The 72,089-nt window shown below is 32.3% G+C and overlaps 1 long non-coding RNA gene across 1 annotated transcript; it reads right to left on the bottom strand.

Annotated features, from left to right (window-relative positions):
• Nucleotides 1–34,419: 34,419 nt before the first annotated feature.
• Nucleotides 34,420–34,695, bottom strand: LOC120144850. The gene is made up of 3 exons (XR_005518074.1): nt 34,668–34,695; nt 34,507–34,591; nt 34,420–34,439 (listed from the first exon to the last, which is right to left on the bottom strand). It is a non-coding gene; the product is annotated as an uncharacterized LOC120144850 (long non-coding RNA).
• Between the last annotated feature and the right edge of the window lie 37,394 nt (nt 34,696–72,089).

The following is a 72,089-nucleotide window of genomic DNA, read 5'->3' as shown; positions in this document are numbered from 1 at the left end:
ACGGGTGTATGGAGACTCAGCCTTAGTAATCTATCAGCTCCGAGGAGAGTGGGAAACTAAGGATATAAAGCTGTTAGAGTATCGAAAACTAGTGTTGGATCTACTCGAAGAGTTCGACGAAGTCACCTTCCACTACGTGCCTAGAGAAGAAAATCAGATGGCTGACGCTTTAGCTACATTGGCAGCCGCATTCAGGGTTGGTGGGGAGTCTGAAATGATGCCAATCAACATGCAATCGTATGAGTACCCAGCTCATTGTTACCAAATTGAAGAAGTGAAAGATACTAAGCCTTGGTACTTCGACATTCTGCAGTATATCAAGCATCGGAGTTATCCAGAGAAAGCCACCGAAACCGATAAGAGAACCCTTAGAAGGTTGGCAGCTGGATACGTCCTTGACGGATAGGTTTTATACAAGAAAAGCCATAACCAAGTTCTATTAAGATGCGTCGATGCTGAAGAGGAAAAAATGATAGTGGAAGAAGTACATGATGGGGTTTGTGGAGCATATGCAAATGGGCATATGATGTCAAGACAAATAATGAGATGCGGATATTTTTGGTCCACACTGGAAAGTGATTGCATCAACTATGCTAGGAGATGTCATAAATGTCAGATTTATGGAGACAAGATAAATGTTCCACCCCATCCACTTCATGTAATGACGTCACCATGGCCTTTTTCTGTGTGGGGCATGGATGTTATCGGGCAAATCCATCCGAAGGCTTCGAATGGTCACCGTTTCATTCTCGTAGCAATTGATTATTTCACGAAATGGGTAGAGGCTGCGTCATACGCCAGTGTCACTCAATCCACTATTTGCAAGTTTATGAAGAAAGAAATTATATGTCGGTATGGTCTACCTGAAAGGATTATCACCGATAACGCAACAAACTTGAACAACAAGATGATGAGTGCTGCTTGTGAACAGTTCAACATAAAACATCACAATTCCACTGCTTACAGACCAAAGATGAACGGAGCACTAGAAGCAGCAAACAAAAATATTAAGAAGATAGTGGAGAAAACAACTGAAACCTACAAAGACTGGCATGAGAAGTTGCCTTTTGCTTTGTTCGCTTATCGAACCTCGGTACGTACATCGACTGGGGAAACTCCATTTTCACTAGCCTATGGAATGGAAGCAGTGCTACCCATTGAAGTCGAGATTCCGTCTCTCAGGGTCTTGTCAGAAGTCAAACTAGATGATGCAGAGTGGGCACAATCCAGATATGATCAGCTTAATCTGATAGATGAAAAAAGACTGAAAGCCATTCATCATGGTCAAATCTATCAGAAACGAATGATCCGAGCACACGACAAAAAGGTGCGCCCAAGAATATTCCGTGAAGGGGATCTAGTGCTAAAAAGAATTTGGCCAGTCCAGAAAGATTTCCGAGGAAAGTGGACGCCAAATTGGGAAGGACCTTATGTCGTGAAGAAGGCTTTCTCCGGAGGAGCCCTTATCCTGGCTGAAATGGACGGACCTGAGCTGCCATATCCCATTAACTCGGACGCAGTCAAGAAATACTTCACTTAGGATGAAAACCCGAGAGGGCGTCCTAAGTTGGAAAAAAAAAAAAAACGTTTAGGGTGAAAACCCGAAAGGGCACCCTAAATTGAAAAAAGAAAAAGAGGAAAAAAGAAGAGGAAATAAGGTGGGTTCAAGATGAAAACCCGCAAAAGGGCGTCTTGCAACTAAGGATGGGTCCAAGTTGAAAACCCGGAAAGGGCGATTTGGATATCAACGGTGGAAACATCCCGACACATGAATCTTCTACGAACTCAACAAATCGGAGAAATGTTGCACCCTCCCAAACGTTGTCGCATTTTCAAAGATCTTTTGGCAAAGGTTGCATTCAAAGTCACCAAACGGCTTTTCAACTCAGAAGTGCCCACGTTATCGAGATCTAAGACATTCATTTACACATCATTGTGTATTCATTTTCTAGAATGTTTGCCATGTATTATTTTTTCTTCTCCTCCCTTATGAATAAAGACCATCTTTCCTCCAATTCCTTTTGAGCATCTTGAATTAGATTTAAACCTAATGGTTTATTTACTTTTTATAAAAGATAATCGCATATTACTGTACAAAGATTCATTGAAAAGTACAGGTACCCAGAAGCCGATCAAGGCTCATGCACATGCTTGAGATGGTTGAGGAGCATCTCTAAAAATAAAAAAATAAAAAAGAAAAAAAAACCAGAGTATGCACATCAGATTCAGACATTTGAAGAAGTCAAGATCAGAGATCGAAACTTCAAGCTTTCAAAGTCAAGAGTCAACAACGACAGGCCACCGGAAATCAAGATTTCTCTCCAGAGCCCGTAATAACATATGTTGCCCATACATTTTAGGCATACCTAAGAGCATGACATCCATACCATCGCATATATGCAGGTTTTACCCAGAGCCAATTTCAACTTCACAACGAAGGATATTGGACTCCAGACAATGCAAGTTCAACTTCACGACGAAGGGACCGCTGGTTGTCAACAAACATTTCTCAAATTCAGAGCCAATTTCAACTTCACAACGAAGGATATTGGACTCCAGACAACGCAAGTTCAACTTCACGACGAAGGGACCGCTGGTTCAACAAACATTTCTCAAATTCAGAGCCAATTTCAACTTCACAACGAAGGATATTGGACTCCAGACAACGCAAGTTCAACTTCACGACGAAGGGACCACTGGTTGTCAACAAACATTTCTCAGATTCAGAGCCAATTTCAACTTCACAACGAAGGATATTGGACTCCAGACAACGCAAGTTCAACTTCACGACGAAGGGACCGCTGGTTGTCAACAAACATTTCTCAAATTCAGAGCCAATTTCAACTTCACAACGAAGGATATTGGACTCCAGACAACGCAAGTTCAACTTCACGACGAAGGGACCGCTGGTTGTCAACAAACATTTCTCAAATTCAGAGCCAATTTCAACTTCACAACGAAGGATATTGGACTCCAGACAACGCAAGTTCAACTTCACGACGAAGGGACCGCTGGTTTTCAACAAACATTTCTCAGATTCAGAGCCAATTTCAACTTCACAACGAAGGATATTGGACTCCAGACAACGCAAGTTCAACTTCACGACGAAGGGACCGCTGGTTGTCTACAAGCATTTCTCAAATCCAGAGCCAATTTCAACTTCACAACGAAGGATATTGTACTCCAGACAACGCAAGTTCAGCTTCACGATGAAGGGACCGCTGGTTGTCAACAAACATTTCTCAGATTCAGAGTCAATTTCAACTTCACAACGAAGAATATTGGACTCCAGACAACGCAAGTTCAACTTCATGACGAAGGGACCGCTGGTTGTCAATAAACAATTTCCCAATTTCAGCTTCACAACGAAGTATCTTTGGTTAGAAGACGATCCATGAGCTACCTCCAGAACTCTGAGTTCGATTTCAACTTCATGAGTTCGATTTCAATTTCACGACGAAGTGTCAACAAACATTTCTCAGATTCAGAGTCAATTTCAATTCACAACGAAGAATATTGGACTCCAGACACGCAAGTTCAACTTCATGACGAAGGGACCGCTGGTTGTCATAAACAATTTCCCAATTTCAGCTTCACAACGAAGTATCTGGTTAGAAGACGATCCATGAGCTACCTCCAGAACTCTGAGTTCGATTTCAACTTCATGAGTTCGATTTCAATTTCACGACGAAGGATTTCGTACTCAGAATTTTCCTAGTTTGAACTCGACCTGACGACGATAAAGTCATTTTGTGATTGACAAACCAGTCTCGACATCGGATTTCAACTCTATGACAGAGGATATTCGATAAAGACGGAATTCGTGTCTTTTAATCTTGCTCTATTTTCGTTACACGATAATGAGCAAAGAGGGGCAACTGAAGACACTCAATTTGACTTTTGTATTAATATTATTATATTATACAATTATATATATATAATTACTAATTTTATTATTTAAATGATACAGGCCCGGTATTACAAGTCCAACAATAGCCCAAGTCAGCCCCAGGCTCAAACCCACGTGCAGATTAGCTCCCTAGGGTTTCCAGGAACCCTAGCGCCGCATGCTCATCCCTCGTGTCAGCGCCGTTTCCAGAACCGAGCCATTAATCCCACACCTCACGAGTCTTGACCATCACGCCTCTCTCCGTGCTTCTCGGCAATACACCACAACGTGCACATTTGGAATCAAACTCGTTGTGGGGGGGATCTTACACTGGATTCACACATGAGATCACAGTGTAACAACTACTCACACACAATAGCCAAGAAGGTTCAAGCACTTGTCAATATTTTCGAAAAAGATAATAAAAAGGTATCGTTTTTTTACCTTGGTTTGTGTTTCATCGTTGCATGTTGATTGTTGCTGGGGTTTTCGCTCGGAAACGACCAAAAGACGAACGGCCGAGGACCATATGGGTTTTTTTTTCGAGACTTGTTTTCAAGATCTACACCCCGGTAGGCCTATTTTAAAAAAAAAATCTTTCGGGTTTTGAAGAGGGAATTCGAAAAGCTTTTGAAAAAAAGTAAAATTTTTTGGGTTTTGCCGCCGATGACTAGCAGCCGGCGCCGATCAGAGGCGGTCGGTGAGGCGGTGCCATCGTATTTCTGGGTTTGGGGGCGACTGTGTTCTTTATGAGAACACAGATGAAAACCAGAGAAAGAGGGAAGTTCGGCGAGAAGAAGGAAAAATGAAACTAAAAAACATTTGATCCATGTTATATCAAATTCGTGTGTTTGCCTTAAATTAGGGTAAACCCGCTTTTAGTCCCTCCTATTTTAAAAGTCTGTTATTTTGATCCCCAAATCCGGTTCTCAAACTCCAATGTTATTCTAATTCGACACTCAATTCGTTTTACTTTCAATTTGGTCCCTGATAAATTCAATTCGTATTTCTTTAAATTTTTTTTTATATTACATTTATTATATATAGATTATTATTGTTATTATTATTATACGTATATAATGTATATTTTATTCTTTTTATACATTTTTACCATTTTATTTTTATTATTATATTCTTTATATCCTTATTATTTCTATTATTACTATTTTTTATTTATTCATGTAATATATATATATACGTATTTTCTATATTTCATCTATACTTAGTGTTAATACATATATATTTTTAATCAACTTTTTGGTCATTTCTTTATCTAGCTACTACATCTTATAATTTTATACGTTATATGTGTATTTTTTTATTTATTATTTACCAACCTTACTCATTTTATCTTATAATTATATTCTATTAACATTTTTTTTGTATTTATGTATATACATATATATATATATATATTCATTTTACCATTATTGATATTTTTCCTTTTTAATACTTTAATATATATATATTCTCGTTTCATTCATTATTATTTATTCCACTTTTATTTTATTTATTTCTCCTTTTACTTTTTACTATTATTATTTATTATTTATGCTATTATATTTATTTATTATTATATACGTATGTATTACTTTTCTTTTTACCTTTTATTTTATATATCTTTCATGTATTTTTCATATTTTACATATATAGTATATATTTATTATTATTTCATCATTATTATTTCATTACTATTTTTACTATTAACTGTTTTTATTTATATACGCATATTTTTCTTTTTTCATTTCTTGTTTTGTTTTATTTTACTCTGTGTAATTTTTTATCCATTTATGTTTTATTATATTTCTTCTTTTTCTTTATTTGTATTTTCGTTTGTTTTCTCTTCTGCATATCTTATTTTGTATTTAGTCATATTTCATTCTTCCTTTTGTATACATTGTTTTTTATATTATTTCGTTTGTTCGCCTTATTTTTCTATTTTATACTTTCATTACCTAACCCTTTCCTTGGCTTTGAGAGAACTTCAAACATCAGTGGTAAGCAATTTGGATCAATATTTTACCTTTTAATTTAACTTTCAATTTTCTTAATTAAAGACAACTGGAAATTACACAGTACCGAAAGGGCAGTTCAAGGGTGCTAGCCCTTCCTTGACTGTAACCGACTCCCGAATCCGACACATCTCTGGTAAGACGCAGATCAGGTAAGAAATAGGGTATCCGATCAACCCATTTATTTTTAAATAAATGATCGGTGGCGACTCCAATCCACATTTTCCTAAGTCGAAGCCCAATTCCCGGGCCCAACGGCAAGAAGGTTGCGACAAAGGTAGTAGAGTATTACCTCAGGTTTCGTGCCATATCGATCAACCATTTAAACTCCATTCGATCACCCTCACACTTGAATCCATCATCCATTAATTCTTCAGATACATAGCAAACAAATTTACGTCAGAAACTGAAATTAATTGAGAAACCATATTGAATCCGAAGGTCAATCACTGAAAAACGGCTTACCGATTGTGAATTTGGCTAAACAAACTTTTGATTCGGACTCAAGACATCGAAAAACATAAAATATGGCTTTTCAATTTTTAATAGATTGACTCGGTTAAAGTCAACGAGTTGACTCATCTGAGTTGACTTAGTGACTGGATTGTACCAGGCGGGTTTGGTTGGGTCGAATCAGGTGGGGTGGGCAAACCTAATTCTGGAAAACTCCTTGAACCAAAACAAGCCCCACGAGCGGATGGCGGTGTATGAAAATGCGTACGACAGCAACAGAGATCGGGGTGATCGGTTGATTTCTCCAGATGCTTCCAAACACCAATTACAACTAACAGTAAGCTAAATAATCAACCAAAATCACATTAAATCAATCGAAACTCATTCGAGACTTACCCTCAACGACGGACAGTGAAAACGATGGCGGTGAGGTGAGACGGTCGCCTAATCGGTCGGGTTTTGTAATTAAACGAGGTGATTGGATGAGGTTCTCGATGATATTTCAAGCATCTATTCTCGTCGAATCACGCTTTGGTGATGTCTGGGCCCTAGTCGCTGGTCGATGGTGAGACAGTCGGAGGTGACAACGCACTCTAATGATTGATGGACGACGTTGAGTCAGCGGGGACTGCAACGGGTATGGTAAATAATTTGGGGAAAATTTTAGGGATTTTAATTTTTGATAATTTGGGGAAAATTTTGGGGTTAACAGATTGGGGATTTATTTTTCTTGGGTATAAAAATGGTAAAATTTGAGTTAAAGACCCTAAACTCTCTATAGGTTTAAAAAATAAGCCACAACTTGTAGAAATTTACAATTTAATCCCCAACCTTTCCCTTGTAAGTAATTTAATTTAATACTTTAAAATTTATACATTTTCACCCCTAAATTAGGGTGTGAGAGTTATGGATATAACATCGTTATCCTTGTTAAATTTTTTAAGAATCTTTTGCACATAGTATCACTAAGTCAATATGAGACCTTTTAATTTGGATACCCAGAACCGTATAAGCTATTCTCCTTTCTTTTATGCCAAATATTGAATTTAACATATATGTGGCATATTTTATCATTTCATTGTTGCTTACAACAATGAATATGTCATTGACATACAAAAATAGAATTATATATCCAATTTTAGTAGTTTTGACAAATACACACTTGTCACAATCATTTAACTTAAAGTTAGTTGTCATCGTGATACTATCAAATTTTTCATGTCACTATTTTGGTGATTGGCTAAGTTCATACAAAGACTTCACCAGTATATAAACTTTCTATTCTTGACTTAAAACTACCGATCCTTAAGTTGCTTCATGTATATTTCTTTGTCAAAATCTTCATTTAGGAAGGTTGTTTTAAAATCCATTTTATGTACTTCTCAAAGCTCTATTTTGACATACTTCAAGTATCATCCTCATGGAGGTTATTTTTGATACAAGCAAGTATGTATCAAAGTAATCAAGGTAGTCAAGGCATTACTTTTTTCAATAACCTTTTATGACTAATTTTTTCTTGTGCTTGTTCATTGTTTCGTATACTTTCATTTTTCACATATGATTTTGTAGTATAAATTTAATTTCATTTTTTATAACATATTTCTAGAAGGTGTTTTGATATGAACATGTATCATCCTTATACGTTTGAGTTTCAACTTATTTTTGGCTCAATTTTAACTTCTTGTTGATTGTTTAGGCTATCTTCATAGTCAATCTCTAAAGTTCATTTTATTGAACATGAATCATTTTCCCAAGTTTACAAGGGAATATATCTTTAAATAATATGGCATTCTTTAATTACAATATCATGTTCTTGTGAATCTCAAGGTTTTTTTTTATAAGAAACATATATGCGTTGTTATGTTTCTAATAGAAAAAGAAAATACAATCCATCATTTATGACCTATTTTCATTTTATTTGATAATGAGGTCATTACCTTCTCAAGATACCCTTATATTTTCAAGTGTTTGTGGGAAGGTTTTTAACATTTTCATAACTAATATGATATGATGTCTTTTGTTTTCTTTCGAGAATCCTTTTTTAGAAGGTAATTAGTTGACAAAACAAATTTTCCTCCTTTCACATGTTAATGACAGCTTAGAACTTCCTAGTATTGCATCCATTATTTCTTTCAGACAACGATTTTTCTGTTTGACTACATCATTTGATTGAGGAGAATATGGTGGTGTTACATTTTGAATAATATCATGTTGTAGAAAATATTCACCAAATGGTTCAACGTATTCCCTATCACGATCACTTATCACCATCTTAATCCTTTTATTAAGTTGGTTTTCTACTTCATATTTATAGAGAATAAGTTTATCTATAATTTAAATTTTTCTATTTAGCAAATATATATAGAAATATTTTTCTATCATCGACGAAGGTAATAAAAATATTCATTCACTCTCATTTGTGCTACCATTATGAATTTTAAGAACTTTGTCTCTGAAATTTCCTTACTACAAATTTCTTTCATTTTGTATTTATGATCCAATGTCGTTAAATTTTTTTATTCATCTTATAGTTACTATATACAGTGCATCTGATAATCCATTCAATATGTAGTTTCAGTATAGGAAGTTAGAATGTTAGAATGCTCTCATGCTTTAAAATAACGAATGTGGTAACATGTTTACCTCATCCTCTATGATAATATGAGAATTCTTTGATATTTGGCCAAATTTGGCAAGATCAAATAGAACAACGTTTTATGTTATCATATCTTGAAATTATAACCACAAAATTTCACAACATCTCATTGTGGCGCATGGCCATTGACACCGTTGAATTTTAATTCAAAGCATTAGTAAAACCAATATTCAAAATTGCAAGTTTGGTGAATCAATTGGATTACCCATTATTTTGTTTAATACACAAAATTAGAATTAGTAATAATTCCAATAGTAAACCGAAAATAAGTTATAGTTTATTCTATCATATGATTTTGTTAAAAGAAAAAAATTAGGAACTACAATTTTGAAACAAATTAGTAACAAAGTTGTTACTCTAAAACTATATTATAAATAGTAATCGACTAAATTCTATTAGACGATAGAATTAAAATCTTGATTGATCTTAAAAAAACTAAAATTAGAAATAATTCCAGTAAACATAAAATTAATTCTCATTTATTTTCAATTTTGTTGCTGAACAAAATCAAAATTCTGAATCAAAATCAATAATCGATGTTACTTTTAATGAAAAATTTTATCAATCAAATTTCACCACTTTGAGATTAAGAAACCTTGTTAAAAGGATAGGAAAAATCCCAAATATAAATTTATTTATCTTGATTTCACTAAGATTTTCAAATTGTCTCAAATTAGAAGAAAGGTAGAAGAAAGATTTTTGAATTATCTCGGATTAAAGGGAAACACTAAAAATTTCACTTACCTAATTGATTTATTGATCATCGTTATTAAATTCATCGATGTCAACCAAACTTCAACGATTAGGATTCAAGGCATGCCTACACAAAAGAGAAGGATACCACACAACCATAAAGAAAAAGGTGTGATTTCCACGATTTTGGCACACAAATTGCCTTATCATGCTACTCTAATTTTTGGAATAATCAAAAGGTTTCTCATGAATCTGTAAATATTTTTACAAGTATACAAATCTAAGAAGAAAAATAAAAAAAATGAAATCATTAATAAATAAATAGTACAACTTAGAATAAAAATATGAATGTCGACAAAATAAGGAACTTGAAAGTAGTTAAGGCCTATAGCTACACATTTTTCTTAAGACAGATTTTTGACAACTCTTTGGTGCTCGAGATCTTTGGTCGTTTGTCTCCCATGATAAAACACCGAGACGATCAACATATAGTAGAAAAACTGCAAAGATCACGGACTATGCCACGTCTGAGCCTATAACTGAAAACTAGAGATGAAGAAAAGAATTTTTGAATTATGATTAACCTAGTAGGTTTACACGGTATTTACATAGTTTCTCATAGGAGAATGATTGAAAATAATATATTCTGAAAAGTAAGGTCATTAATGAGTATTTGAATAAATTCAAAAGTAATAAATTCATACATATTTAATCAAATATATTCATGAATTCCAAGACATACCATATCAATATTTGAATTAAAGGTAATCATAACATATCCATTGAATTATGAATATTCCCAAAAGATATTTCTAAGGAAAACATTTAATTCATAGTGGGTAAAATATTTCCAGGCCCGACCGAAAATCAACATCGCCTCCGTTGTGCAGGCGTGTCCCTAATCTCGATGGGTTCAAAAAGCTTGGGTTTTCACCTTTTGTGCTTGCGTGCAAGGTACAATTTTGATGAATGTTCAAATTTGTATTTATTTTGTTCATAATTGTTCCTCGTTGTTGATTTAATATTACTGATTTAGTTCTGTTTTGACTTGATTTTGTGCATGTCATACCCCAATTTAGGGGCTAAATTTTTAGAAATTATAAAGTATTGAATTTAAGTGATATTTTGAAGAAACTGAGGATTAAATTATAAAATTGCAAAGTTGGCATACCATTTTAGAAAGTGTAGGAAATTTAGGGACCCAATCCTTAATTTACCCATTTTTCTTATATGTTGAATTACAAACTCTCTCTCCCCCGTGTAATCTGGTTTTCCCAGATTATTTTTCCCATCTTCTCTCCTCCACCAACCCTACTTTAACCTCCAATTTATCCACCTTCTGGCCACCGTTCGTCGATCCGAAACCACCATCATGTTCGTTATCGACCGGTGAACAAAAGCCCTCAAACCTATCGTCGTGAATAAGCGTCGTTTGTCATAAATCTCAATAAGAAGTATCATCGATTTTAACTGAATATCTGTTGGTTTTCCGTCGATTCAGGTCGACCCGTTTTCGACACCTCTCGCACCATCGTTCTCCTTTCATCATTTCGAGTCCATCATTGCCCTTCTTGTCTCCGTCGTCACCGAAGCGTGAAGGAGGTGAGGAAGTTTAAGTTTCCCACGTTTCGAAATCGAGCTCTTCGCCGTTTAAAATTGTGAACCGAGCTTGGTAAATGTCTCAAAATACACTAAAATAATTTTAAAAAATTTTCTGATTTTTTTTGGGATTCATATGCCACCGCACGCGCCCCCAAGCGCCGCGTGCATGGGGAATGTCCTAATGCATGGTGGATAGCTTGAACCAGTTTGACCTGACCCGACCCGGTCTGACCCGACCCGACTGCCCAATCCGACCCGTTGACCGTTTACTGCGTTGACCGTTGACCGACGTTGACCGCCATTGACCGGCCGTTAACCGACTGTTAACTTTTTCTAGGTATACCCATCTTGATGTTTTTTGACGTCCTGAGTTCATTTTTGAGGTTCGTTTCATCAAATTCAAACATGATAAGCTGTTTTAACTGATTTATCACCCGATTAGATCCGATTTTTAGAATTAAGCTCCATTTTTTTTGAAATTTTTGTTGATATGTGTTCGAGGAATTATTGGAAGTTGATTTCAAGATCAAGGGCGTTCGAATAGAGTTAAATGGCTGATCAGTATGGTACAAAAATCGAGGTAATACTTTACTACCTTTTTGCATGCTTTATGGAACATGTTGATAATGTGTAAATGCATGGATGTATATAATTGGTCTATTATGCCTATTTCATTATGGATGTACTCGAACTGAATACAGTTTAACTGATAAATTGGTTTAGACTCTATTGAATTATATATAGGAATTGGAAGACTGGTAAGAAATAATATTTAGTACAGTGAGTAATATGAAGAGAAAATGATCTCAGATTTATTAAATTCTCATTAATTTAGTTAAAAGGTTTAATACCAAAATCACCTGCTTAAGGAATTATGAAAATGTCCTTGTGAGCTAAAAATAGTTCGAGTTGACTCTGAATGAGACAGTACTATGAGAATTTGTACATGACCAGATAAATTATTGATTTATTTTTTAAGATCCTACTTTGGTACATAAATTTCCTGATAATTCATTTGTAACATTTGAGAAGGTAATTGACCCGAAAATCTCTGAGTTATGAGTAAATACCTGAAGAATAAATTATCGAGGGTTCTCTTTTTTCAAAATTGTTTAAAAAGACTAAAATAGATGATAAGTTTGAATTAAGTGATAAGATCGAACAAAAGGAAAAGATTAAAATATTCTGGATCTATAAAATGACTAAAATACCCCTGGAATGCAGATGAACCAAGAATATTACTAAGCCCAGGAATGAATGAATATCCTAGAAGGGTAATGAATTGATCAGTCGACAAGTATCAGTTCTAGAAGTGGTTCAGCTCGATTTATTTGATAATCTGATCGATTGGCAAAGATGGTAAATATCATGAATCTTCGTTCTCCCTTATCAGTTCAAATCACTCTGGTCATATATGAAAAAAAAGTAACCCATATGCAATGGATTCTGAAAAACTTTCTGAATACTTGTGCCTCCGAAAACTTTCCGAATACTAAATGATCCTGATAAATCACGTTCTTAATAATCGATGTTCCCACCAGTTAATAAACTCTTCCTATAGTGATTCTAATTTCTGACATTCTATCGGTATACTGAAGATCCTTGTTTCTATGTACGATAAGATTATCCAGTACCTTCGAACCATATATGTACTCTCTAGTGTGTTCCCTGATCATATGAATATTTTATCTGATTTCTGTTCTGATTTTTGCTCTGAATTCCGTTCTGATTTCTGTTATGAATTCTGTTATGATTTCTGCTCTGATTTCTGTTCTGATTTCTGATATCTCTGTTACTGAAGGAAAATGTTTTATTCGGGGCACTCTGGGTTATGGTATGAAGACTCTAGCAGGTTCAGTCGTTGTTGGTAATTCCTTGAATAGGTTCAACATCGACTGGTATTTCCTTATGGACTTAAGGTGACCCTTGGGTAGGCTCTACGGTCCTGAGATTTTTCTTGGGTAGGCCTCTGTGGCCCCGAGAATTTTCTTGGGTAGGCTCGTAGGCCCCAAGGTACTCCCTTAGGTTGTGCAGTTCTGGGGAACTGCGCATGGCGTTCGGTTAGAGGACAATTCGGATTTTTTAAATTAAAAACTCCTATGATGTTTTAATATTGTGTCTGTACAGATTTTTTTTAAAGAAAACATTACTATTTTAAATGTTTTGCGGGAACACACTAGATAACCATCATGATCTCCTGAACTCAGTCATCCGAAATATTTCCATCTGAACTGAAAGCTTATTGTCTGTTACTACATGAAATATTAGTAGGATCTCTACTTAACATAAAGATATGAAGATGTCTGAACTAATAAGAATAATTATGCCTATTTGTTATCTGAATAACCTGTAGCATCAACTGATAGTAATGTATTACTGAGATTTCCAAAGCTCACTCTATTAATTCACCCTTTTCAGGTTAAAAGAATCGTATCAGTGCACCTATCTACACCAGTAAGGGAGTTCTTCTGGAGTTGTTTGCAGAGTATGGTACATATGATTAGGGGGCATGTAATTGTATTTTTTTTTATATACGAGTCTGAAAATCTGTTTTATTTCTGAATATTGATAAATCATTTTATGAGTTTACATGTTTTGATAAAATTTTAAAATTTTTCTAGATTTTACGGTGGGTTGCTCTGGTGGCCCTAATGTGACACCCCAGATCAGATCGGGTTACCCGCATCGGTATGAGGGGGTTACAGTGCATGAACTTATTTTCCAAAAACCAGTAGTAAAAAGGCGAATTATGTATTTTTTTTTTAGAATAGTGACTGGATTCATGGGAACGACCTGGGGCACGACATTTTTTGACCTGGTTGATTTGGATCATCTAGTCAACAACAACTTCTAGAAGGCAGTCTAGTCAAAATCTTCTGGAAAATGGATAGACGAAATAATATAAGAAATTGAAGTTTGAAATTTGAGAAAAATACTTTAGATAAATCTTTTGGATTATTTTTAGGATATTTTATTTTGAGTATTTATTCTATATTTAGGATGTTTTAAGACTATAAATACCCTTTAGGTGAAGCTTGAGAACGTACTTTTCTTTTTCTTTTGATTACTAAAATTCCCTTAGGTTTTCTTTTATTTTCCTTCGTGTTTTATTTTTGCTTTAATTTTTATTTCCTTTTCTAAAATGCTAAGTATGATCCCAATCATGTTTGGTTAAATTTTAATTTTTTCCAAAATCCTTAACGACGACTTAGTTCCTATTGTGAGAATTGAATAACACTTAATATCTTCAGATAACATTATTATTTTTCTAAAAACTTAGATTTGCAATTTGTCATTCCTTTAATAATCTCGACACTTTAACTTCAACAAGACATCATTGATTTGAAGGGTTTTTTATTTACTGTTGGGAGGAAGAATGAGTTGGTCGTAATTTGACTTCTTATGAACAAACTTAGCGACTGTCCGCTAAGGTGAATTGAGATTGGGTTCGATTCTCAGTGTGACACAATAATCCAAGTTAGACTTTTCCAACACTTAAAGTTCTATTGGTCCCAGTGGTGATAGCCATGATTAATCCAACAAGAACTGAATTCCAAAGATAATTGTTTATATGAGAGAAAACTAAGTTACATAGGTTGGGCCTCTTAGACTGTAACTGGGAAGTATTCGAAAGTAAAATCTCTTTTGATGATTAATTGTGAATTGAGGAAAAGCAAAGTTTGATGCTATTTTCATCTTATCATATTCTTTCTAAATTTACTCTTAATTTATTTTGTCAATTTTATACTTCTACACATTTATTTTTAAACCCTCTTTCTTTTACTTCATTAATTAAATCAATATCGAAACAATTCAACATTTGAAACTCTTTGGTCGCTACGGATCGACCCTACTTCTCTATACTTCCTTTCCATTTATTTATTTTGAGAAATATAAATTATATTATTTGAAAATTATAACGGTTGACAAATTGGTACGGTGTTGGGATGTAACGTCCTTAACTCATATATGTACTCTATTGCGAGTTAAATGTGTCATATTAATCATTTAAAACATTTCCTAACCGAAATTCGATAAAAAATTTATTTCTTTTCGAATTCCAACTATAACATTTTTAACAGACTAATTAATCACATATAATGTAAAATTTTGTCTTCCAACTCAAATAAGGTTTTAGACAGCAACTAGTCAGTTCAATATTGTTTCATATAATAAATAAAACTGCCTAATTTAATAACCAAGTCAATTACTTTTTAAAACATAATTGAATAAAATACTATTCAAACTTTAACAATTTTGTTTATTTGTGACATCTAAAATATTGTCACTAAAACTTACATTTTTTCACGATTTTTATTTTAAGACATTAAAATTAGCGTCATGGCGAACGTCACCCTAGGTGTGTTACTAAATGTCAAATGTGACGAGATATATATTTTCGTCATATATTGTTAAACATAGAGTGACGTTAATGCATAACGTCATCTTATAAGTTGTATTTAATGACAATTCATTATGTCATTAAATAATATAAGATTTCATCACTATTTATTCATATTCTCACTAATAATATAATAATTTAATATTATCAATAACGAAATAATATTGTCATAATTTCTTTTATTAAAAAGAAAAAAATCATCAAATTACAATAAAAGACAAAATGTTTTAGAATTTATAATAAAAGTTTTAACGTTTTAGAATATACAATAAAGGAAAATTATTTTATAAATTATAATAAAGGACAAAATTTGTTATAAATTATAATAAAATACAAAACTATTTATAAATTACAATAAAGTACAAAACAAATTTTAGAAATTACAATAAAGTACAAAACAAATTTATAAATTACAATAAAATACAAAACTATTTATAAATTACAATAAAATGAAAACTATTTATAAATTACAATAAAGGATAAAACATTTATAAATTATAATAAAAGGAGACAATTTTTTATAAAATACAATAAATTTAGCATAAGAGGTAACTGAAGGTTGATGCATGGAGGGCTCTGCTTAAGAGGGAATTGAAGGTTGATGCATGGAGGGCTCTCTTTAAGAGGGAATTGAAGGTTGATGCATGGAAGGCTCTGCTTAAGAGGGAATTGAATGTTGATGCATGGAGGACTGATTTCCTAACGACTCCTAGAATGATTTCGGGAGCTAGCATAGAGTGACTTTGACTTTTCCATTGTATGATGTCTTATTGATATCAACCTTTCATAGAGTGCACGCTTAATCATTCAAGGGATTCGTGCTCAAGGATAGCTATTTTCCATGGATGTTGACTGAGATCTTGCCCCATCATCTTCCTGACTAGAAAGCAAACTTCCTCAATCAATATCCAACATAACTCATCTCACTCAATTTAGAGATATATCATCTCCTGAAATTGAAAATTTATGATTACAAGATTAATGGTTTTAAAAAATAAGGAAAATAAATTTAATGAATTTGAAATAAAATAAACTTTGGTTTGTAATATATATAGTGAATAACGTTCTTCTTATGTTGGCCTCTCATACATCTGCAAGCACAACAAGAGGATCACTTGAACTTGTAGAAGTAGTATTGGCATTTGGCCTCATTGCCTTTTGTAGTCCAACACATAGCTCTTCATTCTCACCTCTATAAAATGATTATAAGATTTGGTTTGATATTAAACCCTCGTATTTCAAGTCAATTCTATGTCCACGTTTAAGTGAAATAAACAACAAACCAAATGTGAAAGTAGATTTTGAAGAAAAAAATCAAACCTTAAAAAAATGTATCCAACGACAAAATCCCTTCGTCCTGTAAGTGCCTTCTTGGTTGACCTATCATTCCCATTTTCAAGTGAACCAATTCCTCAAAATAAGAAAATGATTTACTTAATGCTTAGATTTGAGTATAATATTATTGGTATTGTAAGTATTAATCTCTAAGACATGTTGAAAACACCACTCATTCCGAGCAAATCTTTGACAACCAACTTTTGGATTTTGAATTGACATGTCCTGTGGTACAAGAAGTTTAGAATTATATTAAACTAAAGAAAAAGGTAGGAAAATTAATATAGAAAGGGAAATGACAAATATTACCTTTTAAACATTGTAAAACAATGAAACAAGGGGCTAGAAAATTGATAAACCAAGAAAAAAGAGGCTGATGGAGCACCATGATGGTTATAATATTATTGGTATTGTAAGTATTAATCTCTAAGAGATGTTGAAAACACCACTCATTCCGAGCAAATCTTTGACAACCAACTCTTGTTTTGGATTTTGAATTGACATGTCCTGTGGTATAAGAAGTTTAGAATTATATTAAACTAAAGAAAAAGGTCGGAAAATTAATATAGAAAGGGAAATGACAAATATTACTTTTTAAACATTGTAAACCAATGAAACAAGGGGCTAGAAAATTGAAAAACCAAGAAAAAAGAGGCTGATGGAACACCATGATGGTGATGAATGATGGGAACAAGACGTTGATGGAGCACCATATTGGTGCTTTCGGGGTGCCTTGGTGGCTTTGGACAAGGCTGGAGGATATTCACCGGGCTGGATCAGAGCGAAGGATGTTCGAGGGGTTCGCGATGTGTTACTAAATAGTGGTTGGTCGAGTGGGGAAAGGTGATGGCTCTAGTGATCGGGTGACGAGAGATGGACGATGATAAAGTTGGATGACCAGAGCACGAGCATTGGTTGGTCGATAAGGGAAATGAGAGCAGTGAAAGAAGATAGCTTTAGGAGGACGAGTTGTGGTTGGCCGATAAAAAAATAATGGCTGCTACTTAAGAATGGAAGAGTTCTAGTGCTGTTGATAAAGCAAACGACGACTAGGAATTTCTCTTTGAAAACCTAGCCAGTTGCCATAACATACATATATATATATAAGTATTTAGTCTTGTTAAAGAATATTTATTTAAAATAGGTTATGGTGAATTAAAGTTCAAAAGGTTCTATTGACTTGATGGCTTCACTGAAATTCGGGAACTGATTTAAATTTTTTGAAACATCAGTCAAAAGTATGAAATTTGAAGTTTAGTACTTGATTAGTCTAGAGTCAAATTAATGGCACAAAACTTCCAAATATTATGAATTAACCACAAGAACTTTACGATTTCCTACTTTAATTTAAATTTCAGAATTAATATATTAAAAGTAAAATTTAAACCCACAAATTCTTTGGCATATATGATTCTCTTATTAGTACTCAATTTTAACATGGTAAATTAAAACTTATTTTTTAATGACAAAAGGGTCTTAAATTTACACATAAATATAAAATATATTAAAAAACTCTTTTTTGAAATATAAGTCAAAATGGTAAATCTAAAAATTCAATCCCCGATCAGTCTATAATTCACTTTACAATATTTTTTCAATTCAATATGAATTTTATAACTAATATATTAAAATAAAATTTAATCCCAACAATTTCTTTCAATAGCTTTTATGTGTCCAACATATATTATTATCTTATTAACAATCAAATTCAACATGATCAACAAAAGATTATTTTTAACAGTAAAAAAGATCTTAAATATGCATATACATATTAAAACATATATTAATCAAAACAACCTTAAATGTATTTATATTGTAACCCCCTCAGACCGATGCAGATAGCCCGATCCGATTTGGAGTGTCACATTAGGCCACCGGAGCGACCCACTGTAAAAATAGCTGAAAATTTAAAATTTTTCTTAAAACATGTAATATCATAAAATGTTTTATTATTATTATTAAGAAATTAAACAGGTTTTTCAAACTCAAATATAAAACAAAATACAATCTACATGCCCCCTAATCACATGTACCATACTCTGCAAGCAACGCCGGAAGAACTCCCTTACTGATGTTGATAGTTATGCTAGTACAATTCTTTTAACCTGCAATTGTAAGTAATAGAGTGAGCTTCGAAAAGCTCAGTAATACAGAACTACAAGATGATGCTATAGGACATTCAGATAAATTGAAAGCCATATTTTCTTTATTCAATCAGACGAATACAAATTTTTGAAATAATCTGAGGTTCCACTGGTAGTTCATCGAATAGAAACCATGAATATGTCAATTCACAGGAAGCATTTCATACTATCACATTTTCATGAGATCGAATAGGATGTCTAGTGTGTTACAACAGTACAATAAAATCATAATAGGTACACTTATCAAATGATAGTTCAGTAAATCTCATAAAATCATAATGAAGTTTAACTTTTGAAACTTGTAGTTTAAATCATTCTCTTGTACACCATCCGCAATTCCCAGAACTGCGTCCATAGGGCTTACCTTAAGCACATAGCGAAAAGGAAGCCAACCTAAGGATAGGCTTTGGGGCCTGTATCCTTAAGTCTGTAAGTCCATAGGGCTTACCCTAAGCACACAGCAAAGGGAGCCAACCTAATGGAGAATCTTGGGGCCTGTGAGCCTACCCAAGAGTCACATTAGGTCGTAAGGTTTGCCAGCTTGATCAAAACAATACTCTGTAATTAAATCAATCCAAAATCAGTATTTCAAAAATACAATTTATGCAATAAGCATAATTTCCATAAATCCGTAATCATCGTTATCATATATTAGTCATTGTCCATAAACCATCACCGGTAAGTCGGTGTATCAATAAACAGTAAATCATAGATTTCAATTTACCATATTTCAAAACAAATAAAACAATTATGTAGTACATAGGGAACACACTAGAGAATCTAAGTATTTTCATAGGCCATTGTAGTTATCAGTATGGAAAACACGAAACTTATGAAATTTGATCAAATTCCAAGAACGAGGTCATATTGAAGAGAACTGATTAATAACCAATCTAATCAGACATTTAAGATTGATACTTTCGAATCCCTCTATGATTCATATATCTCAGGAAAGTGTTCAAGTATGACCAGAGTAATTTGAGCTGATAAAGTAGAAACGAAGACTCAGGGCACTTACCATTTATGTCAATCTATCGGTCTACCAACAACTCCTAAAACTGATATATTTCAACTGGTCAATTCATTGCCTTTCCAGGGTATTCATACTTTAATACCAAAAATTCTTGTTTATAGATCCTCTTCAAAATCATAGATGAATACATCTAAAGGAAGCAATAGAGAATCCAAATCATATTTATTTCTATTAACATGGTAACAATATCACGAATTTTCAACGTATTTAATTCTTGGTTCATAACCCATAGTAATCATACATCATGCGATATCATTGGAGTTCTTAGACTCATTCAATCACTTACTAAATTCTCAGTCATTAAAGTTACTGGATTCATTTAGTAGTCAAATCAATATCTCAGTTACTCCAGAGTCTTTCTGAGTAATTCAGATGCTTATGCGTTTCGGATACATGTTGCACTTTTGTTTAGTTCTCTTTGGTCATTTACTAAAATCATTATTTTGTGTTCGTGGTTGATTTATCTCACGAATATCCACTTCTTAATATCGAATGCGCTCTAGCGTTGAGCTGAGCTGAGTACTTCCATAATTATCATCAATCCCAATTTGAGAAGACCAACAAACATTTAGGTGGTATTTATGCCATTCATTTACTGACATAGGATTAACGTTGGTCGACTAGCTTAAACTATGTTCCATAACTTTTAAAAAAAAGGCAATGCAACATCCAGGTTTATTTGGATTCCTTAATGAATCCAACTAATTTACTTATCCTTGGTCATAAGGGTATTTTGGATATTTTTATGCTCAATGTTCTTCCATTCATTTCAAAGCTTGAGGATATCTATTCATTCCTGGCTTTGTGATATTCTTTAATCATTTTCATTACAGGGGTATTTTGGTCATCTTATAGATCCAGTGTATTCCAATCATTTTCTTCCATCTGATCTTATCATTTAATTCAAACGTAACATCTTTTCCAGTCCTTTCAAACAATTCTAACAAAATAACACCCTTGATAATTTAATTTTCAGGTATTTACTCATAACTCATAGATTTCCAGGTTAAAAGTCTTTTCAGACATTACTAACGAATTATTAGGAATTTTCCATAAAAAAGTAGGATCTCAACCATTAAATCAGTAATTTACTGGTTTAATTACAAATTCTCAGGTTACATTCTGGTTCAAAGTCATCTTGGACTATTTTTACCGTTCAAGGGCATTTTTGTAATTTCGTAACTAGATAATTTCTGTATTAACTCTTAACGTAAATATTTATAATATAGAGATCCTACGATCAATTGCTTTCCCGAACGTTCTCAGATCTTGAAATGATTCCTAAACATACTTCTAGTATCTTGCACAAACCCTCCCGGGTTTAAAAATCGGTTATCCAAATTTTCCAAGCAAAACCCACATTTCTTATGCACATTATTAATTTTATCAGATCAATAAGTCTTTTCAGAGTTATTAATCAACTTCCAGGGAAAATTCTTATCATTTTACAATATAAGGGTATTTTTGTAATTTTACCCAACCAGAGTATTCTCATAATTTCTCATCCGACTGCCTTTAGTATTTAACCTTTGTTGATATAAAATATAAGTTACAAATCCAGGGTTGATTCCTTTATCACTAATCACAAAACTTGTAATTTAATTCTAACAATCTCTCAATCTCTTATATAAATCATCTGAACCATAATTAGTTGCCAAATTTCTACTGTATTCGGATCGAGTGTAGAATTTCATTAACTATACAAATGAGACCAACATTATCTTATTCATGCATTTACTAATATTCACATGTTCCATAAAGCATAAAGAGGTAGTAAAGTATTACCTCGATTTCTGTGCCATACTGATAGACCATTAAATTCCATTTGAACGCCCTCGATCTTGAAATCAACTTCCAATAATTCCTCAGATACATATCAACAAAAATTACATAAAAACGGAGCTTAATTCTGAAAAATGGATCAAATCGGGTGATAAATCAGTCAAAAACAACTTACCGGGTTCGAGTTTGGCGAAACGGACCCCAAAAACAGATTCGGGATGTCAAAAACATAAAATATGACTTTTCAAAAATTTTGAATTTTTGGTCAAAACCAAAGTCAACGGGTTTGACTGGCAATTTCGAGGCCTTTGGGTCTGAATTTGGAAAAACAGATTGCGGAATCAGACTCAAAACGTCGAAAAATGTCAGGATAAGTGTACTCGGTCAAAGTCAAAGGTTGTTTAATGCCCGGTCAACATCGATCAAAGTTCTGGTCAACGTCGGTCAACAGTCGACCATTTTACATAAATATCACCATAACAAAAATTAATTGTAAAATTAGTCACTTCTGCAAATATTTACGAAATAACACCCAAATTTTACACAAATAGCACCCAAACATAAATTAATTACAAAATTAACACCCAAACGATGCTCATTCTCGATGGTGGCGCGTGGGGTGCATAAACAGTAACACGGTGTCGAAAAATTCCTAAAAATTATTTTAAGGCATTCTGAGACACTTACCAAGCTCGGTTCACAATTTTGAACGGCGGAGAGCTCGATTTCGAAACGTCAAAAACTTTGACGGTCTCACCCCTCTATGTATTGGCGACGACGAAGAAATGGAAAACACCGGTGGACTCGAAACGATGCAAGTAACACGATAGTGCGGGAGGTGTTGAAAACAAATGACCGGATCTTGTGAATCGACGTAAAACCAACGGAAATCGAGTAAAACCGATGATACTTCCAACTGAAATTAACGACGAACGACGACGATTCACGATGAAATGCTTGAGTGGTTTTGTTCATCGATCGACAACGAACACGATGGTGGTTTCGATTCGTCGATTGGAGGTCTGGCGGCAAGTAGATTGGAGTTGAAAGTAGGGTCAACGAGGAAGAAAAATTGGGGAAAATGAATTCTGCAGCACGGGGGGAAGAGTTTATAATTCTCTCCCAAACAAAAATAGGCAAATCAAGAGTTTAGCCATTGAATTTCCTACACTTTATAAAACGGTCTACCAACTTTGAAATTTTACAATTTAATCCTCAATTTCTTCCAAAATACTAATTAAATTCACCACTTTATAATTTCTAAAATTTAGCTCCTAAATTGGGGTGTTACATATACATATAAATATATATAACACACAAGTTTGATAAATAAATAAAAAAAACATTTGAAAATCGTCACTAATAAGATTTCAAATTAGTGGCATATCTATGATGTCATTAAAAATTTCCCTCCAAATTATTTATGTTATTTCTTTGCATAAAAAATAAGTTACACAATCTCATGATGCCTTTTACATTCATCATATAAAATAAAAGATGTTATGACATAATTAATTTCGTCATGTTAAAATTATTTTTCGTGACAATAATAAATCGTCACCTTTTCTGTCTTACAAAATATGATGAATCAAATTTTCACGAATAAAATTTATCAATGACAATTTTACAATGTCAGTAATTAAAATCAAATCGACATTATAATAAATCATCACTAGTATTGTAATTTCGTTGGGGACAATTTTATAACATCACTATTTTATCTAAACGCCATTAAAAGTTTTTCCTCCAAATTACTTTGGAGAGAAATTTTAGCTCCAAACATATAGTGACAAAAATCGATGACCATTTTCAATATTGTAATAATGGATATACCATGAATCACTAAATGTGACGAAAATAAAAAAAATGTCACATTTATAGCATTTTTCTGACGTTATACATAGTGTCATATAGAAATTTCGTCACAAAATGGTAAATTTGTTGTAGTAAATCACTTCGATTTTACAAACTAGAGATTTTAAGTTATCCAAGTTATTACACTTAAAAATATTGGAAGTTTGAGTAATATTGTAATTTTTTAACAAAACACTTTGATGTCTATGAAGTAAAGAGTTTAACTTATCCAAGTTGTTACATTCAAAGAGGGAAGTTTAAATAACATTGTAATGTTTAACTTATTCGAATTGTTACATTATAAGATATAAGTTTGAATAACATTGTAACACTTAACTTCTCAAACTTGTTACATTCAAATGTAGAACTTTGAATAGCATTATAATGTTTTAGCAAAACATTTTTATGTTTACAAACTAAAGACTTTGACTTATCCAAGTTTTTACATTCAAAAACAAAAGTTTGAATAATAATGTAATGTTTAACTTATTCAAGTTGTCACATTAAAAAAAGGAAGTTTAAATACCATTTTAATGTCTTAACTTATCCAAGTTGTTACATTAAAGATAGAAGTTTGAATGTCATTGTAATGTTTAACTTATCCAACTTTTTACATTTAAAGATGGAAGTTTTAATAGCAATGTAAAGTCTTAACAAAACACTTTTTATGATTACGGACTAAAGATTTTATCTTATCCAAGTTGTTACATTGAAAAATGGAGGTTTGAATAACGTTGTAATGTTTAAAAAAAATTGATGTTTACGAACCAAAGAGTTTGACTTATCAAAGTTGTTACATTCAAAGATGAAAGTTTGAATAGCATTGTAGTGCTTAACCTATCAAAGTTATTACATTAAAATATGTAATTTTGAATAGCATTGTACTGCCTTAGCAAAACACTTTGATGTTTATGAACTAAAGACTTTAACTTATCCAATTTGTTACATTCAAAAATGTAAGTTTTAATAACATTGTAATGTTGTAACAAAACACTTTGTTGTTTACGAACTAATGATTTTAACTTATCCTTTTTTTTCTATTCCAAGCTAAAAGTTTGAATAGCATTGTAATGTCGAACTTATCTAATTGGTTATATTAAAATATGAAAGTTTGAAAAACATTGTAATGCTTAGCTTATCCAAATTTTACATTCAAAGATGGAAGTTTGTATAGCATTATAATGTTTGAACGAAACACTTTGATTTGTACTAGCTAAAGAGTTTAACTTATCCAATTTGTTACATTCAAAAATGGACGTTTATATAACATTGTAATGTTTATCTTATTTAGGTTGTTACATTTAAAAATGAAAGTTTAAATAGTGTTGTAATGTCTTAACTTATCCATGTTTTACATAAAAAATGGAAGTTTAAATAAAGTTGTAATGCTTAACATATCAAAGTTGTTACATTCAAAAATGGATGTTTGAATATCATTATAATATTTTAACAAAATAATTTGATGTTCATGAACTGAAGAGTTTATCTTATCCAAGTTGTTACATTCAAAGATAGAAGTTCGAATAACATTGCAATGTATTAACAAAACAATTTGATATTAACGAACAAAAGATCTTAACTTTCCCAAGTTGTTAATTTAAAAAATAGAAGTTTGAATAATGTTGTAATGTTTAACAAAACAATTTGAAGCTTACAAACAAAAGATTTTAGCTTATCCAAGTTGTTACTTTTAAGATGGAAGTTTGAATAGCATTCTAATGTTTAAGTTATCCAAGTTGTTACATTAAAAGATGGAATTTTAAATAACATTGCAATGTCTTAACAAAATACTTTAATGTTTATGAATTAAAGATTTTAACTTATAAAAAATGGAAGTTTGAATAATATTGTAATGTTTTATTTACGAACTAAAGTGTTTAACTTATCCAAGTTGTTACATCAAAAAATGGAAGCTTGAAAAAAATTGAAATGTTTAACTTATTAGGTTGTTACATTAAAAGATGGATGTTTGAATAGCATTGGAATGTCTTGACAAAACACTTCGATGTTTCCGAACTAAAGAGTTTAACTTATCCAAATTGTTACATTCAAAAATGGAAGTTCGAATAACGTTGTAATGTTTAAGTTTTTTAATTTGATACATTTAAAAATGGAAGTTTGAATAGCATTGTAATGTTTATCATAAAATGGTGGCGGATGTACTTTCACGTAAACCCATATTATCAAGCTGTCTGAATATGGCAGTCAGTAGTGTTACCGCTAATGTTTTAACTAGGGTGGATGAAACGTGGAAAAAATGAAAATTTCAAGAAACTTATTGTTAAATTAGAAGAAGGGACATTTAGGCATTCAAAATATGATTGGGATGGGAAACAAATAAGAAGAAAAGGGAAATTAGTTGTGGGAGAAGATATGGAACTAAGAAGAGAATTAATGGACTTTTTCATGGGAGTCTTGTGGGTGGTTATTTATGGGTGCATGCAATAATTACACGGTTGTATTGGAAGGGAATGAGGAAGGAAGTTAAAACTATAGTGAGAGAATGTGTAGTTTGTCAGAGGAAAAAAGATGATCTTAAACATCCAAGAGGTTTACTGCAGCCTTTGCTTATACCCAGGGCCGATCCAATGAGTTTTAATGCCCTGGGCAAGATAATACTTTTATGCCCCTATACTTGTACCGTATAATAGACAAAACATAAATTTTCAATCGGATTATTACAAGGTTTAACCGGTCTAACAATAAATCTATCTAAAGACCAATATAAAGAATTAGATCTTTCTTGTTCTTGTTTTTTTTGTTTTCTATTTTGGGCACCCAATGGTTGTTTTGAGGTAACATATTTAAAAGTAATCAATAAAACAAATATAGTATCAAGTAAACAATAAAACATATATATTAGCAAGGAAAGATACAACCTGACCGGTGACCGAAGTTTATGTTGTTAACTTGTTCTTTCTCACAATCAACTGATCTGGAAAATTAATGATGAAATCAAAATAATCGAAAGGAATTACTTTGAAAAAATATATTGAAAGAAAATATTTAGCCATTGTTTTTTTTATCAAACTAAGTTTATCACTGCACAATCAAAATTCAAATAATCAAACAAGCCCATAAACTAAATAATTAATCGAATTCATCTCAAGTATATAACCGGGAAATTCCACTTTTCTACATGTACATCGAAACCCTCGGTATTCACGGATCACCAGTTGAATATTGACCATAATCAACATAGTTGCAATGGCAAAGCCAACTAATTCACTTAAATAAAAGAAGATAAATTAAACAGAAAAGCTATCTACTCAGGGCCGGTCCAATGAGTTTTAATGCCCTGGGCAAGATAATAATTTTATGCCCCTATACTTGTACCGTATAATAGACAAAACATAAATATTCAATCGGATTATTAAAAGGTTTAATCGGTCTAACAATAAATCTATCAAAGAACCATGTAAAGAATTAGCTATTTATTGTTCTTGTTTTTTCGTTTTCTATTTTGGGCACCCGATGGTTGTTTTCGAGGTAACATATTTAAAAGTAATCGATAAAAAAAATATAGGAGCAAGTAAACAATAAAACAAATTTATTAGCAAGGAAAGATACTACCTGACCAGTGACCGAAGTTTATGTTGTTGACTTGTTCTTTCTCACAATCAACTAATCTGTAAAATTAATGATGAAATCAAAATAATCAGAATGAATCACTCTAAAAAATGTCTTGAAGGAAAATATTTAGCCACTATTTTTTTTATAAAACTAAGTTTGTCACTGCACAATTAAAATTCAAACAATCAAACAAACCCATAAACTAAATAATTAATCGAACTCGTCTCAAGTAGATAACCGGAAATTCCACTTTTCTACATGTGCATCTAAACCCTCGGTATTCACGGATCACCAGTTGAATATCGACCATAGTTGCATTGGCGAAGCCTACTAATTCACTTAAATAAAAGAAGATAAATTAAACAGGAAAGCTATCTACTGCTAGGCTGCTAGCAAAACAACAAATGCAATCTCATGATCCAAGATCCATAAAGCACTTTCAAACATTAGCCAGCACTTGGCTGTTCATGGTCTTAACCAAACACATTACGAATGTAGACTTATTCTCTCATAAAACCGATATATTTATACTGGTTACATTGTAAATTTACCTATTACATTATAATTATGGGTTTCGATATTTTTGGGATTGATACAAATTTAAATGTATCGACACTTTATGCGTGCACCTCATTGTCATTCATTCTGGACAAAAAGTATCAACACATATTTAAATAGTGTCGATACATTATATTGACAAGTTTTCAAATTAAACCGGTATATTTATACCGGTTACATTGCAAAATTACCTATTACATTATAATTAAGGGTTTCAATGTTTTTAGGATCGATACAATTTTAATTGTATCGACACTTTATGCGTGAACCTCGTTGAGCATTCAGTTTGGACAAAACATATCGACACAAATGTAAAAAGTGTCGATACATTATGTATACCTATTTTCTCATAAAACTGGTATATTTATACCGATTACATTGTAAATTTACCTATTATGTTATAATTATCGATTTTAATATTTTTGGGATCGATATAATTTTAAATGTATCGACATTTTATGCGTGCACCTCGTTGATCAAAGAAAGGCTCGGACAAAAAGTATCGACACAAATATAAAAAGTGTCGATACATTATGTATACCTATTTTCTCATAAAATCGGTATATTTATACCAGTTACATTGCAAATTTACCTATTAGAATATAATTATCGGTTTCGATGTTTTTGGGATCGATACTTTTAATAAATGTATCAACACGTTTGTTAACCTATTCTCTCATTAAATCGGTATATTTTACCTATTACTTTATAATAATCAGTTTCGATGTTTTTAAGATCGATACTTTTAATAAATATATCGACACTTTTTTGGAAACTTTAAGTTTGGAAATTTTATGTGTCGATACATGTTTGTAAGTTACCGATATTTCTAAGTATGGAAACTTTGTTGTGGAGATTATAGAAAATGATTCTTTAATAATGTGTTTCGATACATTTGCATGCAGATGTAAAATACATTAATAACTAGTATTGATATTTCAACAATCCTCAAATGTATCTGTATACAGAGAAGCAAATATGGATATAAAAGCCCGACCAATCAACCAATAACAATTCCGAGATCAAATGTCATTATATATTTGGAGCAATAACCCTATATGAAACGCGAGGGAAATCTCGACCATCATAATTTTGAGTAACAAGCAGGAAGACTGGATATGCAAAGAATGCCTTCTGAATATTATCCATTTCATCCAACTCATGAAGATAGGATAACCGTAAACTGAAACAGTCTGAGAGAAACATAGCTGATGTAGAAGCAACTACATATTTAAAATCTCGAAGGCGATCCATTTGGTTCTCAAACATTTAAAGCATTGGAAGCATTTCGGACTTATGATTTGGGTGGTACATGAGTAATACAACAAAATGCATCAAAGAATTCTCGAGAATTAAACGCAAGATCTTTTAATAATAATGTTAAAATAATGGAAGATACATACGTAAAGCATAACTACTGGTACAATTAACAATGTAAACGGATAAAAGTTATCCGGTATAATGAAAATAGCCGTAAATGACAAGTTGAGATGCTTGTCATGTACGCCTATTACCATTGCACCAGTAGAATTTAACCATTTACATTGTTAATTTAGCAAAGTATCAATAGTTTATACACGTGTACCCTTCAATTATTATTTTTATTATTACAAGTTGTATCCCTCAATTATCAGGATTTTTAGTTTCTATTTGTTGTATTTCTCGTATACCACCTAGATCATACGTCCCAAACGTTTCTGACGCTTTAACTGTTTGAGAACCAAATGCATCACCGTTGAGATTTTAAATTTGTAGCTGCTTTTTCATCAAGTATGTTTGGCTAAGATGGTTTTGATTTAGGGTTAACCTACCTCAATAAGATGGCTGAAATGGATAGTATCCGAAAGGCATTCTTCAGATATCCAATCTTCATGCTTGTTAACCAAAAATTACGATGGTCGGGATTTCCTTCGCGTTTAAAGTTGGAAAAAAACAATGGAAATTAGGAATAATCAATGATAACATGCATATTGTCTAAGTTTTGAAAAAGGTTTTTACCTTAGAAATGAAATTTAAAAGACTCCCGATGCTTCCATTGAGTAAGTTGTTGTTTGGATGGAACAAAAGCTCGGGCTAATATTTATAGTGGAGCTGAAATTTATAATGAAATTCAAACTCAAATTGAAATCTAAATTCAAACTCAAATTGAAATCTAAATTCAAACTCCAATTACATATGAAATGAACTTGAAATGCAGTGTTAAATTGAACATGGAAATTGCATAATTGATTCATACTATTCAAGTAACATGTGTTATGAACCATCAAGCGGGTAAAAGACAATATTGATTCAATTCAAAGCTGAGTTGTGAGTTGATGGGGTTGACACACTTGTCACATGAGAATAAAGTACTCACATGGAAGAGATAGATAGATTCTTTTGCTATGCACAGCCCATCCCAATGGAATATTTACCATATAAGTCACATGTTATACTGTGGAATATTAAAATACACAATTATTGTGTTCTATGTTATAGTATTTTTGAATCGAATGAAAATACACACACAATATAAGCAAACCAAAACATGCATACACAACAAATTTATACATAATAATGTTCAAATAATGTACCCACAACGAAATTAATTCGATAAAAAAATGGTTATTTTTAACAAAGTCCGAAACATTAGGTGCCTTCAACAATTTTCCAAATACTCTCGTATGTTACTGCCTTTTTCTGAGGACATATATAAATAATTTCAATTATCAAACTAATGAGGTGCAATTTTACTAACAAGAAACTAAATTCGCATAAGCATGAATAAATTTGTATCATACCTAGAGCATGGTCATCAGAATAGGAAGCAGCGTCGAAGGAATGTGGACATATGTAATTGTATTTTTATATAAACACATAAATTGTTAATCAATCAATGTATGAACACTTGTTTAACTAGAAAAACATATTGCATAAATGTAACTAACTGGATTATTAATCATTTTTTCGTTGAATCATCGACCAACAGCGTATATAGGTTGTTAAAATCTGGAAACAAATTCCAAACAACATTGAGATCTTTGCAGTAGGTAACATTATCGTCTTTTTTGCACTTTGCTTGATCCCTTACCCAAATGAATAGAAAATGGTCAGACAGCAAAGGTAGTTTTTGAAGTACACGGTTGATGTTATGCCTGAGATTGTAATCAAGTTTGAATGTTAACATTTAATTGTATATTAACGATTTTGGCTATAGTAATTCAATTGCTCAATAGTTCTAACCTCATCTTTGAAGACCAAATGGCAACAACAAAATTACCTACACAAAAATGCATAAATTCATATAATCCTATTATGAGGATAACATCTACAACATGAAGAAAATGAGATTAAAGTTGTATGCTTATATGTTAAAATAATGGATGCAAAAGAACATAATTAAAACCTTTTGGATGTCTTGGGAAGTAGGCAAGGACACCATTGACATAAAAAATTACAAGTTTTCTTGCAGGCGGTGTTGCAGACACGATATACTTGTTTGGATCATCATTATCATCTTCATCTTCATCGTCATCTTCATTGACCGCTTGGTTATCCACATCTGTTAAAAGAAAAGAAAATATATTTTACAACGTGTAAATGTTTAGAAACATAAATAAATAATTACCTAACTCGTTTGATTTCGTTGACGTAATTTGTTACGCAAGATGGAGACTTCATCGCGCAATAATGTAATATCGACTCGCATTCAGCTCACAAGGGAATCAATATACTCCTTAAAATTGACCATATATTCCATTACTGTCTTAATTGTGACATCATCTCCACCTGGAGCTTCTCAAGCTTCTTTCAACATTGCGTCTCCCATTGGTTTGTCATCTTTATGGCCAATGGGGTCCATTTCCTCCCTCTCTTGATCTAATCCGACATCCTTGACATGCTTCCAACTGACCTTTTCAACAAAATCATATCCCGCTCTGGTAATAAATAACATGTCAATCTTGCGGGTTAATCAAATAGGGGCGTCAAGCGAAAAATCAATTTTTTTCTTATTCAATAGATGGGTGATGACACATTCATATGGTAGTGAAGTTGAAATTGATGCTCCCTTTGTGACCATATATACAATTGAATTAAATATCAGTTTAGCAATGTTTGGATCCGTTTTGGATCTATACTTTGCTATCCACCAATAATCCCTGTCTCGAATTGTTGAATATTTTCCACCATTAGGCCGAATAAACCAAGTGATCATTTTATGAAACACTCTCGACTCTACATCTAGGTGAATTGTGATATTTCTAGTAACCCATTGTATTGTAGTATCTAAATCATTTTCATCTGAATCCCCTTTATTCTCTACACCTATACCCTCCGCAATACTATCCGGAGATATATATATATCCTTCCCCATGACATTGGTATTAATTCCTGTTGTATTACTCTTATTAGGCTCACACTCGAAGGAAGCATTATTGTAGAATACTCTAACTAGGTTGGGGTAATATTTTGGTTCTACACCAAGGAATTCAAGCAAACACCAAGATGTAAATGTGGATTTAAAACTAAAACCATATTTATCATCGAACAAGAAACACAGGTCAATGACACATTCGGGACGAATCTTCCTTACTTTGAAACTCCTCTTCCATCTATCTTTCTCCTCATCGGATCTAAAGTTCAGAGTTTCCAACGATCGAATTTTCTCAGAAGAATCGATTGGTTGAGAAGGAGGTTATCATTGAGAAGAGCTTGATTGAGAAGAGAATTGAGAAAGACCGCTCCTCTGACACTGACGTTTTGGAGCCATTTTGGGTGTGGATGCTGTTACATTGGAACACAAACACATTCAGGGAAAAAAACTCCAATTTGGAAATCAATCAAACCCTAATTTATGGCAAAATATTGATAAATTTACCTGAATATCTGATCGTAACTGTTATGAGAACGTTGGTATTCGTCGGAGTCAAAGAGTTGTCTTATTATGCCTTATGGTTTAGGGTTTTTTGACTTGGAGTTTGTATCAATTCAAATTTTAACATATAAATAAGGAAGGAAAAAACACGCCTAATTTAAGAAAAGTATCGACACAAATTTTAAAGGTGTCGATAAATTATGTTGACCTATTTTCTAATTAAACCAGTATATATATATCGGTTACGTTGAAAAATTACCTATTACATTATAATTATGAGTTTCGATGTTTCTGGGATCGATACTTTTTATAAATGTATCGATACTTTTTATAAATGTATCGACACTTTATGCGTACAGCTCGTTTGGGCATACATTATGGACAAAAAGTATCGACACAAATTATAAAAGTGTCAATACATTATGTAGACCTATTCTCTCAAAAAACCGGTATAAATATACCTTTTACATTGTAAATTTACCTATTACATTGTAATTATCGGTTTCGATGTTTTTGGGATCAATATAATTTTAAATGTATCGACACTTTATGCGTGCACCTAGTTTGTCATTCATTCTGGACAAATTGTATTGACACAAAATTTTAAAATGTCGATACATTATGTAAACCTATTCTCTCATAAACAATATATTTATACCGGTTACATTGACAAATTACCTATTACATTGTAATTATGGGTTTCGATGTCGATACTTTTTATAAATGTATCGACACTTTATGCGTGCACCTAGCTTTTGTCATCTCCTCTCTTAGTTTATTTTGATTGTGGCTTACGAGATCGTTTAATATTCGCATACGATCCCAATGTCCAACAACCTATATTCAAATTATCAGTACCTTAAGTATTGTAAACCACATCATTCAATCTATGACTTTTAACAATTTAACTGAAAACTAATTTTTAATTCCACTTACAAAATCACCAGTTGCCCCTCTAGAACCGATCAATTCCATACGCATCATCACATAAATGTCGCAATCATATCTGTTACAAAATTTGAATACACACATGTCAATTATGAAACATGCATAAATTAAGCTTTCTATTTATGATAACATCTCATACCCATTCAATTGCTCATTCATCTTATGCTCCACAAATTTGAAATTTTTCAAGGGGATCTTTCCTAGAGAGCCACATGCTTCTACCCAATTGCATTTCTTATTATAACTATATAATATTTTCATCTGCAATAAAAAATATGAAGTTATGGTAGTTTATTGTGATCATGATCTACAACAAATTTCACACCCAATTTGAAAAAATTTAACATTATATATCCGAAAACATCATTTTCAATTTGTATGGTGTTTTACCTTCTCACAGTTGGTGAATTTCACATAGTTATCCAATATAGGACCCTAAAAGCTCACAATACCCTTAAGAATTACTTTTTTGTTCGTCTCCAACACCTGTTGCTGCAATTACACGATAATCATTATTAATTTACCGTCTATAACACTACTTTTCAACATTTATTAATTTAACTCACCGCTAAGTGGTATGGAAGGTAGCCAATCCTCCGGAGTGACTTTTTCGAATCATGGCATACTGTCCAGGCGAGCAAATCAATAACCTAACAAAATTAATTACACAATTAGAATATATTCAATAGGTTTTAACATTTTGTACTTTCTACTTACCACACGGCCAACCCATTCCGTAGGCTTTAACGTTGCAACGTCAAATACACTAGTGTATTGATTTCCCATTAAGATTATAGAATATCTGTATGAATCATTAGGATTAATATATTGTCATGAAATATTTAAATATCACTCATAAAGCAATATATTTCACTTACTCCGATTCTAACCCACTATTCCATAAATAATCACACATTGCATCTTCGAGCTCATCAATTCCACTTGGAATACCCGCTTTTTCAACCTACCATTTTGCATACAAATTTTTGTCACAACAACATAATAAAAATCAAATTAAGTTTTATTTTATTCAACTTACCTTCTGTTTCTCCTTCTGGAGTGTAGGACATTTCGAATCCAAATCTGCATCTATAACATTCTCCGGTGTATAGATCACATCGACATCCTTCCTCCTCATTTCCTCCATCTTTTATTCTTTATTTTTTTTCAGTTCATCATATTTTTGCTCTACATAGATATTCATCTCTTTTATTTCACCCTTCATTTTTTCCCCTTCATCCAAGTTTTTCTCAACCACCCCCTTCACCCCCGTAAGTTCACTCATCAATTCCACAACCTCCTTGACCACTCCATTAATTTTTCCACCCGTCACCATCTTAATTTCACCCCTCAACTTTTTTCACCACTCCATCTATTTTTCCTTCCACTTCCCCCTTATGCCTCTCAAGTGTCTCTTCGACTCTTGATTGTCTTTGCAGAATATCAAAAAGGATTTTTTTATATCAGCCAATTCAGACATCAAAAATGTCAAATTTACTCTATTTTCCCTCATCGTCATTCCCCTTACCGTCATCCACCCCAAACCATCTCTTCTTCCTTCTCTTCTGCCTCCATTGCCTCCTCTACCTCCTTGCCAATAACCTTCAAAATTAAATTACAATATTAAGACATTGATTATATTCTTAATATTATTTAATTACATTTATTACCATTTCTTGCTTCCTCGGTCTATCCAACTTCAACTTCGCCATCACTCTAACCACCACTTTCTTCCCCCATGCACGGATGTGTGCCACTCCGATTTTTTCATAAGCTGGAAAACTATCACAGCTCGACCAAAGATCAAACAGTGTAATCTGCATTTATAATAATATTTATCTTTTTATATAATAACTATACTATCATTTTATATAAAAACAAAAACGTTCTTCAACTCAGTTACCTCTAAGATTGCTTGAAGGGTGATTATTGATTCAATCAATCTTGAATGGACATATTCAGCCCAATTGAATTCACCCTTCAAGCCTTCATTGCAAATGAGCTTCATATTGTCCTTGTTCGTTGACGTATCACCCATTGGACAAAGAAAGATCCCGATAATGTACAATAGAACTCGGGCCTTCAGGTCAACCCCCCGTAAGATCCACTTTTGATATCCTCATCAACTTCAGTATATGTCACCTTCTGCTTCAAACCATAATTGGAGGAAAGTGCTTTCCAATTCTTACTCTTACAGACTTCTACAACACTTTTGCCTTCGTTTCGTACCCCCAAGACGGCTGCAGCACATGGGACCCCCAGAGGAAATGAATAATCACTATATTTAGCAATACATTGTTGTACATCAAATTACTCCATCAAGGATCGACACAATTCCCTCTGAATATGTCAATACCTTACTCCTACCAACGATCCAAACCTTATTTCTTCCAACACATTCAACTGATCCTTCTCCTTAAGGTGTTCAATTAATGAATTCACCCTTTTTATGCTGCACCTTGTCGACATTTTCTACTTTTTTTAACAATATATAATGTTATTGTTCTTATATATTTTGTATCAACGTGTTTACAAGTTTAATGAATACCTTCTTTTCATGTTCTTTCCTTCATTCTTTGTATTCTTCATTATCCTTCTTTGACTGTGCGATGAAAGGTTCTTTCTCAGCATCACTCATCGAATTCCATTTCTCCAACACATCATTTTTCACCTAATATTAAGCATAAATGTTTCTTAATCAATACAGTAACGGTAAATAATACTCAATGTCAAATTCAATTTATATATCGAATCGATGTGTTTGCCACATTCCTTCATCTTTTGGCATTCGGTCATACTGTCAACATTTAAAGTTTGTAATCAATTTAATGTTCTTAAATACTTTAACCCAATTACCATTTCAACAATAATAAGAAAAAGACATTGATACTTACTAGAAGTACATATATCCACCCTTTGGTTGCTTTCGACTCTCGGCCTCAATTTCAAAGTCATCTTCACCACCAACAATTCCAAGATACTTTGACTTCATTTTTCATCCATATATCAGTTTACGCAAATCAAATCAAATAATGGTTACATACACTTTATTCAATGTACAAATATTGATAACTACTCTTGTAGTAAAACGGTTTCCTTCAAAAGAATTTGAATGGCCACTACAACAAGTGTCGGCACATTTATACAACCTACAATATCATTTTCTACATATAATATTATAAACAGGTATCCATATTTATTTTCTACCTATACTATTATATAATCAGTCTCAAATCCTTCTTGGCTTCGTTTCAAAATTCCCAAACCAAACCTAAAAACCCTAATCACTATTTCCTTCAAACGAATGGGAACACTCAATACTCCAAGTATCGGCACATTTATACAACCTATAATATCATTTTTTACCTATCCAAATGCTTCTTTACTTAGAAAACCCCAAACAACACATAAAAACTCTATTTTTGATTACTGTAATAATAAAAAAACTAGGGTTTCAACAATGTACTTTTCGATTCGACTGCAGCAACAAACAAACAAACTTCACTTTAGAAACGACTTCTGAAATGTAGCAACAATTACGATTCGAATTCAAAAACTCGCCCGTGTTCTATCTATTTTTCAGAGGATATTTAGCTATGCCCTTTATATTTTCACCGGATATGTTATTTATATTTAATCGATACAACTACACAAGTGTCGATACTTTTATGTCAGGTGTCGATACTTTCGATAGGATAATTACCTATTTCTTTGAAAGTATCGATAATTTATTATGCTTACTTATTAAAGTATCAACACTTTCAATATATTTGGTAGCGCTTTACCGGTTTTGTCATTTCGAGACCAGTTTTGTCATATTTTTACCTGTTATATCGTTATGGATTGATACATTTTTATAAAGTATCGACACTTTATAGGCGCTATTACTTCTTCTCTTTTAAATTCCCAGAGTGTCGATACTTATATTAAAGTATAGACACTTTCAATATATCCGATAGCGCTTTATCGGTTTTGTCATTTGAAGCACCGGGTTTGTCATATTTTTACCTGTTATATCGTTATGGATCGATACATTTTTATAAAGTATCGACACTTTATAGGCGCTATTATTGTTTCTCTTTTAAATTCCCAAAGTGTCAATACTTATATTAAAGTATCGACACTTTCAATATATCCGGTAGCGCTTTCCAGTTTTTTCATTTGAAGCACCGGTTTTGTCATATTTTTACCTGTTATATCGTTATGGATCGATACATTTTAATAAAGTATCGACACTTTATAGGAACTATTACTGCTTCTCTTTTAAATTCTCAAAGTATCGACACTTTCAACAGATCCGATAGCGTTTTGCCAGTTTTGTCTTTTCGAGATCGGTTTTGTCATATTTTTACCTGTTATATTGTTATGGAACAATACATTTTTATAAAGTATCGACACTTTATAGGTGCTATTACTGGTTCTCTTTTAAATTCCCAAAGTGTCGATACTTATTTCAATCTAATCAATACTTTCAACATATCCGATAGCGCTTTACCGGTTGTCATAATTGAACCGGTTTTGTCATATTTTTACCTGTTATATTGATATGGATTGATACATTTTTTATTTGGATCGACACAAACCGACAAGCTAAGTTTGTCAGTTGCCAAATTTTTTAATATTTCTTCATGATTTACACCTACTACATTATTATTACTCAACATTTCCGGTAACGCTAAACCGAATTTGTTAAATATCTTTTAATGTATCTTGTAACGTCGTATATTAGCCATATATTTATCCCACCTTTCCTGAGACAATCCCTACATAAAGAAACAAAATTTGAGATGTGAAAAGACTGATGATAGTCATATTGTTAGTAAATTTTTTTCATTTTCAATTTTAATTTTATTGTGTGTCTAAATTATTTTTTTTAGTTTTCCCCCAAGATCTCTATGTCCTTGTTCTCTCCCTATTTTTGGTGTTATAGGTGCTTTTCCAATTTAGGAAATGCACTTTCATATAGTATATGAAAATACTACAAGATTTGAAAATATTGTTGGCGAAAAAATTTAGAAAAATAAAATAATTAATTTTGGGATTTAAATTATTTGAATTAATCATGTGCATCTGATCTATTGATCGACTAATTCATATCAAGCACTGTAGAGACGAGGATGATCCTCTCAATCCAATTTGCTACATATGCAAACATTAAGATTCAAACCTCTAAACTTGCTAAAAAAATCTAGTTTCTCGTCTCACTAGACCAACAGGTTATTGGTATGATTTAAACTATTTATTACATTATACATGAAACTCGTTGTATCTATATATTTCATAATATTTATTATATTTTAAAACGTTATATCCATGCAATGAGTTCTAAAAACATTATAAGAAATTTAAATTATTTTTTGAACACTTGAGTTTCTTAAAATATTTTTTCCAGTCATGATTATTTCACTCACTTGGGTGTTTCAATTATAATGGCTATTAATTCGTTTGCCAATATTTTTAGGTTCTTGTAGATTGAAACACAATGATTTATGTCTAATTAGTAAAATTACATTTAATAATTCATACATTTTTATGGCGTTTATTAATAATTCATACAATTTTAAGATGTTTATTAATATTTTATCAACTTTATTTAATTCTTTTTTATATTATATTTAACTTTTTTTATTATATTAAAGATTATCAAATATATTCACAAAATATTGAATATGAAAAATATGGTGTATGTGTCATTTATGTTTACATGGCTTACAGAATGATTCAAAGACAAAACACGGAGTTTATATTTATTTATTTCCATGTTGGATTTGATCAAATTGAGTGACAAATGACATGTTCTTAAGAATTGGTAGGTAAAAGAATAACGATGATGGGTCCAACATACGTCCAGTGGATCGAATTAAAAATTTAAAATTAAACATCAATTTTAATTTTAATAAATATATTTTTTTTAATAAAAAATAATTTTCAATAGTTAAGAATTAAAAATAATATGATTGTAATTTCCATGTTCTTATATAACAATGTAAATTACTAAATACATTGAAACTTTAACATTTTAAAATTGATCTTGTAGTAATCCTCTTTCAATCTCTTCCATTTTTCCAATGTGTCTTATATAGTGTCAAAAAAATATAAGATCCTTAAAATAATTTTAACTTATAAATTCAAGAGCAAATGACAAAACAATTGTTTTTTTTTCTTTTTGTCATTCTATTGGTGTTATAATTAAATAATTGGGACAATATTCAAATGAGGTGGTTGGGCATGGCATTGATAAAATTTTATTAGTTTGGCTAGAATTACGGGTGTGCAATTTTCAGCACTCTTTTTTTTTTCTTCTTTTTGGTTCTATCCGCAACACTCATGATTTTTCATAGAAACAACTAATTTTATTTAAAATAAAAATATTTTAAATTATAATAAAATTGTATAATCATAATAGTAAATTAAGCACATAATTATGATTTTTTTATATTTATTGAAACAACACTAGCAACTTAAAATCATATAAGGATCATATAAGAAAAGATTAAAAATCTAACCAAAAAACTCAAAAAAAGATAGTTACAACAATATCTGATGGCATTGACAAATGAATCAGAAAAAGGGATTGAGATATTGAAATAGAATCTACAAATTACAAATCAGACTCAATCGATATGAAAATCTATCCACGAATGCAATTGGGTATCCTAATCCAATTCGAAGATCTAAAGCATGGAAGATTAATAAGATATTGGATAAGTACCATCTTTATTAGTCGTGGTGATATCAAATCAACCTTTAGAAAAAGATAAATAAAAATGATCAAACAACCGAAAAATATGTCAAAAGACAAAAGAAAACGTACCAGAAAGACATAAAAATGTGTCATACAAATAGACTTATTGAAAATCAAAAAATAAAAGAAAATAGAGATATGATACAAGAAAAGAAAATGACAATAAAGAATATCACTAGTCGACAATTAATATTAAAGACCACCGATCAACAAAGAAAAAAAAAGATGAGCGGGATACCAATAAAAAAAACTATGCTTTTTCGCCTATTTCTCAAAAGGGCATTTCTAATAGATAATTAAACTAATAATTATGGAACACTCATGACTTTTTTTACTAACATCATCCATATTTTTTAAGATTGTCTATTAAAATAACACTCTTTCAATTATTTATCAAATTAATAATTATTTATAACATGTAAGATAGAAAATACATCATGTTAATCCTACATTTAGGTATGTGCATTTGACTGAAAGCAATTTTATTCTACGTGATGCAAATTGTTAGAACAAACGGAAGGAACACTCATACAAAAGCATATTTTTTTTTTCATGTTCGAATTTTATTTTAGGTTGGTGGTTTTAAGATTTTTTTAGTTAGGTTTTTTAAAGTTTAGGGTTCTTTTAAGATTAGGAGGCTTTGGTTTCTAGATAATAGGAATTAGAGTTAAAGGTTTTAGGTCTCGTGTCAAATTTTATAATATTTTAGATTAAGGGACATGACTATGGTTATTTTGAATCATATTTTGCATATGCATTTTAGACATACATAAGAGCAATGCATTCATAGCATCACATACATACATAATTTTGCATATTTTTATCAAAGTCAATTTCAACTTCGCATATGCATTTTAGGCATACATATTTTGCTTATGCATTTTAGACATACATAAGAGCAGTGCATTCATAGCATCACACACATGCATAATTTTGCAGATTTTTATCAGAGTCAATTTCTCTCTAAGTCCTAAAATAACATATTTTGCATATACATTTTAGACATACATAAAAGTAGTGCATTCATAGCATCACACACATGCATAATTTTGCAGATTTTTATCAGAGTCAATTTCAGCTTCTCAACGAAGGATATTGAACTCGATGAACACTCAAGATTAGGAACTATTCAACTTATTCAAGTTGGATTTCAACTTCACAATGAAGGATATCCGGCTCTAGACTCAACTTCACGACTAAGGAGTCACCCACGATTTCAACTTCACGACGAAGGATATCGTGCCTAAGACACTTGAGATCGACTCAATTTCACGGCGAAGGAGTCATCTACAACGAAGTTCAAAAGAATTATTTCTCAAGTGAGGTTGTCTAGTCAAATTTCAACTTAACGATGAAGGACTTTTGGATTAGAAAAGGACCCAAGATTAACTGCGGTTTATCTTAACCTAATTATGAGGGATTACCACCTCACCTAGGCATCGAGCTAGATTTCAACTTCATAGGGAAGGATATCATGCTCGAAACATTCAAGATTCACTCGACTTCACGACGAATGGGTCAACTATGGTTTCAACTTCATGACGAAAGATATCGTGTTCAAAGACATTTCAAAATTGACTCAACTTCACGATGAAGGAGTCATATGTAATTCAATAATAGGGAACTATTTCTAACTGAAAGATTCAAGTCAAATTTCAACTCCACAATGGACGAATTAGACTCAAAGACCCCTTCGTACAGAACAAAAATTTGTGTCCTTTTATCTTTGTCCAATTTTCGTTACACGATAAATGGGCAAAGAGGGGCAACTGTAGACACTCATTTTCATTCGAGACTTTATTTTATTTTTTTATATCATATAATATATAGTTTTGTCAAAAAAATAATATATGGTTTTTGAAAATATATAGTATAGTTTTTAAAAACATATGGTATAGTTTTTGAAAACATATAATATATAGTTTTGAAAATATATAGTATAATTTTAAAAACAAATGGTATAATTTTTGAAAACATATATAATATATAGTCTTTGAAAATATATAGCATAGTTTTTTAAAAAAAAACATATTATTTTATTTGAAAAACATATAATTTTTGAAAAACATATGTAATATATATACATATACGAAAACATATTATATGATTTTAAAAATATAATATATTATTAGTTTTTATATATATATATATATATATATATATATATATATATATATATATATATGCACGTTAAGCTTATTATTATTTGTTTTCTTTTTATCTTTTTCATTTTTAGGTTCAAATGGTCCAATAAAAGTCCAAATCCAGGTCTAAAGAGTCCAAAAAGAAAAGCCAAAGGTAAGATCCAAATTCGGCCAAACCGAATCAGCAGGCCAACCCGGTAGGAAGCCCAAACCTGTCCGCCTGATGTAACCCCCTCAGACTGATGCTGGTAACCCGATCCGATCTAGAGTGTCACATTAGGGCCACCGGAGTGACCCACTATAAAAACAGCGAAAAATTTAAAACTTTGATTAAAACATGTAACTTATAAAATGATTTATCAGTATGCATAAATAAAATAGATTTTCAGACTCGTATATAAATCAAAATACAATTACATGCCCCCTAATCACATGTACCATACTCTGCAAGCAACGCCAGAAGAACTTCTTTGCTGATGTCGATAGATGCATTGGTACAATTCTTTTAACTTGAAAAGGTAAGTAACATAATGATCTTCGGAAAGCTCAGTAAAACAGAACTACCAGATGATGCTGATGAACGTATAGATACAGATAAACATATATTTTTATTATTGGTTCAAACATCTACAAATCTTTATGTTGAGCCGAAATCCTACTGGTATTTCAAATGATAACAGACAATGAGCTTTCAGTTCGAAGAAATATTTCAGACAATCGTTTCACAATCTGTTTGTGTAGGTTCCCCAGAACCATACACCCAACCCACACAACCTATAAGGCCTGAGCACAAAACCGAGGAACCTGTATAAATACTTCCTTCAACAATACACCCCAATTAAAACATTTTTCCATCAGTAAACAGAGATATCAGAAAATCAAAATATAATTCATAACAGATATCAGAACAGAATCCATATCAAAAATCAGAACATAATTCAAGTCATGTATCAGAACAGAATTCAAGTCAAAAATCAGATAAAATATTTATATGATTAGGGAACAAACCAGAGTTTACAGATATTATTCAGAGGTACAAGAAAATCTTATCAGGAAGAGAAATACATATCTTCAGTATGCCGATAAAATACCAGAAAGTATAATCACTATTGGAAGAGATCAATAACTGATGGAATCATCAGTTATTCAGAATGAAACTTGGGCTGATACAAAAGAAATGAATGTTCAGGACCTTTACAATCTATGTCGATTAATCAGTTTATCGAACAACTCTAGATAAATAACTCCCATAACTAATGCTTGTCGACTGGTCAATTCATTATCCTTCCAGAGTATTTATTCTTTAATACCAAATTCTTATCCACAGATCATCTTCTAAGTTATTACTGAACAGATCTTAAGGAGACGAACAAATATTCTAATGGTCTTTATTTCATTTCCATGTTTCAACTATACCAGGAAATGCTAACGTACTTGATTTATGGTTCATAATACATAGGGATAATACATCACATAAGTTCATCCAAGTTTTCTGGCTTATTTCAATCTCTTACTTAATCCTCAGTGCTTGAGGTTAACTAGTTCATTTAACAGTCAAGTCTATTCCAGTTATTTCGGAATTTTCCAGAGTAATTCCAGATGTTTCTGAATTTCAGATACATATTGAACTTCCGTTCAGTTCAATTTAGTCTTCGTGGTTGATTTCTCGAACAAATGTCCAATTCTTAGTACTGAATGTGATCTAGAGTTGAGTTGAGCTGAATACTTCCAAATTTATCATCGAACCAAACTTGAGAAGATGAACACGTATTCCAGTAATATCTATGCCATTCAGATATTGATATAGCTTTAGGGTTGATCTACTCACTTAAATTGTGTTCCATTACTTTTAAAGGTAGTCCAATACCTATGCTTATTTGGATTCCTAAATTAATCCAAGACATTTACTTAGTTTAGGCCATAAGGTTATTTAGGTAATTTTGGTGTTCAGTTTTATTCCATTCATTTCAGAGCTCGAGGATATCCAATCATTCTTGAGCTTGGTGATATTCTTGGGTCATTTCTATTATAGGGGTATTATGGTCATTCTACAAATCCAATGTATTTCAATCATTTCCTTCCATACTGTCTTATTATTTCATTCCAATTTATCATCTATTTCAGTCCCTTCGAACAATTCTGATAAAAGAGCACCCCGATAAATTCTTCTTCAGGTATTTACTAGTAACTCGGATATTTTCGGCTCAAGTGCCTTCTTAGATTTTTACCAACGGAATATCAAGAATTTTCTACACTAAGTCAGGATCTTAACAATCAAATTTGTACTTAATTGAGTTAAGTACAAATCCTCAAAGAACTTTCGCATTCAGGGTCAACTCGGACTATTTTACCTCTCAAGGGCATTTTCATAATTTCTTAACCAGATAATTTCGATATTATCTCTTAACGAAAATAATTATAATTTAAAGGTCCTATGGCCAATTGCTTTTCCGAACATTCTCTGATTTTGAAATTATTCCTTAACAAACTTCTAGCATCTTGCGCAAACCCTTGTTGGCATTAAAAAATAGTTATCCAAATTTTCTAAACAAAACTATCATTTCTTTTGCACATCTGTAAATATATCGAATCAATATGTCTTTTCAGAGTTATTAACCAACTTTCAGGCACAATTCTTGTCATCCTACAACATAAGGGTATTTCTGTAATTTTACCCTACCAGAGTATTCTCATAAATTCCATCCAAGTACCTTTGATGAAATAAATTATATGTTACAGATCCAAGCTAATTACTTTATCACTAAACACAGAACTTGTAATTTTAATTCTAACAATTCATCAATTTCTTATAAAAGTCATCTGAACCATAATCATTTACCAAATTTTCATCGTATTCTGATTGAGCATAGAAATTAATTAGCTACACATATGAGACCAATAATATCTTATTCATGCATTTACCAATATTCACATGTTTCATAAATCATAAAGAGGTAGTATAGTATTAACTCGATTTCCATGCCATACTGATCGACCATATAAATTCCATTCGAACGCCTTTGATCTTTAATTCAACTTCCAATATTTCCTCGGATGCATATCAACAGAAATTACATAAAAAACCGGAGCTTAATTCTAAAAAACGGATCGAATCGAGTGATAAGTCAGTTAAAAATAGCATAACATGTTTGAGTTTGGTGAAATAAACCCCAAAATCAGATTCAGGACATCAAAAACATAAAATATGACTTTTCGAAAATTTTGAATTTTTAGTCAAAATCAAAGTCAACGGGTTTGACTGGTAATTTCGAGGCCTTCGGGTCCATATTTCGAAAAACATACTGCAAAATCGAACTCAGAACGTCGAAAAACATCAGGATAGATATACTCGATCAAAGTAAAAGGTCGTTTAATACCTAGTCAACTTCGGTCAAAGTTCTGGTCAACAGTCGACCATTTTACACAAATATCACCCTAACCAAAATAAATTACAAAATTAGCCACCTTCTGCAAATATTTATGAAACTAACACCTGAATTTTACAGAAATAGCACTCAAACATAAATTAATTACAAAATTAACACCTAGACGATGCCCACTCTCGGGGGTGGCGCGTGCGGCACGTGAACAGCAACACGGTGTCGAAAAAATTCCTAAAAATTGTTTTAAGGCATTTTGAGACACTTACCAAGCTCGGTTCACAATTTTGAACGGCGGAGAGCTCGATTATGAAACGTCAAAAATTTTGTCGGTCTCACCCATCCACACGCCAGTGACGATGGAGAAACGGAGAACACCGGTAGACTCGGAACGATGCAAGGAACACGATGGTGCGGGAGGTGTCAAAAACGGATGACTGGATCGTTGTGAATCGATGAAAAACCAACTGAAATTGAGTTAAATCGACAATACTTCTAACTGAAATTAATGACGAACGACAACGATTCATAACGAGATATTTGAGGGGTTTTGTTCTTCGATCGACAACGAACACGATGGTGGTTTCGGTTCATCGATCGGAGGTCGGATGACGAGTAAATCGGAGTTGGAAGTGGGTAGACCGGGGGAGGGAAATAGAGCATTTTTTTGTAGAATACATGAGAAATGGGTGTTATAATTCATCCCAAAAGAAAAATAGTCAAATCGTGAGTTTAGTCACTGAATTTCTTGCACTATATAAAACAGTCTGCCAACTTTGAAAATTTTCAATTCAATCCTCAATTTCTTTCCAAAATTCCAATTAAATTCACCACTTTATAATTTTCTAAAATTTATCCCCTAAATTGGGGTGTTACAATTCTCCCCTCCTTAAAAGAATTTCGCCCTCAAAATTCATTCATGTCAGAGAACTGCAGAAATGAAAATTCCATCAATTCTTCCATATCTTCACGTAGCGTTTATAGAAATATAGATCATCCACTAATCCTTAACCAATTGAGTATACATACTTATCAGAACTTTTCCTCATTTCAAAAAAAGATTTCGAACAAAATTTTTCTTGAATAATCAATTCAATCTTGTTCATGAGAATAGGTACATAGAGCAGCAACATATCCCAATTTCATTTCCGGAGTCGAGTCAAACTTTCTCACATGAATAACTCTCCCATGGCTCGTAAGGTACTTTATAGCATTTAGACAGATGTTATTGGTATTCCTTTTTGTACAAGTATAACCTTAATGGATAAAAATTTGGTTTACTCATTACATATACGGACTCAGCCCCGGTGTTCTGGCTCAGAGAGGTACGATTGTAGTCTAGGGGCATGTACTGATCAAACATCTTTTGAAATTTGACTGGCCGGTCTAACTTGAAAATTTTGACGTAAACCATAGCTCTGATACCACTAAATGTTACCCCCTCAAACCGATGCAGGTAACCCGTTCCGATCTGGAGTGTCACATTAGGGCCACAGGAGCGACCCACTGTAAAAACAGAAAAAAATTTAAAACTTTTATTAAAACATGTAACTTATAAAATGATTTATCAGTATGCAGAAATAAAACTAATTTTCAGACTCGTATATAAATCAAAATACAATTACATGCCCCCTAATCACATGTACTATACTTTGCAAGCAACGCCAGAATAACTTCTTTACTGATGTTGATAGATGCATTGGTACAATTCTTTTAACCTGAAAAGGTAAGTAACAGAATGAGCTTCAGAAAGCTCAGTAATACAGAACTACCAGATGATGCTGATGAACGTGCAGATACATATAAACTTATATTTTTCTTATCGGTTCAGACATCTACAAATCTTTATATTGAGCAGAAATCCTACTGGTATTTCATATGGTAACGGACAATAAGCTTTCAGTTCAAAGAAATATTTCAGACGACTGAGTTCAAGAGATCATAATAAGTTATCTAGTGTGTTCCTGTAAAACCAGTAAAAGATACAGATCTTTTTAAAACATATATATATATATATATATATATATATATATACCCATCCTTTCACAAATTTATTGTGAGGTTCTCCAGAACCATACACCCAACCCACACAACCTGTAAGACCCTGAGCACAAGGAACATGCAGAAATACTTCCTTTAACAATACCCCCAATTAAAATATATTTTCGTCAGTAAACGGGGATATCAGAAAATGAAAACAGAATTCAGAACAAATATCATAACAGAATCCATAGTAGAAATCAGAACAAAATTCAAGTCATGTATCAGAACATAATTCAAGTCAAAAATCAGATAAAATATGATTAGGGAACACACCAGAGTTTACAGATATTATTCAGAGGTACAAAATAATCTTATCAGGAAGAGAAATACGGATCTTCAGTATACCGATAGAATACCAGAAAGTATAATCACTATTGGAAGAGATCAATAACCGATGAAATCATCAGTTATTCAGAATGAAACTTGGGCTGATACGAAAGAAATGAAGGTTTAGGATCTTTACAATCTATGTCGATTAATCAGTTTATCGAACAACTCCAGATAAATAACTCAAGAACTAATGCTTGTCGACTGGTCAATTCATTATCCTTCCAGAGTATTTATTCTTTAATAACAAATTCTTATCCACAGATCATCTTCTAAGTTATTACTGAACAGATCTTAAGGAGACAAACAAATATTCTAATGGTCTTTATTTCATTTCCATGTTTCAACTATACCAGGAAATGCTGACGTACTTGATTTGTGGTTTATAATCCATAGGGATGATACATCACGTAAGTTCACCCGAGTTTTCAGGCTTATTCCAATCTCTTACTTAATCCTCAGTCGTTGAGGTTATATAGTTCATTTAACAGTCAAGTCTATTCCAGTTACTTTGGAATTTTCCAGAGTAATTCCGGACGTTTCTGAATTTCAGATACGTATTGTACTTCTGTTCAGTTCAATTTAGTCTTCGTGGTTGATTTGTCGAACAAATATCCAATTCTTAGTACTGAATGCGATCTAGAGTTGAGCTCAGCTGAATACTTCCAAAATTTATCATCGAGCCAAACTTGAGAAGATGAACACGCATTCCAGTAATATATATTCCATTCAGGTATTGACATAGCTTTAGGGTTGATCTACTCACTTAAATTATGTTCCATTACTTTTAAAGGTAGTCCAATACCTATGCTTATTTGGATTCCTTAATTAATCCAAGACATTTACTTAGTTTAGGCCATAAGGTTATTTTGGTAATTTTGGTGTTCAATTTTATTCCATTCATTTCAGAGCTTGAGGATATCCAATCATTCCTGAGCTTGGTGATATTCTTGGGTCAATTCCATTACAGGGGTAATCTGGTCATTCTACAAATGTGATGTATTTCAATCATTTCCTTCCATCCTGTTTTATTATTTAATTCCAATTTATCATCTATTTCAGTTCCTTTGAACAATTCTGATAAAAGAGCACCCCGATAAATTGTTCTTCAGGTTTTTACTCGTAACTCGGATATTTTTAGGTCAAGTGCCTTCTTAGATTTTTACCAACAAAATATCAAGAATTTTTTGCACTAGGTAAGGATCTTAACAATCAAATTCGTACTTAATCGAGTTAAGTACAAATCCTCAAAGTACTTTCTCAATCAGGGTCAACTCGGACTATTTTACCTCTCAATGGCATTTTTATAATTTCTTAACCAGATAATTTCGATATTAGCTCTTAACGAAAATAATTATAATTTAAAGATCCTATGGTCAATTACTTTCCTGAACATTCTCTGATCTTGAAATTATTCCTTAACAAACTTCTAGTATCTTGCGCAAACCCTTGTTGGCGTTAAAAACCAGTTATCCAAATTTTCTAAAATAAACTATCATTTCTTTTGCACATCTGTAATTATATCATATCAATATGTATTTTCAGAGTTATTAACCAACTTCCAGGCACAATTCTTGGCATCCTATAACATAAGGGTATTTTCATAATTTTACCATACCAAAGTATTCTCATAAATTTCCATCCAAGTACCTTTGATGAAATAAAATATATGTTACAGATCCAAGCTGATTACTTTATCACTAAACACAGAACTTGTAATTTTAATTCTAACAATTCATCAATTTCTTATAAAAGTCATCTGAACCATAATCATTTATCGAATCTTCATCGTATTCTGATCGAGCGTAAAAATTAATTAACTACACATATGAGACTAATAATATATTATTCATGCATTTACCAATATTCACATTTCCATAAAGCATAAAGAGGTAGTACAGTATTATCTCGATTTTTATGCCATACTGATCGACCATATAAATTCCATTCGAACGCCTTTGATCTTTAATTCAACTTCCAATATTTCATCGGATGCATATCAACAGAAATTACATAAAAAACGAAGCTTAATTCTGAAAAACGGATTGAATCGGGTGATAAATCAGTTAAAAATAGCTTATCGGGTTCGAGTTTGGCGAAACGGACCCCAAAACCGAATTCAGGACGTCAAAAACATAAAATATGACTTTTCAAATATTTTGAATTTTCAGTCAAAATCAAAGTCAACGGGTTTGACTGGTAATTTCGAGGCCTTCGGGTCCAAATTTTGAAAAACAGACTGTAGAATTGAACTTAGAACGTCGAAAAACGTCAGGATAGGTCGGTCAAAGTCAAAGTTCGTTTAATGCCCAGTTAACGCTGGTCAAAGTTCTGGTCAACGCCGGTCAACGGTCAACAGTCGACCATTTTACACAAATATCACCCTAACCAAAATTAATTACAAAAATAGCCACCTTTTGTAAATATTTACGAAACTAACACCTAAATTTTACACGAATAACCCCCAAAAAGAAATTAATTACAAAATTAACACCCAGACGATGCCCACTCTCGGGGGTGGTGTGTGCGGTGTGTGAATAGTAACACGGTGTCGAAAAATTCTTGGAAAAAAATCCTAAAAATTATTTTAAGGCTTTTTGAGACACTTACCAAGTTCGGTTCACAATTTTAAATGGCGGAGAGCTCGATTCCGAAACGTTGGAAACTTTGACGATCCTACCCCTCCACGCGTCGGCGACAACGGAGAAACGGAGAACATTAGTGGACTCGAAACGATGCAAGGAACACGATGGTGCGGGAGGTGTCGAAAATGGATGACCGGATCGTCGTGAATCGACAAAAAACCAAATGAAATCTAGTTAAAACCGATGATACTTCCAACTAAAATTAACGACGAACGACGACGATTCATAACGAAAGGTTTGAGGGGTTTCGTTCTTCGATCGACAACAAACACGATGGTGGTTTCGGTTCGTCGATCGGAGGTCAGACGGTGAGTAGATCGGAGTTGGAAGTGGGTTGACCGGGGGAGGAAAATTGAGCATTTTTTTCTGCAGAATACACGGGAAATGGGTGTTATAATTCATCCCAAAAGAAAAATGGTTAAATCATGAGTTTAGTCACTGAATTTCGTGCACTATATAAAATAGTATGCCAACTTTGAAAATTTTCAATTTAATCCTCAATTTCCTTCCAAAATTCCAATTAAATTCACCACTTTATAATTTTCTAACGTTTAGCCCCTAAATTAGGGTGTTACACCTGACCCAGTAGAGTATTAGCGTTTTATGTTAAACCAGGTGCATCGTACGGTTTACGACCGTTAGATCAAGGATAGATCAACGACCCAAATCGAAGACAACTAGGGTTTCAAACCTAGCATCAGAGCCGCAAATGACTGACAACCATTAGATCTGATCAAAATGATCCAACAGTGGATCAAGAAAATCGAAAGGCACCCACCGACTAAACAACGATCGCGCACCTACGAAGCATCCAAAGCCGAGAAAAAGGCCAAAAAATCGGCAAAAATCGAGCATCCCGAAAAAATCAGGACTGCACCATCTCGTTTTAATCGGTAACAACCACCATCGGCTGTGTCGTAACCGGTTTTCGTCCGGGCACGAAATATTTATTTGGCGGAAAAATTGATGTGAATAAATGATTTTTAAAAATAATTTGTGAGTCGCCATCGGGCTTTTGGGTCAGGTAGGTCGAATACCTAAAAATTATTTTTTAAAAGAGTTTTAAGAAAACATCAATTAAAAAATGAACTGATCTGCGTTTATAACCAAAAATTCGTTCTTTTTAATAATAAAAAGGGATTCGTGGTCGGTTACGTTTAGGGAAGGATTAGCACCCCTACAACGCCCAAAATTGGTATTTTTTAATTATAAATTGTCTCTATTATTAAAATTTAAAAAAATTCAAAATATATTTAATTTATAATCCTATTATCTTAAAATTATAAAAAAATTTATTTATTTAAAAATATCAGAAAATGACTTCTAGGTGCCTTAAGACAGCTCTTTTCTTTGATATTAATAAATATAAAATTAAATAATAATTTTTTATAATATTTAATTTTAAAATACCAGAGTAGGACATCCAGTTGTATTAAGACTGCCCTTTTCTTCGATATTGAAAAATAAATATTAAAATAATTTATTTTAAAAAATATAAATTATTATTTATTATATATATTTATGAATACATAATAATAAAAAAAAATATTTAAATATATAAACAAGTAAAATTAAAATAAATAAAATACAATTAGAACGATATATTTAAACGCAGTAAAATAAATGAAAACATTTAAAATTAGTGACTAAATTATAGTAAAATTAAAATTAAAAACCTAATTCATAATTAATCAAAATTATAGGGATTAAACATGCTATTTTCTTATTTTATTAATTTAGTGACTAAAATAAAACTTATCTAAAATTCGAATATCAGATTAAAATAAATTAAAAATATAAACTCGGGATTAAAATATTAATTCTTAAAAATTAACGGACTAAATATGTTATTTATCCTAAATATATTATTTTAATATAAAGGACTAAAATAAATAAAACTAAAATTTAAAGATAAAATTAAAAGGATTATAAATTGATTTAGTGACTAAAATGTAAAGTTTACAAATTAAGCTGACTGCGGAAAGGATTTAACTATTATTTAATTACACGAATAGCCCTCCCCAAAACGGCGTCGTTTGGGAAGGGCTATTTAATGCCCAAACCGGCTGGCCCTTCGGGCCAGCTATCTCATTTTCTTTTTTTTTCTCTCTCTATACGAGAGAAGATTTTCTCTCTTCTTTTTCTCTACACCGGAGGGAGACCGGTCTCCGGTTGATCGCCGCCGCCGGCCACCGTTAACAGTGGCCGGAAATTACAAAACCCACCCTAAATCGAAGCCCATTTTTTTCTATACCCGAATCTAAGGTTGTTTTAGCTTAAAACCTTACCAATCGTCGTATATCTAGGATAGTTCTCTTCGACGTTTCGGTTCTCTGGTGGCTCGTAGAGGCTCCTCTTTGGTAAGTTGTTTTCCCGTTTCTTCTTTATTTCTTTTCTGGTTGTTGTTGTGATTGTTTTGCTCTCTTTCGTTTGTTTTCTTTGGTTGTTATTGCCTCTGTTTCCTGCCGTGGCGTTTTGTTGTGTATCCTTTTCTTCTTGCAGGAAACGGTGGCTTTTATAGCCACCTTGGTGCTCCTCTTCGAACTGGTTAAAGAATGTAAGCCTCGGTGAGTCACCAAAGCTAGGCTGGTGACTCACCGTAGGGATGGTCGTGGGATGCCATCTGGTGTTTTGGAATTCTTGTTTGGGTGTCGTGGCAACGATGGAGCAGAGTGGAGGTTTCTGGCGAGGCGACTGGAAGCTAGGGTTTGGCCCGGTTTGTAATTATTATTATTATATTATTTTTTTAATAATAATAATAATATATATAATAATTATAATTATAATAATAATAAATAATAAATAAATAAAATGGGTAAAAAAAAATTAGTATCTTCAGCTGCCCCTCTTTGCTCATTCTTGTGTTAACAAGAATAGGGCAAAGACGAAAAGATAATAATTTTTTTTATCCATTTGACTTCACTTGACTTTGATGGTAACGTTGAATAATTTCTTCTTTGGGATTAGTTCTTCTAATTATGAACTTTTCCACTGGGGATGACAATTTATCTCCTTCTGTGATGTAATCTAGCAAAGGTTGCACAAGCTCTTCTCATTGTGAACTTCTTCTTCTTCAGATGAGTTCTTCTCATTGTGAACTCCTTCTGGAAATGCTGATAATGATATATCTCTTTCTGTGATAGAGTCATGCAAAAGGTCGAACAAGCTCTTCTCATTATGAACTTCTTCTTCTTTCTTCAGATGAGTTCTTCTCATGATGAACTTTTTCTGGAAAAGTTGATCCATCGAGTGATAAATTCGAGCGAAAATTTGAACAAGTTCTTCTTATTTCAGATGACGAGTTCTTCTCATTATGAACTCTACCTGGCAATGTTGATCCATCAAATGATGAAAAAAGGTTGAATAAATTCTTCTCATTATTAATTTCTTCTTCCTTCTTCAGATGAGTTCTTCTCATTATGAACTTCCTCTGGAAAAGCGGATCCATCAAGTGATGTATTTGTACAAAAGGTTGAACGAATTCTTCTCATTATGAACTTCTTCTTCCTTCTTCAGATGAGTTCTTCTTATTATGAACTTTCTCTAGAAAAGCTAATCCATCAAGTGATGTATTTGAACAAAAGGTTGAACAAATTCTTCTCATTATGAACTTCTTCTTCCTTCTTCAGATGAGTTCTTCTTATTATGAACTTTCTCTAGAAAAGCTAATCCATCAAGTGATGGATTTGGGCAAAAGGTTGAATAAATTCTTCTCATTATGAACTTCTTCCTTCTTCAGATGAGTTCTTCTCGTTATGAACTTTCTCTGGCAAAGCTAATCCATCAAGTGATGGATTTAAGCAAAAGGTTGAACAAATTCTTCTCATTATGAATTTCTTCTTCCTTCTTCAGTTGAGTTCTTCTCATTATGAACTTGAACTGGAAAAGTTGATCCATTGAATGATGGATTTAAATCTTTGCTAAAATCTTTGAAATTCCTGTCAAATTTTAACATGGATTAGAATGAATGAAAATGCACCTATTTTTGCAAATGCCTAAATATGATGCATGAATGTTTATGCAATCTTCATTTGACTTTAAAATGGCGAACTTGGTTTTCTTCCACTTCATCATTTATTGCCAGGGTCACCTCTGGATATCAGTGTAGCAACTTATGCTATCAAGCTTGCATTTCTGAAGAACCATCTGATCAACTTGTATCTTTATGTATTCTTTGCTTCATGAAAGTCTCAGAAGAATTGTTTCATTTGTGGAACTCTTGTCGTAGTCAGAATTATGACCTTAATGCCCCATTTTGTCTTGGATAAAACCAACTTTATTTGTTTGGACTTGTGTAGAAATCTGATAAAGCTTTCATCTTTGAAAAGAGAATCTGTCATCTTTAAAAGGGGAATCTATCATCTTTGAAAAGTGTAGATGTAGATATGCCTGACTCAGCAAGGATTAATTAGGAGAGTAGAGTCTGTTTTGATTTGAAACACATCATAAGGAGAATTTATCTCAATCCTTTCATGTCTCCATATATAATTGGTTCTCGAACAAGGCAATTCAAACCATATCATGTAAAGATGTTTAACAACAACCTATTGTTTGATCTTAGTTGGCTCCAATAGTTTCTTGTTGTTAAAATTTCAGCTCTCCTTCTGTGGAAAGAAATCTTCATCATATCTCAACTTCTAATCTTGGGGTTGAAGAAGACAGACTTCATCTTGGATCAAAAATGGAAACCATATGATCACAACATTGGTTCAGCACCATAATCACTGGTTCATAAAACATTTGACAATACATTCATCTTTTCCTGTGGTTTCTGTCGAGATGTAAAACACTTGACAACACATTCATCCTTTTCTGTGGCTTTTGCTCAGATGTTTGTAAAACATTTGACAACACATTCATCCTTTCTTGTGGTTTTTGCTCAGACGTTCATAAAGCGTTTGACAACACATTCATCCTTTTCTGTGGCTTCTGCCAAGATTTCTTAATCATTGAAGCTCTTTGCCTAGTGTTCAAAGCTTTTGAATGATGTCATAAGACCATTTGAGAGCAAAACTCAGTGGAGATTCAAGTGTGACATTAGTATGACCAAAAAGTTGGTCAAATTCACAAAATGTACTAGTGTCGAATTGAATAGGAGATACCAACTGATCACGTTTTCATATCGGGCAAAGGCAAATATAATACTGATCACGTTTTCTTCTGTAATGAGCGTTGTAAGAATTAGAAACATATCAGCTATAGAGGCCATGTACAGGAAGAGGTTCATGGAATTCTTGCCGCTGGGGATGAAACACCCATGATAAAACCAAAATAGATGAAAACTCAGTTCACCCTGGCTAGCAATGATGATCCCAATAACAACGGGAATAACAGTAATATAAGGGAGAGTCGAGTCTCCCTTTTCAATGTCATCAAGTAAGCAAAAAACTGATGTGAAAAACAGTTTCATAATCTCAACATTATGGTTGAAACTAACTGCTAGGAATCTCAAAGAAATATTTCCAATCATCACCGACACACAAAATGCCAAATTCAGATTTCGAGGTCTCGAGGAACTGATCATTGGATTGAATGGTCTACAAAGGGACCATCTTTATTCATGCGATTGTGATGTAGCTTAATAAGGAACACGCTATCATGTGACACATGGTTAAGAAGATTGGGTATTTGAAAACATATTTGCTGAGTAGATATTTTTTCAACAACATGATCATAATGTAACTGCCTGATGAACGAAGCAATTATGTATAGTCAGCTTCATTGTCATTGTTTCACCATTTTCATTCTTCATACCTTTCTGTCTCATTGGAAATATCTGTTCAAGTCAATGATCTTGACAGATGATGATGTGGGCCTTCAGCATGCCCCAACAATTGCTTATACGATCGTTCAAAAATGCATCAACAGTCCTAATTCTGATTGAAATGGGCTTTCAACATGCCCCGATATTTGCTTCTTATTAATCTGAGCCTTCAAAATGCCCACATGGATCTGTCTGAAGGAATCTTTAAAATGCCCCAACATTTGCTGATACAGATGTTAAAAGTGTGCTCAACATTACTTTTTGTTGAGATGAGCCTCCAAAAATGCCCAAATATTCATATTGCTGTGAGCCTTCAAAATGCCCCAATATTCTATTTCTGGTAGAAATTGGCCTTCAAAATGCCCCAATATTCTATTTCTGGTAGAAATTGGCCTTCAATATGTCCCTCTAGATCTGTCTAAATTGGGCTTTCTAGATGCCTCAATTTTCTATTTCTGGTTTACTCTCGACGTCTATTTGACTTGAATATCATGATCCCTTCAAGGTTCAATTTTGACAATACACTGTGGTGGATACTTGTGGCTTTATTCGTGCTCCAAATATGTTTATCCTGAATACTCTCATTCTGGTGTCACTAAACAATAATATTGTCAAGTAACTGGAGAAACTCTCTTGATATTGTCACAAACTTAAGAAGTACTCAATCATTCTGGCAGAAACGTCTGAGATATGTGTCTTCTGAATGAGGTGACCATTTTCTGTATCTGGAGGGATTTAGTCGGACAGAGTAGTAAAAATAGCTTGGTAATCCGTTCCAGGCTGACACAGTGGCTTATCATCTTTCAGTGAAGGCCATCTCTGAAATATACTTTTCTGTGGGAGAGAAACCAATTTATGCAAACAGTAATCTGATGCAATGGCAAGACTACATATACAATGGTACAAGCTCATCAAAAATCTGCACCCATGCAACATGTTGATCCTGATAACAACTCATCTGATTATGAAGCGATCTTTCAGGATGATTTCACAGATATTGATAGTTCTTCTGATATCGAGGAAATCATGAATTCTGATTCTGATGAGGAGAGTAAACTGTTATACTTGACAAAAATGGGATTCTCAGAGGTTGAGGCTTCAATAACCATGGAGAGATGTGGTTCAGATTCATCAATTGCAGAATTGTCAGATTTTATATGTGCTGATCAAATGGCTAAGGTTACTGATGCACTTCTTATGGTAGAAGATAGGAAGCCATTATGCAATGATCCCAATTACAAGCAAAGGCGAAACTTGGGCTATGATTTGTGGAAAAGGAAGAAGCAGAGGAAGCTTGAAAATAAGCTTCTTAATGAAGACGATCATGCAGTTCATCTTTTAATTTCAATGATCGGTTCTGGGGTTCCTACCGAATCAGATCAGATAACTCAAAGAACACTTCCAGAAGATGCTATTGGGTCTCCTTATTTCTACTATGAGCAAATTCATCTTTCAAATCCAATGATTAGTTTTGGGGTTCATACCAAACCAGATCAGATAACTCAAAGAACACTTCCAAAAGATGCTATTGGGTCTTCTTATTTCTACTATGAGCAAATTCATATTTTAAATCTAATGATTGGTTTTGGGGTTCATACCAAACCATATTAGATAACTCAAAGAACACTTCCAGAAGATGCTATGAGCATATGGCACTTGCTCCAGTTAATGTTTGGACTGGAATATCATAGTACTTATTCGATGTAGAGCCAGAATTTGTAGATTCGAAGCATTTTCATGCTACTACACTGAAAAGGGCTATATTCATAATTCTGCTAATTGAGAACAGATTTTCTCTTATTCTGCTTCCTCCATATGCTGATGCTTTTCCATTGACAAAGAAATGATGGCTTTCCTGGGATCCAAGAACAAAGTCGAACTGTTTATAAATATGTACAGGAAGTGCCAAATTGACAGAAAGGATCTGTAAGGCTCTTGAAGCTTATGACAATGAGCCACCTTCGAGTGTCCAGAAGTATGTTCTTGATGAGTGCTGAAAATGGAATCTGGTATGGGTTGAAAAGAATAAAATTGTTCCACTTGAATCTGATGAGGTGGAAATGCTTCTAGGTTTCCCTAAAAACCATACACAAGGATCTGTATAGAGACATGTTCCATGGTGGTATCCATGTCCTGTCTCTTTTCTCTGGGATCAATGATGCAGAAGTTTTGTCGAATTCGACCTTGTTGTCGGTTGTATCCAGCATAATAACCTTACTGGAAGAAATAAACATCATTGTGATGGGCTTGAAGATTTTTGTTGGTGCATTTACTTGCAATGATTGCTACAACAAACTGTCTCTTCTGCTGCTTCAATATATCCCACTCTTTTCGAATTTTGGAACGGTTTAGTTGACGGTAAAATTTGTCATCTTCAACTTTTGGAATCCTGTAACCAATGTTACCTTATATAAAAGGCCTATAAGGGTAGATTCTGTTCCAATGTCTTATTCTGTGCCATAGGTCCTCAAATTCAAATTCAGCAATCTTCTGAAGGACATAATGAATATCATCTTGACAAAGAAAATGATCAGCATAGAAGAAATAACAATAATGTATCAAGACTTGAGCCAGCATCACGGTATAACCAGAGTGCAAGTAGTGACTTGTTCATGGCTTTATGATGTAATCTTCTAGAGAACATGAATTGATGGTTGGGGAAAATAATCTGTCTGGTGATGCTTATCGCCCTCAGCATGAGATAAACGATAATCTTTCTTGATGAATTGCTAATGTCATAGGAGAGTGTCACAAGTTCAATTCTCCAGACTTTCTGGCTTCTTGGACCACTTGCCTTCAAAAATGTGAAGCACTTCATTCTTCTGGCTTCGTTCATTCTTTTTCTACAACAGAGGTAGAATAAGCAACAATTGCTTTAAGGACCTTCCTCATTTGAGACTGTACTATTTGAAAATATTTTTTCTCCTTTCTTTATTGAAGAATGAAAGAATTTTGCAAAGTATTACCCCTTTCAGGTTCACAATATAATCGAATCATAAACAACGAGTTTAATGAATATCAAATAAATCAACTATACTTTTAAATCATTCAAAAATCATAGTCCTATGGCAAGTGTCAAAATTATTGACTGATTTGAGGTGTAGGTTGATTTTGGTAAAGTAGGTTCTTTCAAGTTGGTTCAGTATGTCGCTTCGGGCTTCCACTAACTTGAAGAAATGGTTGTTATGCTCATCTTGTAGAGATGCTTCTCGTTTCCAGAATCTCAGGAACGTTTTTGAGATATGTGGTGCTTCATTAAGAGCTTAAGATCGTCTCTTATGTCGTTGTTGCACCATTCAATATTCGAGCCGCCTTTTCAGGTTTTCAACTCGAATCCTCCTTTGGTTTCAAAGATGTTTTTTTAAAAATTTATATCTTGAACCCTCCTTTTATCATTTTTCATATCATGCATTAAAGATTTTAAAAACCAATTTTTGCAAATAAAAATCAATCTTGAGAGGCGGAATGAATTCTGAAGATATTCTCTTTTACTTAGAAATCCATGTACGATTAAAATGGGCTTTTCAGGTACATAACGTAGGCCATGGCTTATGGTTATGAAAAAAAAGGATAAAAAGTCCCAAATAAGTGTTTAAGGGTCATCAAACCAAGGATCAATTCATTCTGATGTCATCAATCTTGTTTTGTTTGACTTGGATCTGCCTTGCTGGGGAATTTTCCATCAACTGGATCCCTCAAGACTGCCAAATTTTGGATTCATTTCCATTTTCTCATATCTCCAACATTTCTTGCTCTTCTTGTTTGTACTTGATCAACCTTGTAACTTGAGGCTCAATAAATCACCCATCTTGATTCAATTTTCCTTTTTCTTTTTTTTTTTCCTTTTTTTTTTCTTCTTTCTTTGCTGGATGAGTATAATACTTCAATTGCTTTGAGCACCTCCTTTTCCTTTTGCATTTTGGAGGTTTTCCATTATTCTTGATTGGATTGATCTTCAAGCACTCTGTATTTGACATACTTTGTAGTTCAAAACTTTCATGACTTCATGGAAACTTGTCTTCGTAATAAAACTGTATTGACAATCTTTATTCTTGTGAGCCAATATCCTTTACCTTGCCCCCCAATGTAGAGGGTGATCCTTGGTTAGGGTTGAATTAGAAGAAAAATTATTCAGGCTCAAATGGGGACAACAAAGGATATATATATTAAAGGATAAATGAAACAATGCCGTTCATCATCTCATACACAGAAACCTTTGTAAAAAGAGGTATCCACAGGGGGATGAATATTCAAGATTAACTTTATTTACATGAAAAAATGTAATTAATGCATGATATATTTATTTCAATCAATCACTTTCCCCTTCTTCTTTGAGTATGCCCTAATCACTCGAAATTATCATCAATGAGTTGGTCCATGATGCCTCATCTCGTCTCTTCTTGCAGTAAAATTCACGAATAGTTGAAAGTTTGGTTCTTTTGAGTTCTTTTGGTTTATGATGGTTTTGTATTTGGAAGGACAAATGTGTGACTTATAAAGTCATGTATATGGTGGAAGGTAGTATCATCAATCAATCGACTCTACCCGAGAAGGTAAACATCTAGAGTTTGTGTCTCAAAAATAGGTAGAGACATTTCTTCAGAATCTCAGATAAATGTAGTGTCAGGATTTGGTTTTGGTAAGGGTCAAGTAGTTGGCATTGGACGGGATATTGAAGATATAATTTTACCACTTGCCAATAGATCTATAACTTTTGAAAAATTAAAAGAATATTTAATCTACTTGATACTCAATAATCTCAAGATTAAAATTTGATTCCTTGCTCATAACCATAAAAGAAACACATATTTATTTATTGCACAAAAGGAGGAGAAAGGAACAAAAAACATATTCAAACAAGATGCTGAAAATAGAAAGGTACTACAGTGGTAGATATCAACTTCCACTTGTTTATGCATCATTACTCCTCTATTGTTGGGTATGTACTTGGCCCAGGATTTTTATCCTTATTTGCTCCCCATTTCTTGATCATTTCTTGTGTCAAGACTCCCTTGTCAACGAGCGTCTCTATTTCCTTTAACAGTGACCAAGAATTCCCTGTTGAATGTCCAGATACTCCCAAGTGAAAATTACAGAAGCTATTTTGATCATAGCAATGGGCATAAGGCTTTGGTGACACCTTCACCAATCTTGGTGTAATGTAGTGACCTTTAACCAAATGAGGGTACAGGTCTGAGATAGATTCTTGAAACACCTTCAGAGTTTTTCTCACTCGCGAGGCTATCACTTTCTTTGATAGTTCTGACCGAATGAATGCTCTCATGTTATCGAGGGGGTTTTTAATGCTCATTTTAGCTATAACTGGGGTAATATTAACCAGATTTCTTAAGTTATCCTTTGTCTTACTGGGTTTCGGAAAATCTGATACATGTATCTGAGGTGTCTTCTGGGTTATATCTGCCTCATTCCTTCTTAGACCTATGGGCCAATCTCGAATTACATCCATGGGAGCCTTTTGATTTCTTTTCCCATTTTCTTTGCAGGATTTGGTCACATTAGTCTCTGTTGCAACAATGGTTTCTGAACATTGAACCTTAACCTTTTCTTTTATCTTGCATTTTTGAATTGCTTGCTCTAAAGGGTCTTGAAAATTTCCCTTAAGGTTACCAGGAACCTTAGCTGAACAATTTGGAATTCTAGTTTAATTTATCCAAGGAACTTTCTTATAGGTCCAATTCTCATTTGGAGGCCATTGTGATTGATCAAGTTGTGGAGTAATTGATCTGGCTGAGAGCATTTTTGGATGCAATTTTTCACTCGAACAGTGGAATGGAGGAAATTGAAATCCCTGCACATTCTTTTTCTTCTTGATTACTCTATAAGGTTTGGCACCATGTTTAACTGAATAAGACCTCATTGTATTAACCCCAGCTTCTTTCTTGACTTTAGTATTGTCAGAGCCTCTTATCTTGCCATTCTTGATAGCCATTTCGATGATTTCTCCACTTATGATGATGTCAGAGAAATTATTAGGGATAACCCCTATCATGTGATTAACATAAGGAAATTTTAATGTGCTGATGAACAAAGTAGTGAACTCTTTTTCAGTCAATGGTGGATGTACTTTGAGAAGCAACGTCTTTCCATCGTTGTGAATATTGTCGAAAGCTTTCATTGTACTTCATATTCATGCTTTGCAACATTGTTCGATCAGGGGCCATATCAGTCATGTGCTTGTATTGACCCAAAAATGCTTGAGCTAAATCCATCCAAGAACGTATTTGAGTACGTTTTAGCTGATTATACCATCTAGATGCAGACCTAGATAAACTGTCTTGGAAACAGTGGATCAATAACTTTTCATTCTCTACATAGCCAGCCATACGACGACAATACATAGTGATATGATATGAAGGGCATGTGGTCCCATTATACTTCTCAAAATCTGGAACCTTGAACTTTGGTGGAATAACAGGCCAGGGACCAAACTTAGTTCTTTGGCATCAAACCCATAAAATGACTCAACTATCTCTATAGATTTTATCAACCTCTTCTATATTTTCCAGTTGTTGAGTGAATTTTTCCTTCTCAACTGATTTGTTTAGGTCAAGGACCTTATTACTAATACAAAATTCATCAGGCTTCAACTCAGAAGTAGTAGGACAATCAGTGGGGAACGATGCTCCAGCTTGATATGGTGAGTTCTTAACAGCGAAGTAAATCGGTGATTGAATTTCCTGGGGTACAGAGGTGAACTCAGGAATATGAACAGGTGTAACACCCAAAGAATTTGTGGGGTTTTCAACAAGACTCTTTCCAGCAGTCAAATGCTTATCAATCATTTCTTTCATATTGTTCAGAGATCAATTTGAGAATTAGCTTCGATTTGTGCCAACTTGCTCCTCAATTCCTCTTGTATTTCTTTCTGCTTTATCTCAAATTTGGCTAGCCTATCTTCAGTTTCTTTAGACATTTTTCTTGTGTCGTGCTTAGCGTTCTTGCTTCAAGGAAAAACCAAGATCACTTCGTTTGAAATCCTTATTTTAATGAATGAATGTTTTAATGTATTATGACATAAAAAATGCAAAGATGCCAAATGCAAATGTAAATATGTGAATGTAATAATAAGAATACAAATTGTGCAATACAAATGCAAAGATGCCAAATGTAAATATGCAAATGTAAAAATGTAAATGTAAATTATTTAAAATACCAGAATAGGACATCCAGTTATATTAAGACTGCCATTTTCTTTGATATTGAAAATAAATAAACATTATTATTTAATTAAATATGTTTTAATGCATGATGTAAATTTAAAAATGTAAATGTAAATACAAACATAAAAAAATACAAATGCAAAATACAAAATGCATGTATGAAAAGGTGTTACTCAAGAGTGATCATCTTAGAACAGATTTCATTGAACGCAAAAGTTTCGGTACATCAAACAAAACTTTACATGTAGGGATATATTTCATTCCTAACTTCTCCAAAGCCAAATTAGTCTATCAACTTAAGGGACATATTGCTTGTCTGGACTGTAACCTCTTCCATGACATTCTCTTTCATTTTTCTGTGTCACTTCTCGGAGTTGCTCATTTTCCCTTGTAAGAGATATTTTGTGTCCAAGAAGTTCTTGAACAAGATCTTCATATATGTTGCAGTTCTTTTTCAGCTTGGCGACCCCTGTTATCCATTCTTCTGGGGTACTTCCTAGGCCAGCATTTTGAAAGGTTTGACTGATCTTCTGAAAATCTTCATGCATGGTTTTCATTTCTGTGCTCAATTTCTTGTTTTGGTCGTTCAAGTCCTTCAAATAACATGCTTGAGCTTCATAAAAACCTCCGATACTCTGACTGTCCCGACTGATACTCTTACTGTAGACTGCTTTTGGTATCAATCTGGTAGGATCTTTGTGTAATACTTTTGGTATTAATATAACCGGTTCTCTATGTACATAACTTCCATCAATCCTCGTAGTTTCTTCAGGATGTCTTTCCTTGGCCGCATCATATTTTGTTTGATCATAAAACTTTTTTTCCATTTACGATTTCTTTCCCATATGATGAACAGTCTTTCCAGTAGACACCTTTTGATTATGCCATGATCATGCAATATAAACAAAAAAAAATAAACAAAAGAAAATAAACAAATTAGAGCAATGTAACATGCATGGAAAAATAAGAAAACAAAAATAGAATAATTAATACCAACTAATGGAAAAAATATATCTATCAAGGTATAAATCTTAACCTCATGCTTTCTAGTTCCATGCTTTGTTTGGAAAATTTAACCTAACCGCATGATTTCTAGTTCGCATGCATTTATTCAGGAAAAAGAAAAGGAAATAAAATAAATTAAAAGCTAGAGCTTATTTCTCCTTGTGTATACCTACTGACAAAATTTCGGCATGGTTTCAGATCAGGAGAGTTTCTAGGGTTTATTATATGCAGGTTTTCAGTTCTAGGAGTAAAGGTACTCGAACTGTCCTTGTTGATGCCCCCTTGGGCTACTAACCCTCAATCCTAGTCCATCACAGAATAAAATGGATCGAGTTCAATTCGAGGGGATACATTTCTCTATGCCTGACACGGAGAATAAATTCTCACGAAGACGTAGAGCATATGAACCCCGAAAGTTACTTGCTAGGTCTGACACGGAGAATAAATTCTCACGAAGACGTTGCTTTCACTCCCACTTAAAAGGGACAAACTCAATTATAGAGCTTTATGTTATGCGATGCAAGTGTTGTGTGTGAGGAGAAATGTTCAAACCTCTGACAGAAAAATAAATAATGAAATAAAATACTTGCAAATAAAATGAAATATTAATAATATATATAAATACTATAAAAATAATAAGTATATATATAAAAAAGAATTATAAATTAAATATATGAATTTTTAATTTATAATTAATAGAGACAATTTATAATTGATTTTTAAAAGCCAGACTTATCCCCAGCGGAGTCGCCAAGCTGTCGTAACCGGTTTTCGTCCGGGCACGAAATATTTATTTGGCGGAAAAATTGATGTGAATAAATGATTTTTAAAAATAATTTGTGAGTCGCCATCGGCCTTTTGGGTCAGGTAGGTCGAATACCTAAAAATTATTTTTTAAAAGAGTTTTAAGAAAACATCAATTAAAAAATGAAATGATCTGCGTTTATAACCAAAAATTCGTTCTTTTTAATAATAAAAAGGGATTCGTGGTCGGTTACGTTTAGGGAAGGATTAGCACCCCTACAACGCCCAAAATTGGTACTTTTTAATTATAAATTGTCTCTATTATTAAAATTTAAAAAAATTCAAAATATATTTAATTTATAATCCTATTATCTTAAAATTATAAAAAAAATTATTTATTTAAAAATATCAGAAAAGACTTCTAGGTGCCTTAAGACAGCTCTTTTTTGATTATAAATATAAATTAAATAATAATTTTTTTTATATTTAATTTTAAAATACCAGAGTAGGACATCCAGTTGTATTAAGACTGCCCTTTCTTCGATATTGAAAAATAAATATTAAAATAATTTATTTTAAAAATAAATTATTATTTATTATATATTTATGACTACATAATAATAAAAAAAATATTTAAATATAAACAAGTAAAATTAAAATAAATAAAATACAATTAGAACGATATATTTAAACGTAGTAAAATAAATGAAAACATTTAAAATTAGTGACTAAATTATAGTAAAATTAAAATTAAAAACCTAATTCATAATTAATCAAAATTATAGGGATTAAACATGCTATTTTCTTTTTTATTAATTTAGTGACTAAAATAAAACTATCTAAAATTCGAATATCAGATTAAAATAAATTAAAATATAAACTCGGGATTAAAATATTATTCTTAAAAATTAACGGACTAAATCTGTTATTTATCCTAAATATATTTTTTTAATATAAAGGACTAAAATAAATAAAACTAAAATTTAAAGATCAAATTAAAAGGATTATAAATTGATTTAGTGACTAAAATGTAAAGTTTACAAATTAAGCTGACTGCGGAAAGGATTTAACTATTATTAATTACACGAATAGCCCTCTGCAAACGGCGTCGTTGGGAAGGGCTATTTAATGCCCAACCGGCTGGCCCTTCGGGCCAGCTATCTCATTTTCTTTTTTTTTCTCTCTATACGAGAGAAGATTTTCTCTCTTCTTTTTCTCTACACCGAGGGAGACGGTCTCCGGTTGATCGCCGCCGCCGGCCACGTTAACAGTGGCCGGAAATTACAAAACCCACCCTAAATCGAAGCCCATTTTTTCTATACCCGAATCTAAGGTTGTTTTAGCTTAAAACCTTACCAATCGTCGTATATCTAGGATAGTTCTCTTCGACGTTTCGGTTCTCCGGTGGCTCGTAGAGGCTCCTCTTTGGTAAGTTGCTTTCCCGTTTCTTCTTTATTTCTTTTCTGGTTGTTGTTGTGATTGTTTTGCTCTCTTTCGTTTGTTTTCTTTGGTTGTTATCGCCTCTGTTTCCTGTCGTGGCGTTTTGTGTGTGTCCTTTTCTTCTTGCAGGGAACGTGGCTTTTATAGCCACCTTGGTGCTCTCTTCGAACTGGTTAAAAAATGTAAGCCTCGGTGAGTCACCAAAGCTAGGCTGGTGACTCACCGTAGGGATGGTCGTGGGATGCCATCTGGTGTTTTGGAATTCTCGTTTGGGTGTCGTGGCAACGATGGAGCAGAGTGGAGGTTTTTGGCGAGGCGGCTGGAAGCTAGGGTTTGGGCCGGTTTGTAATTATTATTATATTATTTTTTTTTAATAATATATATAATAATTATAATTATAATAATAATAAATAATAAATAAATAAAATGGGTTAAAAAAAATTAGTAACCCAAACGAATAACAAAAAAAAAGACGAAATCTACCAGAGAAAATAAAGGTAGCACTACAATAACCAAGCAAGGCTAGTAAAAATCTATCGAAGTAACCCAAAATACACATATTCGAAATATCCAACGAGAATCAAGAAAAAGCATCGGTTGAGATACGCAAGAGCCTTTCAGGGGGAAAAAGGTCGTCGGAAATCAAGAAACGTCGATTTTAAAGGTAAATATCAAAACCTAAAAGTTTAGATCTACGCTGTTTAGGGGCGATGTTGAGCGATTGGGGTTCGAGCTCAGCTTAGGGGTGTTGAGGGGAGTTTTTTGAGGTAGTTTTAGGATTTTCTGGCCATCGCGGGGCAGCGGCAATTGTCTACGCAGGAGCAGTGGCTAGCCATTGTCCGATTGAGGTGAGTTGAAAGCATTTTTTAGAGAGAGGGGGAGGTTATTTTTAGAAATAGGATGAAATGATTTTTTTTTTGGTTTTATGGGCTATTTATAGGGAGGGCCTTTGTGTAAATACTAAAATTTTAAATTATTTTTGCAGTCCCTGATATTTTTATGCGTAATTCATTTTAGTCACCTGTTGTAAATTGGTCCTTAAAATTTGAATTAATTCAATATAATCCTTTTTATATTTTTTGTATCTTTGCAATTTAACCCCTTAATTTCCGTTTTCTTTCCTTGCAGCATTCAATTAATATCAATTTAATCCTTGATTTTATTTTTTTATTTAATCCTTTAAAATTAAAATTTCCTTTTATTCTTTTATTTATTTATTTATTTATTTATTTATTTATTTTATTATTTAACATTCATTTGACTTTGTGTTTTAGGACCATTTTTATTGATCAAATGTTAGTAATTCGGATCAAAGATCAACCAAATTTTAAATGATTTGTGGCGGCTCCAACAAATCAAAATTTAGTCGAAACCCGATTTCGGACACATCTGAAGGACGGTTACGATATAAATAAAAAATCAACTTTTTAATTTTTAAATTTAAATATTGAATAAATACTTGTTACTCTTAATATTGGATTCTAATTCTATCTTTGGGTGTAGAAATTATAGTTTTTCTAGGTCTGTCAGATTTGATTTTCTGTTTTAAGATAAAGGGAAATTAAATGTTGTTAGAAGCGAAGGTAAATTATTAGGAGTGTTTGATTTATCCTTTTGACTAACACTTGAAAAGATATGTTTTTTTTTTTTTATTTAAAACAGGAAACGTATGCTCTTTAGCAAGTGCCGATAGCTTAATCATCATCAGATGTTGACTTTGGATTGTTTGAAATATTATATTTAATTTAAGTTGTCCAGTATTTATCTAAAATTTGCTTGAGATTTAAGATATCGCCTTATTTTAATATGGGTAAACTGCTTTTTTAGTACCTTAATTCTCATTTCTGTTCCACTCTAAATATTTAGCCATTTTTTCTAAAATTATACTTAACTTAACATTTTGAATCTTCACTATTAAAAAATTAACATAACTGTTAATATAATATTTTTATTTTTCAATGATGACATAACATTCTTTTATGGTGATGCATCAACATCACCATTACTTTTTAATTACGGGTGATTAAAAATTAAATGTTAGATATGATTAAAAAAATAGTTGAAAGATTAAAATAGAAAAAAATAATAGTTAAGGTACTAAACATATAGTTTATGTTATTATATTATGCATAAATTGAAAGGATTTTACTATTTAACCAGCTTGCATCAACATCTTAACTGAAAATTAAAAGGATAAAAGACCGTCAATATTCGAGTCCAACGTGCAAGCAAATGAAAATAACTTCATTTTCTTGCGATCAGTGTTGGTTTAAAATGTATAATTGTGTATAAAATGTATAATGATATTATAAAGTGTAACACAAAAGTAGGTGATCAATTATGTTATATGTATCATAGATATTAAAAACTGAATATTATAAGTTGTATTTATAATTTGATGAGAGATAAAATTAAAAATACTTAATAGACTGACATAATATTCATTCTATATAAATGGGTAATAGTCCTGAGAAATATGTTAATTTATATTATATTTATCCGGCCAGAGAGTTAACTTGTATTGCTTTTATCAGAGTTTTTACTAGGAGCAAATCTATCTTGTTGAAAGATCAAAATCAACAAAATACTCAATTTCAATCTATATATCAATTTAGGTATGCTTCCACATCTAGTAGTACCAGCACCTCGTCATGTTGAATCATTAAGAATCAATTAATTTTAGGATTTATGATTTATATAACTAAAATTCTCGTATAAAATTTTGATAAATCTTTTATAAACTATGTTAGTCTTTGATCAAAATTTTATATTATTAAACTTCAATCGCTAAATTTTCTGGTTCATTAAAATCAGATTTTGCGTATAATTTAGTTTTGAATTAGGGTAATTCAACTAATGTGAAATAGTGTAACTTATTGCAACATCTGCATTATTTGTTTATCAAAATAACCTGTAGTTTCGTGAATATGTTTGATGAGTGTATATTTTACTTAGTTGTTCGTTGTTGACAGATGCAAAACCCTTCATGATTTTATTATTGAAATTTGAGTTTTATTTCCCATAAATATTCGTGCCGTATATTTAAGATATTCGTTTAATTATAATTTGTTTTAAATTGTGAGAGTTTACCAATATTAATTGTTATTTTATTATGTTGATTCTTATGAAAAAATAATTTCTCATTATTATTATTTTTTATTAAAAAGGCATATGTTTATGTATTCAGTTGTGACATCATGCGCCTTATATGTTCTTATGGTTCTATTCTTCGACTACTAATTAAAATTTGAATATTGAAGGCTTCTTATGTTCCGATTTTGATAACTCGTAATAATTAGATTAAAGTGAAGTTAAACTATTTTGATTTTCTATAAAAAGGGAATATGTTTAAGAATAGTAAATGTTTTGTATTTTATTAAAATTGTATTTATTTTTAATATTATGTTTAAGTTTAATTTGATAAATTTACAATTAATAATTTTTGTAGAAACAATAAAAGTATGAGTTTTTTATTTTATTTCTGATAGTTTCATTTAGATAATCTTATTTTGGTTTATTTTGAAAATTATGAGCTGATTATAAATTTTTAGTCTTAATCATAGTTTGTTATTGGAATATTAAATTATTTAATTACTAACTGCTTCAATTTCGGTTATTGAATACATATTGTTAATGTTATGGATTGTAGAATATATATTTGACATTGATATATTTGATTTAATTTGATCATGAATTTTATTTTTATCTTTAGCTATGATGGAAATATTAACTTTGAATATTGAAAATTTATTTTGAAATGACTTAATTGAAGCAATAAATTGTTAAAGTGACATCAGATATAGAAAATATTTTATTTTAAAATATAAAGATTATTAAATGTAATTTAAGTTATGTTAGTATTGTTTAACCCAAATGAAGATTAATAATTGATATAAATACATGTGCAACATTAGTAATAAGCATGTGATACTTATTCAGTTTGATATGTGAGTGATAAATCAACCTGAAGAAAGATTTTTTGCTTGACATGTTCTTATTATCAGTGTTTGATTATCACACCACATATCACTTAAAGTGAATATTTTGTCTAAAGATAAAATTGTAAAAAAGTATTTGATACCATGAGATAAAATTTACGTTTATTTAAATTTATTATTATTTTGATTATCTTTTTATTTAATTGAAAGATAAAATTAAGAAACTTTTATTGGTAGATAATATGTATATGATTTTATATGTTATTAACGCAATACATGAAATATATATGCACGGTTTGACCAAAATTTTAATTGTAATTGTTGGTTATTAAGGAAATTATTATGAAACAAATAAATTCATATTTTGGGTATGTCTCATATTTTTAGTGGATTCGTTGAAATAAAATATTGTAAGAGTGACATCTTTTGTGTAGATTAGTTTATTTAAAATATTAAGACGATTATATGTTCTTGTAATTCATGTGTTTATTAATTACCCAAAGAAAAGTTGATATTTGACCCTATTTAAAGCGACCTATGTTGTAATAAATATTTGATAGTTATGAGGTATTTTATATGATCATTACATTAGTCTAAAGATTAATCTTTTTTCGATATAGTTTATTGTCAATATTTGATTACTAAAACAAGAGTAACATTTACTTTTAATATTATTGTCCAAAGAATTAATATTGATGTGGTATTTGGTATCTTGAGAAGATAATTATTTTTTTACTTGTGAATATTAATGTTAGCTAGATTTTTATTTATGTTTTGTTTTATATTTAGCTTATTTATTTATTTCTAATACAATTTCTGTTAATATACATTCTATACTCATGCCTAGAGAAACAAATTTCAAGGAATGGAAAATACACTTGCATAAGGTTTTGATTGTATGAACATAGACCTTGCACTAAAGAAAGAATAATTTGCACCTCTCA

The sequence above is a fragment of the Hibiscus syriacus genome, unplaced genomic scaffold, assembly GCF_006381635.1.
Source record: "Hibiscus syriacus cultivar Baekdansim isolate YM2019G1 unplaced genomic scaffold, ASM638163v2 tig00110890_pilon, whole genome shotgun sequence".
Taxonomy (NCBI): Eukaryota; Viridiplantae; Streptophyta; class Magnoliopsida; order Malvales; family Malvaceae; genus Hibiscus; species Hibiscus syriacus.
This window is presented reverse-complemented; position numbering and strand designations above follow the sequence as displayed.